At 44.9% G+C, this 72,089-nt stretch overlaps 1 protein-coding gene across 1 annotated transcript; it reads left to right on the forward strand.

Annotated features, from left to right (window-relative positions):
* The first annotated feature begins 16,892 nt into the window (after positions 1 to 16,892).
* Positions 16,893 to 37,471, forward strand: LOC121291858 (CD276 antigen-like). Its single transcript, XM_041213463.1, has 6 exons — positions 16,893 to 16,964; positions 20,730 to 20,811; positions 23,031 to 23,384; positions 28,596 to 28,706; positions 29,570 to 29,634; positions 36,240 to 37,471. The coding sequence occupies exons 1-6, from the start codon at positions 16,893 to 16,895 to the stop codon at positions 36,336 to 36,338; spliced, it is 783 nt and encodes a 260-aa protein (XP_041069397.1). The 3' UTR covers positions 36,339 to 37,471.
* The last annotated feature ends 34,618 nt before the right edge of the window (positions 37,472 to 72,089 follow it).

Raw genomic sequence — 72,089 nt, forward strand, 5'->3', positions numbered from 1 at the left:
AGACACTTGTTCACAGGACCTCAAAGAGCCACCCCTGACACAAGAGGACCGCCGGTCGTCAGCTGCACCTGTGTTACACCTGCTCTCTGAGCCAGGCACCAGTGCAGATACCAGCACCTCGGTGGGCGTTAGATCTTTGGCTACAATGTCAGTGCACAGTGGTAAGGGAACTTCACATTTGCTTGAGGAGCAGGCGGAGGCATAGAGTGCCCAGGACGCTGGCAGTCAGAGGACTGCTGGAGATCAGGGTGATACTGAGTTGAAGGCAAATAGTGAGCCTCTGGGGTCGCTCATTAGGCGGTAGATGCTGGATGTCCAGTGGGATGTGCGGGAGGAGCTGGTGGAGATCCATGAGGGCATGCGTGGCATGGTCTCCGTTGTGGAGGAGTCTATGTGGAGCATGAGAACTGTATTGATCCTTATGGCTGAGCATATTGCCTCCTCCATTGAGAGAGTGGAGACTCTCATGGAAAGGCAGCTCCAGGGACAGAATCAGGGGTTCCTGGGGTTGCATTTGGATCTGCAAGCCCTCACACAGGCAATGATCTCAGGTGGTCAGTGCATCATGAGGACAAAAGGGACTGGTCAGGGGTGATCTTCTGTTCTGTAATGTTTTGTTATGTTTGCTGGTGTGGAAATGAACACCAGAGATGGTAATGTTAATTTGTTTTGATCGTGGAAATTGCATAAATGTATCCCAGTTAGGTGCCCATCCATCAATGGCACGCAGGGAGGTCCAGAGCAATCTCACATTGGTGCACGAGCTGCTGTTCATCTCTGTGGGCTCCTCTCGGTGCTCTGGATGATGGCAGCAGCTCCTCCACCCCTCCACTAGTGACTATGGCATCTGATGAGGCTGCAATGACTGGGGAGATGCCAGCCGTGGAACTGACTGCTCCCTCCCAGGCAGCAGCACAAGCTCCACTGGCTAGAGGACAACTGCCAAGGTCATCAAGGCGCCAGAGTCAGCAGGCTGAGCCCAATGCCGGTGTCGGCAAGGGGAGTGGCGGTGGGGGCAGCAAGATGTAGCACTCGCAAGCGTAAGTTAAAAGCATCATGAGGACAAAAGGGACTGGTCAGGGGTGATCTTCTGTTCTGTACTGTTTTGTTTATGTTTGCTGGTGTAGAAATGAACACCAGAGTTGGCAATGTTAATTTGTTTTGATCGTGGAAATTGCATAAATTTTGTTTTTGTCGTAATGGCCTGAGTATGCTTCATCTTTATTTTGGTGCAGGGTACGCCAGTATGTAATGCTGGACGTGAGTGGCTCTAAACTTCATTGCACAAGCGCTGAGTGGACTTTGCATTCTAATGAAAGACATCTGGGATGGAGGTGGTAGCCCTGGAGAGGCAGATCTTTGGCAGCCTAGCTGAAGGAGCAATGGGATCAAGGGTACCTGCCTCCCTGAAGGATCCAGAGATCTGTCTCCACATCCTCATCATTCTCCTCACCGTGCTCCTCTTCTGACTCACTACTGGATTCATCCTTTGTGACCTGTAGAGCTGTGTCATGATTCTCTTCCTCCAGTGGGTTCCCCCTTGCCAATGCCATATTGTGGAGAGCGGAGCATGCAACCACCATCAGTGACACCTGCTCTGGGGGTATTGTAGTGCTCCCCCTGAATGGTCCAGGCATCGGAAGCGCATCTTGAGAAGACCTATGGTACTCTCTATCACCGCCCTCGTGGAGTCATGATACCTGTTATACACTGCTCTGCCTCTGTTCTTGGGTGGCGGAGAGGTATCATAAACTACCTTTTCAACAGAGAGCCCTTGTCACCCTGCATCCATCCATCCAGTTGGGCTGGAGCACTGAAGAGTCTTGGCACCTGTGAGTGTCTCAGGATATAAATATCATGGGAGCTGCCTGGGTACCTTGCACATACTTGCAGAATCTGCATCCTGTGGTCACAAACTATCTAGATGTTCATAGGATGGAATCCCTTCCTGTTGATGAAGGCAATCGGCTGACCCGCTGGTGCCTTGATGGCCGCATGTGTACAGTCGATTGTATTCTAGGTGCGGGGGAGCCCAGCAATCACTGCAAACCCTCTGACTCGCTCAGCCTGGCTGGCCTCATCTGTACAGAAATGAATAAATATTATTACCTGCTTGAACAGAGCTTCTGTCACCAGCTTGACGCTGGTGGCCATTGACAGGTTGGTGGGCCCGCAGCTGATTTTGCTAAGCCCACGTCTTCCTGACAAATAAAATGGGGTGGGGTGACATCGGGGGTTCCGCCTGATGTCATCCTGCGTCGGTGAGCGGGCCCCGCCCCCAGCTCGCCGACGGCAAAATTCTGCCCTATGACTCTATGACCCTGGAAGGAGCCGGAGGCATAGAAGTTGAGGGCAACTGTGACCTTCAGAGCCACTGGCATGGGGTTTCCATTCACACAGTCAGAGGTGATCTCAGGCACAATCATCTGATAAATGGAGGCCGCGATCTCCCTGGAGAGGCGGGGCCTCCTTCAGCTTTGCACCTCAAACATATTGAGGTAGCTGCATCACTGCTTGTAAACCCTGGCAATAGGATAGTGGCATCTTCTGCAGTCCCTTACACTTTGGTCTACTTGCTGGCCCTGCATCCCATATGCCTGTGCCTTCCCTCCCACAGGTCATTCCCCTGGAAGCTGCATTGGGACACCTGGCCTCCTTTCCCTTCTGTCCCCCCCTTCCTCCTCAGAGGAGGTGCCTTCAGCAGAGAGCACAATCCCCATTACCAGGCTAGCAGAAGGCTGTCTGATACCTGGAAAGGTCCACATGCTCAAAATTCTCCGGGGCTCTTGGAGACACTAATGAATCCTGAAATGAAGCCTGGAAATGCTAAGAAAGAAGCTGTCAAGTTCAAACAAGCAACCAGCAGCAAACGATCTCCTAAACGCCTCACTACTCACAATGGCAATGCTGCTGATCCTTTTTATCCCGCCCTTGGACGAGGTCATGCAAAATGTGGGCTGCCCGCCTGCCTGTTTTGCCCATGCGATGGGCATGAAATCACACAGGCAATGTAAAATTGGATCAGTTGGGTTTTTAATGGCCTTAAGTGGCCTTTTAATTGATGGTGGGCGTGGCTCTGACATCCAAGCGCGCCCACTGACCCAAAGGTTGCTCGTGTGCGGGATGACGTGCTATTTTATGCCCAATCAGGCTGGGCGTGCGCCAGTCTGTGAGGCGTAAAATTCTGCCCATGGAGAAATAGTGCCAACAGCTGTTTTTAGTCACACACACTGTTTCATTGGGGATTTAATCAACTTTTTGCTGACAACTTTAGTGGAAATTTCAGACATTTTTGTGAGCAGCTGACTCAGTATAAAAAACATACACGTACGTGGGGCTGTTAGTGTGAACATACTGTTATTTCATAAGTCCTCTGATCTGAATGAATTCCAGTTCACTCATATGGGCACCTGACATTTTCCTAAAGACAAGCCTTCTAACTGCACTGACCAATTGTTCTGTGTGGAGCAGTGGAGTTGGGCAGATTGGTGGTAAAACTGGAAGCCAGGAGCCAGCACAATTGATCTAGGATTGCCCCAGATGCCTTCTAAAGAATGTACTGTACTTTTATTTTCCTGAATTACAGTAGAGAATGCTGAATTAAAAAGCGTAATGTCACTGCTGTGACCCCTGTGGGCACTTTTTTTCTTGCAAGTTATGCCCTTTTGTACACGTGCTTCCTGGGCTACTGACACACTGTGGCTAAGGAGATGTGTGACCTTTGCTAATGTCATTCACATTTGGCAGCTAAATGGCATGTGAAAGAAATGCAATTACATAGGAACAATTGAGACGTTCGTCAAGGGCAATTTTAGGAATTAGGGAGGCGGGCATGCCACATAGCACAAAAGGGCACATCCCCCTAATTTTCCTGCTTGGTTGTCTCTATGCCCTGTGACAATTTCTCCTATGATTTTCCTTCACTACTTTATTGGAAGTGTCTCGTTTCTGCTTGAGGTGTCTTCATCTGTTGCAACTGAGATAGGAAACCGAACCTTCTGGACACAAACCCGTATCCTTATTTTTATTTTTAGCTTATTTTTCATAAACATGCACCTTGGAGTGATTACTGTAAGATCATTCATTCCTGGCTCACCTTTAATTGATAGTGATTCTGATGATCAATGTTTAATTTTTCTCATGAAATCACAACCCATGATGTTTGTTTTTAAGTTGCCTACATTCTCCTTGCACTCTCTGTAATTCTTCTAACAAACAGCATATTTATTTTTCATTCACATTTTTAATCCAGGAATCATCAAGTTAAAAATCTAATCTGGGAATTTGCCTTGACAACTAAAGCAAAACAGTTCCAGTGAAGTTGGAAACACACCAAGATGATGAGAATTGGAACGCAATAGCAAAAGAGATTGCAGGGCTTAAAGAGATATTGCAGCATCCGGATGATGCATTGAATAAACTTACTGGGCGTAATACTAAAATGGAAAACTTACTTTCAGGGATTACTTTTCAAGTACAGTTGATGAATAGTTCATTAAACTATTTAGACAACAATCCGGCAGTTACAAAAAGAGAGTGAAGAGGAAACTTACAACATGGTTTTGATGTTTTGAGAGAGAGAGAGAGAGAGATGAGTTATGCTCTGCAGAATTCCAGTCTTATCTATATTCAGCTGCTTCATCAATGACCTACCCTCCTTGATAAGGTCAAAAGTGGGGATGTTCATTGATGATTGCACATTGTGCAATCATCAATGTGCAATCATCAATGTTCAGCACCATTCACGACTCCTCAGATACTGAAGCAGTTCATGTCCAAATGCAGCAAGACCTGGACAATATCCAGGCTTGGGCCGATAAGTGGCAAGGAACATTTGGCGTCACCCAAGTGCCAGGAAATGACCATCTCCAACAAGAAAGAATCCAACCATAACCCCTTGACATTCAGTGGCATTAGCATCACTGAATCCCCCACTATCAATATTCTTGGGGTTACCATTGAGCAGAAACTGAACTGGTCTAACCACATAAATACTGTGGCTACAATTCAGAAGTGTCCACGGAGTCGGGCGAGTGCTGAGGTGGGCTGCTTAGAAGGCCTGCCTCTGTTCTCCGGGACTTTGCTGCAGTTGTATTAAAGGCAGCTAGACCCTCTAGCCTTCAACTCCCACACACCCACATTCCCCACCTCCCCCCATGCTCCTCCATGCCTCCCATTCCCCCTCATATCCCAAATGCCTCCTCCATGCCCCATCCTTGATCTCTCATATACCCCATGCCCCTTGCATGCCCCCTTATATCCCCATGTCCTTCCATATGCCTTCCATGACCCCCACATCCTCCATGCCCATTTACCCAATATGCACCATGTTCAGCACCAATGAGCCATATAACAATGGCAAGTATTGGAAACCTCATGAAAAAAACACTCAAAGAACACCCAAAAAACACTTTAAAGAAAATGCTGTTCTTACAACCTTATAAAAGTGTGTCACAACTCGCTGGGGATGGTGCGCTGTAATATCAAGCCCCACTGTTCCCTGAGCCCCGACAAATGTGAAAAAGTTTGATCAAACCACCAGATTGCCCCAATTCTACCTAATTGTTTAATTTAGGTTAACAGAATACAAGCACCAGGTTTGTAAACTTAATGAGGAAATAACTATTTATTGAACAAACCGTCATTACCCAGTGGCAAAAGAAAGAAATATGAACTGCTGACTTCTAACACTATAACTTAAACTCTTCCCCCCTTCTTAAATCCCTACACACACACACACAAACACACACGATACATAAGACACAAAGCATGGATTTCAAGGGTGGGATAGAATAATTCAATAGCACTAATTCGGAGTACAGGGTTTGATGGGTTGATTTTGACCGATGTCTTCCAAATTCCTTTCAGTTCTTGTTGATGACACGAGGTGGTCATGCAGCACTTTATGGAGTATTCACTGGTTGAGAACTTGCTTTTCAATTTCTTTAACAGTGGTTTTCCCCTTTTGTTTTATACAGGGGTTTCCTCAGAGAGAGGGCAGGTAATAGAAATATGAGGAAAAGAGATTTTTTATGTTTTCTCTTTGCAAGCCAGGAACTTTCTGCCTGCTGCATTGCTCTCACACAAACCCCTGATCATCTAGGCAGGAGCCAATTAAAATGCTGTTGTCAGGCAGCTCCCTTGGTCCAGGACTCTTTTCCAGCACAACCTTGTCTTTCATGGTATACTCTGTTCCAGGACAGCAACATTGTATATATATCTCATCCTGTCCCAGTGGACATGATTCTCAAACTGTAGCCATTGCAATTTTAATTCACTGTCCAACAGAAAATAAAAAGATATGTTCTTTACAACAGTCCAACAGAAATAAAAATATATGTTCCTTACAAGTGTGAATCAGATACAGCTCTTCATAGTGCCAATACCAGAAGCTTCACCTCACTTTACTCCTCTTAATCTTGTCCAAATAATTGTACCAACAGTGAAACATCACATCAGATAAAGAACAACTTTTTATAACCTCATAAAAATGCCAATGAATTAAAGCTAGAAACTCTATTGAGCTTTCTAAACAGACCCTGCTGAGCTGATTCCATTAGTGAGTCTTGGAGCTCAGTCAAGCATTCATGATGATGCCATCTGGCAACTGTACCAACAGAAATAGAAGGCCAGACATTTTTTTTTCTGTTGGCCTCAATCCTTAGGTCCCACCAACCATTTTAAAGTCCTCCAGAGTCATCCTGACTTAGTGAAACCTGCCATCCTTATCTGGTCTGATCTATATTTGACTTGAGCTCCATGTCATTGTTGTCTTGTCCTTTTCAAGTAGCAAAGCCCTCAGTTACATTCTCAGGGCAACTACGAACTTGCAATAAATGCTGACCTTGCCACTGAGGCCCACCCCTAAGAATCAATAAGAAGAAAAAACTGCAATAGATGATCAAATGATCAGCATATTTGCAATGAAATAGAGGTTTATGGTCATGTCATCCAGCCGAATCCACCTGTGATCAATATTAATTTTGGGGCATGCCACCACAACATCATCATCTGTCTTTGTATTCTAAAAGCTGACCAACTTGTATTTCCAACATTTTCCTTTTTGTTAATTTAGTTTAATTCACGTTATGTTTTTGAAGGCCCCAAAGGAGAAAAGGATGATCCAGGAGAACAACATGAAGTTAGATTGCCAGGGTTAAGAGGTATTTTGTGCCAAATATAAGAAATAATTTCACAGTAGTATTCTATTTTTTGATTTTCTGATACTTAAAAAGGATGATTGTAATTGAAGTGCTGTAACCATTATTATAAAATAAGTGATAAAACCTGGGTTTTAAGCTGAGATAAAACAATCATTGTTAGTGCTTGTGGCAGGGGAGAAGAAAATGATGATTGAAACCTAATTCCTGTGTGGGCATCTTGGAGAGCTGTTAATTCTGGTACAATGAAGAAACATTTACAACACTGTCATGAGTATCTGTTTAATCAGTGTAGGAACACACCCTGGGAGGCTTCTTAGTCACACAGAACAAACTTCATTTACACAAGAGCTTCCGTGGCTGCTAGTATCTGGCCAGCCCTTCGTGCAGCCATTTTCTTTTGAGGAAACCCCTGCCTAGAATTTATTCCCCCATGCTAGCCACACATTGGCTTAACAAATCACGTGACCCCATACGAGGTTGAACTGATCTTAAGGCGACAGTCATCACAGTCAGGTTGAACCATGCCATGTAAAGAATCAATCTTTTAGTCAAGGGTTCAGTGGCATAAATGCACACTCAGACTATTAAAATATAAATATTTCATGGGTCATTTACTAGTCTAGAAATTGTATTCAGTTGTTCTGGAGGCAGTCATGCCACTAAAATATAAGGTGTATCGAGACCAATAGTATTGCAGCAAATTTCCAACATTAATACCTCTCACAGACATTCTGATGCCACCGAGGTTCAGAGTCAGAGTGCCATTTGGTCAATTCTGTTTTTAATGGGTTTGTTTTAGGCACAAGATAATGACCCAAAATTATCTTACGATATGAACTTTTACTAAACAAATGGAAGCTGAAGAGTTGTGAAGAATTGTTTTCATTAAATTCACTTACTGTTGGACTTTGTGGTCAGCAGCGAAGTGATGTTTAAACACCATTGCTGTTCAAATGGTTGGACTAAGCTGCTGACCTATCTTCAAAGGAAAACATATCATTGCTTGCTGAGCTTGCTAAAAGTTACATTTCTATTTTACCTGTGACAGTTGGGCAGATTCAGAACTCTGAGACTGAAATACAGCGTTTTAGGGATTAATTGCCACATGTGGCTAAAAGCTCCATTTTAAAATGCAAGAGTACGACCAGCAGCTGAGTAATCAGACTGTTGCTGGACTGCTAACTACTTGCAGCGTTTCACTTGTTTTTGAAAACTATTATACCCAAACACTGGTAGATGAAGGTATCATATTTCCTTGTAGCTGTGTTACTAATACCCATCAGTGATTTTCCCTTATATGTAAATGGAAGATATGTAACAAAAGTGGACAGGGAGAAAAAGAGCATTGTTGAGGGCTTGTTAATGTTTGAATATTATTGTTGAAGGCTTTTGCGGTCAACAACAAGCCCAATGGTGCCATCAGTTCACATAGATATTTCATAGATATTTTAAAGATTAGGCAAAATGTTGTGGCCATAGGCTGAGGGCAGGGAGGAGACAATATGAAACAATTCAGAATTAAAGGGCTGGATTTTACGTGCTTCCACTGGGTGTGTTTTTGACAGGGTGGGTACATAAAATATGATGGGTGCCTACCCCAGCACCTTCCCCACCCCCTAGTTCACCCCCATAACACGGTAGGTGGGCGGGTGCTGAAATTGGCAGCCCACCAGCCATATTTAAATAAATCATCAAGGATCAATTGGGCTTCTTCACAAGCCAGCTGACCCTGACAATATGCTGCCCACACCATAATAGGGTTGGTGAGGGCAGTCGAGTGGAAGTGGGCAGGCCGTTTTTAAAAAAGTTTTTAAAAGGGCAGGCAGGAAGGGGGTGTACTATCTTGGGGCAGGGGTGTCCTTTGTGCATCGAGTGGCAGCCCCCTTAAGAAAGTACCACCCTTTTTTCCTACTTGCCTGCTTGCCAAAATCCACAACTCCACCCCACCACCCCACCCCTAAACTGGCTGAACGTTCCCGCTCAATACCCCAGACTTATCTCACTCCAGGATCCATTGGGCCTTCTTCTTCCATTGCTGAGCTCTTGGTGCTGCTGGGATTGCTGGAGCGGTTCAATGGGTGACAGAAGTCCCACTGTCAGACATCTTAGCCCACCTGCAGTGCATTATGGCTATGGAGTGTGCTGGCAGAGAGTAAGTTGCTTCCCGCCATCTTTGCTTCCGGGGGCACGAGCTGTTAGCTCCCCTGTAATGCGCAGCCCACAAAGTCTGTTGACCAGATTGTGGTGAGATGCAATTCCTTTGCAGACTGTGTGGGGCAGCAGTAAAGATTATTCCTCATATTGGAACCTGACTATGTATTTTTAATAATTAGGTTTTCCGGGACTGCCAAGACTAATTGGACTTCCAGGTTATCCTGGAATGAAAGGTGACAGTGGACTTCCTGGACTACCTGGAAGTAAAGGATCAATGGGACAGCCTGGTACATAATTATTTCCTAATATATTGATCAGCCTGCAAAGCCTGGCCAACCTGAACATTGTTGAAACTGAAATTCTCCAAAGGATACAGGCTTGCATGAACACACAATAGCTGAAATCAGATCAAATACTACTTTGTGCAGAATATCAGGAAAAAAATTAGTGTAGCCATTACTTAAATATAATTTCTGTAATCATGTGATTCTGCGATTGGGCAACAGTTACTAAATAATCCTCAGTGTGCTAAGAATTACGCTGACAATCAATTTGAGATTGTTAGTCAGGCGTGCAGTGTGGTGCATTTGCATGTATTGGAAGCTTCATATATTAATACAGGGACCTGTTCTTTGCAGGCAGAGGGGGGAATTTTAAGGCCTTGTCATGTCGGGGGCGAGGCTGTGAGTTGTGGCGAGCCATTCAAAAGTCCATTGAAATGGCGGGACACTGGTGTAACATTCCACCTAGGAAGAGTATGTGGACACGTTATGCCTGTTTCAGCTAAACAAAATAAATGATAGCCATTTGCTGGTTCACTCCTCAGGGCAATGCCTTGACCAATCAGGGTCACGCTGCATAATTTAAATTTCAAACAATGCTTGGTAGTTAACTGCCAGTAATCATTAACAGGTCCATTCTCCATGGCAATGCCTCTACCAATCAGAATCTACTTGCCAACCAATCAGCACTCTCTTCTCATACAGTATAAAGTTGTTGCTTTCCCTGACATTGGTATTCTTGTGATTGTTCTGATGAGTGCAAGACGAAAAAGTTTGACAAAATGTCTTTTTTCAGCAATGCTCAAGTTCTGTACTAATAATCATCCTGTCCTGATCTCCTGCACCCGTTCTCAGTAAATTCCTAATCATCCAACTTTCCTTCCTGGTTTCCCTGCTAGTTGATATTGTAAATGGTTCCGTCTCCTAAATTACTGGTCTCCTACCTTTCAAAACCATTGCCTTCAATTCCTTCCTCTAAAAGCTCAATGCTCTGAAGATCATCATTGATCCCCTTTGTCTTTGCACATTACTGCCTCTTCTAATTTCTCTCTCCTCTCCAAAGTCCTTGAACATGTTGTCACCTCCAAAATCAATAACCTTCACCCTGCCGATCATTGTAACTTCCTCCACTCCTACTTCATTCCCCCGGGCCCAACCTCCCAGAACTCCAGAAATTCACCAACTCTGGGCTTTTACATATTCCGTCTTCCCTTGCCCTGCTATTGGCTGCTGTTCCAATGCTCTGGAATTTTTGTGATAAAATCCTCTCCTCCTTTAAGCCTGCATTTGGGTACCCTGCTTGATATCTTCTCCTTTGGCCAGGGTATTTCTGATGCTTCCTCTGTGAAATGCCTTTGGGCATTTTCCTACATTAAAAGCGCTGGACAATGATTCCCCATTTACATTGATGATGTCCAGCTCTACCTCACCACCATCTTTCTTGATCCCTCCACTATCCCTGTGGCAGTCCAATATCCGTGGATGAGCCAAAATTTCCTCTGATTAAACAGAGGGAGGACCAAAGCCATTGACCAGGGTATTAGCAGGAGGCTGGTGGGATGGGCTGAGTTTGGAAGGCCAGGGCATGGAATTTTGGACAAGGAACCTGGAAGTTCAGCTTCCCTTGCATGCTGTGAGGTTTTAACTCCAAAGCATGCGTCTTTTCTCCTTGACAGACTCCCTGCCCATAAGTCAACCTGATTAACAGACTCGGGTGGAGATGACTTTGGAGCAGGTGGCAGGAACAGATATATTCAATCCCTATTCCAGGCAATCATGATGGGGTGGCCTGGCCCTTGGCCCTTCTGGGGAGGGGACGGGTCCAGACACAGGGCGGGGTGGTGTTTGGTCACAACCCAGAGAGGAGGGATCTGAAGGGGGGAGCTTGCGGGTCTGTGAGGGGAGCATGACCTCTCCTTTTGGCCCACAAGCAGTGCTATGAGGCCACTTACCTTCTCTCCAAAGCTGTTCTTGACTCCTTTCAACTTCTAGGTTTGCTTGGAAAACATGACCAGCTTCTGATAAATCTGTAAACAGATTAAATCAGAGGCTGCCATCCTCATTAAAATATTTAAATTGCTGATCCGCCTCCCAGTAGTAGGCTTACTGGCTGACCTTTGTCCTCTCTCTGTAGAACCCAGAAGCAGGTGGGTTGAGATCGAGTTTGAGATTTAAAAAATTTTGACAACTGACCTGACCCAAATTCATCCATTTTGGGTGTTAAAAGTCGGCCCATTGTCTTTAGTTCCCATCACAAATACTGTTTCCTAGCCATAAATTTCATCCCCCACCCTAGCTACTTCTTTATGCTGAACCAGGCTATGCACAAATTCTGCATCCTATTTGGCCCTGTGCTGAGCTTCCAGCTTTATAGCCTCTCCATCACTAAGACCACCTAAATCCACCTCCACTCCTGTCGCTGTCCCTGCCTCAGCTCATCTTCGGCTGAAATCTTCAACTAAGCCTTTGTCATCTTCAGACTCAGCCTATCCGTTACCCTCCTTAAACTAGCTTGCGTCAAGGCTTTCTCACCCATCACCACCGTGCTCTCTGATCTACATTGGCTCTTGATCCAGCAAAGCCTCAAATTTGAAATTGCATAACGACTTTGAACACAATTTATATTGGGATCGCCTATTGCGCCCAAGGTGGAAAATCTTTGCCTACATATTTGAAATGCTTCTCATAACATGACTAAAATAATATATCAGGCCCTTTAAAAGTTAAGCAGGTGCATTTTACATATCAAAACAAGACTCTGAAAACAGTTTTCTACTTACAATTTATAAATAAACTCTGATCAGTAGGGAGCTTTATGTCATTTTTATGTTTTATTTTATTCATATTTTGCTAATCAATGAAACTGACTCTACTGCTTCTTTGGCAGGCTCAGGGCCAATATGGCTAGAGAAACATTGTACACTGGCAAAGAGGACAGACAATAATTAGAGATGTCCAGCAACACTTGGCTCTGGGACTGTACACATTCTGAGGATGCTGGGATGACCTGTAGTTAAGTGAAACGATTTATGCTTCAGATTAACTGTTTCTTTTAATATCGGGTAGTAGAGAAAAAAATGTGAACTGTTTTCTTCTATACAAGTGAATAAGGGTTCGGTTGAATGATCATGTTTTCTGTCTTTCCAAGGGATAGCTGTCTTTTGTATTCAGTATACTAGCTTATTGATTTTAGTTTTAAATTAACATGCGGTGTAAGTAGCAGATCACTTCAGCATTCTGTTTTTTTCAACTGTACTTTGCAAATATTAGAAGGATGGGACTATTCAAGTTAGTTTCAGTCACTTAATTTAAAAGCAGTTATGTTCAGTCCTAAAAACTACAAAGTGTATGTCAACAACAGATTGAATTAGTCTAGTGCTTTGAAGTTAGAAAAAAATTCCAAGGCGCTTTACAGAAATTTAGTCAAAAAAGGATGCTGAGCCAAACAAGGAGATATTAGGAGGGGTGACCAAAAACTTTACCAAAGAAGTGGATTTTAAGGATGGTTTTTAAGGAGATGGAAAAGTGGAGGCATTTAGAGATGGAATTCCAGAGCATTTGGTTTAGGCAGCTGAAGACGTGGGGCTGGATTTTAAAGCATGACTGGAATGTTTGAAAGCGGGTGGCACCCAAAATCCAGCAGGTAGCTTTCCCGCCACCTACCCACCCACCTCCCACCTGTTTGAAATTTTACGGAGGGCAGTAGATGCATCAGGTGACCCACCCATCCTTGGCTGATTGAGGTTCCTAAGTGGCCAATTAATGGCCACCTCAAGGCCTCATCCTGGTGCCACTGGTATTTTACTTGCAGAGAGGGGAGGGCCATGCCATGCAGGAAGCCTGGCAGCTTTAACTGCCCAGGCTGGTGTTGAGCAAGGGGGGACCTCCTTTGCTCATCGGAGGCACCGTCTATATAGACATCCCGCCTTTAAACCTCCCTCCTGCCTCTTGAACCCAGCTCACAAACCCTCACTCACCCCCTTGTCCTCACTTACCCCCTCACCATGACCTCCAACCCAGGACTTACCTGTCAGTCCAAGCTCCTCAGCCTTGGGGACTGCTTGTAGTCCCAGCAATGGTTCCCAGTGACACTGCAGGCACTACAAAGCTGGTATCATGAATTTTGGTAGAACAGTCTACTTGTGCCTAGTAAGAGGCAGTGCTTTGTCCCGAGACAGGGACAAAGTCTCACCTTAAAGCCAGTAACACAATTCACAGTGTTCAATTGCTAAGAGGCAGCTGTCAGGATTGTGGGTAGGCTCCTCCAGAAGTTTTTATCCAGGGAGTGGGGACCACAGCACCCTGTAAAATCCAGCCCTGGTATGGCAAAGGGAGTGGGTGATGAAAAGCGACCAAGGTTAGAGGAATTGGGTGGGAGTTGATGAGGATGATAGAGCTGGAGGAGCATAAGGAAGGGATTTAAATACAAGGATGAGAATTTAAAATTTGAGGCAATCATTCAGGAGGACAGGGGCAATGGACGAGCGAGGCTTGGAATTGAATAAGATATGGGTAGCAGTGTTTTGAATGTGAAGTTTCTGGATGGTAGTCCATTGTGTTTCTGTTTGGTACCTTTAAAATTCAGCTTTCCTTCATTAGATAAATTAAATGGATAAGGCAGAATCTATTGGCATATTTTAAGCTCTTGCTGAATTCTAGAGGCTATTTATTCTAAATAATATACTTCAAGGTCTGTTCATTTAACATATTTCATGTGCAACTTCTTTCTAAGGGATATGGCTTGAGACAAGAGCTCTGAAGTTCCAAATGGATTCTCCTGTAGTAATTCCAGTTAGAAACTAGCAGAATTCCTAACAAAACTAACATTAACAGGGTGAAACCCATTTTTCCAGATTTTTGTCTTTTTGGGGAGGGGTCTATTGGTCTCTCATCAATGTTACAGTGGGAGAAGCCCCTTGAAGTTCCCAGGCCAACATCCTGTTAATCAAAAAGCAAGAAAGTTGTGGAAGTCCGAAACAAAAAATACTGGAAATAATTGGTCAACATCTGTGGAGGGAATAGATAACATAACATGTGGATCCTTCATGATAGTTGGACGGAATTTTAGATGAAATGCATTTAAAAAAGAACAGAACAAAGGAAAAGGCAGTGAAACCCCAGTCCTGTGGTCCCCAATTCTCAGATGGAGGTTATAAGCTGAAGAAATGAATGCCGGGATTTTTGTGCTCACTGGCATCGAGCATGTTCGGTGGCATGAGTGGGTAATATGGCGAGAAGGCCAAAAATCGGCTTCATGACTTTGTGAAACCAGGTTGCGATTGTCTGCTCTGCCTGCCGATGGTGGGTTGTGTTCCCCTCCACCATCAGACGTCGGGAACCTCATTGTAATACATCAGCATATCTTTATAAGGCCAGCCTGCCGGGCTCATCCTGCTGGATTGTCCACCCACGTCGGAGGGAAAACATGCCAATGTGTTTTGCAATGGCATACTTAAGGCGTGCACTTGGCAGGCTGCACTTCACTTGTGGCTTCAAGGTTTGTTTGGCTACCTTGTTTCAGTCAGCACTCAAAGTCATCAATGCCAGGCTTCACAGACAGCAACACATCACTTTTAGGGGGGCTCATGGGTAGGTCACTACCTACCAGATCAGCCACATGTGGGTGGCTTTTCAAATGCTGCAGGGCAAGGTCTTGCTTGGGGAAGGGGGAGAAGTGGCCTCAGGCAAGGGAAGAGGCTGCAGGGTGAGAGCTGTACTGGGGAAGGAGAGCATCCCAGGGTGTTTGGGGGGGCACATGTTGATCTGCGCAAGTGGCTTCAAGATGGTGAGGGCTGAGGAGGCAATCTCCAGAGGAGATGAGGCCAGATGGGCATGTGAGGGTGGTGATGCCTCTTGAGCTGACAGTGAGTGAGCTGCCAGTGAATGTGTGATGGGCTTGAGTGTATGAGTTGAGAGTGCTGAGATGATTGCCATACCCTGACTGCAGGGATGAGATTATTCACCCTCTATCAGCATTCGATGGCCAACCTCTTCTGTGCAGCATTGGCATTGATCACCACTGCCTACCAAGCTGGCGTGGTAATGTAGCTGCACGTCCTGTGGCCAGAGCAGGGCTGGAGGACATCACAGCAGTCCTCCATGGCATCCAAAATGTGCTCAAGGGCTGCAGCCTTCTTGCCTTGCAGGGACATGTCTTCTTTGCTGCAGTCATGGGTTGGAAGCACTGAGCGTGGCTGCACTTTAAATCTGATGCCTGGCGTGGTGAGGCAGCAAGGTGATGGTGTGCCAGGCGAATGAGAGCCTGCCCGCCATGGAAACGGCGTGTTTCCCAGGAATGCATAAGTATTGTGGCGAGTTTGGAATGATACTTTGTGAAAACGTAGCAAAGTATAGGTTATTTTCATATTACCCATGTGATCTCTGAGCAGCTTTACTAATGAAACAAAAGTGTAAATGTATAGCCCCCCTGAGATTATGCTCAGAAATATGGTCAATAGCACACCCATTTTGCTGACAGCAAAAGATTGCCAAGTACTCTTTTATTCTCTTTACAATATGCCAGAGGGTAAGAAGGATGGAAATCAGCAGGACTTAAGGAAATGCTGAAACCACATTGGTATATTTCTTCTTTGAGTTTTAAAGTACAATTTTCAACTCATTTAACTGGCATTCCTGCACATCAGACATTTTGGGAAAGATTTTCCCCCCATTGGGAGGGGGGAAGTGCAGGAGCAGGCGGGCTCCTGATTGGTGCCCCCGGTTGAGGGTGCGCCGCCATTTTACTTAGGCGGGCCAATTAAGGCCCGCCCAGCTTGATGTCCGCCAGGAAGTGCTATGTGCTCCCTTTGCGGGCGCTGGGTCGGGGGGGGGTTTCCCTCAGCCAGGAGTGCGCTCTTTCGGGTATGCGCACGAAAGAGCACACAGACCTCCCTGAGGCTAAGCGTTGCCTCAGGGAGATCGGCCCCGTTTTGAAACTTTTAATAAAGGAGTTTAAAATTTTTCCCTGCCATGTCCCCTCATGCAACACTGTTACATGAATTGGGATATGTCCATAACACTTATTGCAACCTTTCATTAAAATTTTAAAAAAACTCATGAAAGCGGGGTGAACATGTGGGAGGTGGTTAGTGGCCAGTTTCATGAGCAGTGATTTGTTTGGTGAACAGACATGGGTGCATTGCAATTGCATGTGTAACTTGCTCTCAATTAACTTTACATTGCTCTCATTGGTTTTAACTAGAAACCTGGCATTCCTGTATGCAAGTGCCAAACCAGCTTGTTTGTTTTCATATGTCAATAGCACCATAGCAACACATATCATAGGGAGTTTAAAATGAGCTTTGAATTCAGAAGTCTGAAGTACGCTGCAGAGAAAAGGTGGAATCACAAGTCTGCTGGCAAAATGGTAAGTGTTCCTTTTTGATCATAATTTTACATTTCAAACTATTTCACATTTTAAAAAATGCTTTTAAGAAGGTATGATAATCCTGGAAATGTTTTTCCCTGGCAATGGGTGGGTGCAAGAAAGATGATCATTTCATTCTGTTATGCTTTTGTGTGCCTGTGTATGTGTGATATGTATGGTATATGTGCAGTATGTGTGAGATCTGTATAGTTTGTGTTTTTGTGGTGTGTGTGGTGTGTTTGCTGCATGTGTGTTGGTACCTGTGTGGTGTTTGTATGGTGTGTGTTGTAGTGATATCTGTTGATATGTTTGTACTGTGTGTTGTATGGCACATGTGCCTGGTAGATGAATAATGTGGCTTTTGAAAGATATGTTAGTGAGTGTAAGGCGTGTTTACAGTGTTTGCTGTATGGTGTATGTATGTTGGCTTTTGCGTAATTTGGTATTTATATAGTGTGTGTGGTGTGTTTGTAGTGTGTGTTTTATGGTGTGTATGTATGGTATGTGTAGTGTGTGTATAGTGTGCATGTGTGTGGTGTGTGTTTCCAGAATGTGTTTGTGATGCGTGTTGTGAGAAATGTCATGTTGGTGTGTGTTTAATGTGGTGTGTGTATATAGTATGTTTGTAGGTAAACCTTCCATGTAAATTCTGAATGGGAAAATAAATGGGCAATTACTTTTTTTCCTTTCTCTTTTCAATGAGAGCGGCACATGAGAGAACCCATTTCTATCACTGCATTACATCCAGCAGACCATGTTCTGGGCTGTTTCTGTAATGAAAAAGGTTATTACATGGATAGATGTTCGACTGCCAAATCCCTACCAGGAGAGTCAGCTAGATATGAAAGGGTGTGGGGTGCGGGTTGGGGAGGGGGGGGGGGGTTGCGGGGTGCGGGTGGGAGTGGGGTGGGGGGGGGGGGGGGGTGGGGGGGGCGGGGTGGAAACCATACCATTCCCATCAGACAATGGCATCCTGCTGGAGGTTAACCCAGTACTAGCAGATCAGAGCACTCATCTCTGCTTTCCAAGATGCATATCAGCTCGGGATAAAATTGTCTGTGTTCTCCTAGTGAGAAGAGAGAACAACATGTACTGTAAATTCTGTCAAGCCTTTGACCTGAATAAAGTATTCAGTTCTGGGATGGGGGCAGGGAATGAAGTGGGAGATACAACCCCATGTGACTCAATGTAGGAAAACCATGTTTATCAGTTTTCTTCTCTCTAAACTTCTTACAGAAAGCTACATTAATTAATATAATGAACTTTTAATTCTTTTTCCACCAAATTTAATTTAGTAGCATGTTATGTTAAAAGACATTCAAGTTACAGTTTGGAAATGGGGTTCAAATGAAACAAACAATTCAAAATTCTCTGATTCTCCAATCTTGTATCCAAGACAATATTTACTAACAAAGCAGTTACTACAGGCGTTGCTATGTGGGCAGAGACTAGAACATGCATGTTCTGCATTACAACTACTTAATAAACAACCCTTAGGCTTCAAGTCAGGAGTTTCGTTTGATGAACTGACATGAATATGAGATCCAAAGAAAGTTTTCACTGCACTCTAGATCAAGATTCATAAAAAGTGATTGTAATTCCAAATTCAGATCCCTGACACTATGGCCTGGATTTTAACCTGGAAATGAGGGGCGGGTACTATTGTCAGGTTGCGAGACCTGGGAGAACCAGTTTCTGGAATGTCCTGCAGATGTTAAATCAAGGCCTTTAACTGAGGTTCCCATGCACAGGCAACCTGATTGACAGGCTGGAGACCTCACGGGCAGGAAACCTCCTAGCCATCAAGCTAACTGAACCAACTGGCTGCCTGTGCATGAATTATTCCATAAAATTTTGACCAAGGTCTTGTGTGTTTGTAAACAAATAAATCACTTTTACTGGAGGCTGCAAGTGCAAAATTGTTCTTCCGAGATCTCACTTGGAAAGGAAAACCAGGTGTGGCGTAAAACAAGCTGTCAATTCCCTATAGCTCATTTTGTGCTACCATCAAAGATCAATTCCACCCCAGTGCCCCTACAAACACACAAGAAACCAGCAATACAAATATACCTTAGTACTCCATCCCTAATGTTTATTCAGAAAGCAACTAAGTCATACGGACTGAGACAGTTTCAAGTTCAATGCCTGGTCTGTGCTGAGTTATCTCATCTCCATCAGGTGGCTAGTAGAGGAGCTACAATGTTGCCTTAGATTGGGGAAGATAAAATTTGGTTGCTACCTAGATATTCCACTTGAAGTCCATATGTTGGATAAGGACAGAATTGGCCCTGGCTATGATCCACTCTGCAACAAAATAGCCTGATGACACCCACTTTCATGGCTCCAAGGCCACTTGAGCCAATGACCAGCAGATGTAGCTTGAGGAGCAATGGGGAGAAGAGTTGAGTGGGGGAATTGGGGAGGGAGGAATTTGGCAAAACAATGGAAAAAAATAACAAAGGCGCAATGGGGAAAGGTCGCTGTCTAAGACCTTTCTGCCTCAGTGCACCGAAGGGTTGGGAACTGTTGAGAGCCCCTCGGGCTGTACAGCTCAAAATGAATGTAAGCATTGAATACTAGTTGTGTTATATTTGTATTGAAGCACCTCAGAGTGCAACATGATGTATGCTGATAACTCCAATACCATTGTCTGATTATTTGCATTGACCATATTGAAATGATTGTAATATTCATTGATTGTATTGATGCACCTTGTGATCCATGTGTAAAAGTTGAATCTGATTGTACTTTTGTGATGGTGATTTTGAAATGTTCTTCCAGATATTTTATGAAAAAAGTATATTTTTCAAAAAAAAACATTTCCAGGAAAATCCCTTATTAGCCAAAAAGCTAGCTGAAGACTTGTTTTCGATGAAACCCCCTGGATTTCTTGAAAATTTAGGCTGAATTTTAACTCCCAAAGACAAGTGGGATGGGGTCGTGTCAGAGGTCAAAATGGAACCCAACCCAACTTGAATCAACCCACTTCTGGTTTTAACGAGAGCGAGTGGCCAACACACTCACGAGAAGTGGTTTGGAGAGCAAAAAAGAATTAAACATTTGTTATACTAATTAATACAGCTTTGTGTGAGAAAGTCAGAGAGAATAAACTTATAAACATGGCTTTCCTACCTGGAGTCACATGGGGTTGTATCCCCCACCTCACCACCCTGCCCCAGAGAGTGAAGGGCAATGGCAAACCACCAACTGGCAAAAGCTGCAAAGAAACTGGCTCAAGATGCAAGCAACAGCAGATATTGAGCCAAGGAACTGTCTTCGGGGACTGCACACACGATGATGATGATGAAGAATTTATGCACAATGTCAAGTGACAAAACTAATTCTTCTCACTTACACCAAAGATGAGGCCAATACTTTTAAGAAACTGGGTATCACAGGAGGTTGTTCCCAACTTATCACCATAGGGCTGGATGCCTTGCTCCTCAGTGACATATATCTGAATTTCTTGTTTTTGCTGCTGATGTGAATTGCACCTGGTCACATAGGCGAAGTGGGAAAGTAATCCCATGCATCGCAGTGTGATAATTTAACAGAATAATTCTGGACTTTCGCATGGGCTCACTCATGAGGTTCATCCCTTAACATAGTCAGTCTCATCACAAAATAATTGTAGACCTCAGATTAAGTAACTAACTGGATAGTGAGCGGAAAGCCATTCGCAGTGATGGCACTAGACTGCAAAGCTACTATTTTGAATATCTGTATTTTGTTTATTGTTAATGAATATATTTATTCACTTTCCAGAATACTGACCTGCAGGGAGGCCACAAAAGAATGATATATTTGCTTCATGTTCTAATTGTGTGGGGACAGGCCCTTCTTTCTGGTAAGTCTTATCTAATAAATAGCAACATTTTTCACCAGTAACCCTAGTAAAAGTCTGCTTGTATTTTTTGTACATTGATTTATTGTTGAGAAGGAAAATAAACCATATAAATCTGTGAAAGGAGAATTGTCACCAAGAATCTTGAATGCAAAGCCAGAAATCATAACATTTGAACAGCAGTCAGTTTAAAGATAGTGAACCTTGGAGAACAATGGAATGTTCAGAAGTGTTCAAAGCTGTAGTTATTGTGAAAATGTTGATGAACTTGCATTGATATCTCTGACTTTGATATCCTTCAATTGATCACTATTTACATGCTGTTGGCTTTCCAGGTAAAATTCTAATAGGTGTGCAATCTTCCTATTCCTGAACATTGTAGTAAGTGTTGCTTTGTCAATGATCTAGTTTCAGTTGGAGGTCTTGCAGTGCATTGGGTAGCGTCCCTCTGCGCCAGAAGGTCCAGTTTCAAGTCTCACTCCAGGACTTAATGGCCAAGGAAGGTGTGTTCATAATGCAGCCAAACAGGTTGTGTGTAAACTTGTAAATCCTTCCAACACACGCAAATGGCAGGTGGTAAGAGTGGGAGAAATTCCTGGTCAGCCATGTGATGGAAAGAAATTGGGCCTTTACCCTCATTATCCATAGCTCCAGACTACAACATGCATGTAAAAGTGCATGTTGCCACAGCAACTTGGTCTCCTTGGAGTGCCAGTTGGCTTAGTAGGCTGAGCAGCTGGTGTTGATCAAATTGGTGCCAACAGCACGGGGTATGATTCTCCCATCCAGAACCTGCCTCCTTGCTCTACCTTGTCCCACCTGTGGTGGGGGTCGTGGTGCTGTGGGTCAGACCTTCGGACAGAGAACTGAAGAAGTTACAGATCAATTTGCTTAACAGCCAGCTGTGATTTCTGTGGTTCAGTGTTTCATGTGCTTTCTTCCCTGACTGCATATTGGATTCAATCCTGATATCCCAAATCTCAATAGTGTTTATAAACCATCTTTAATCTCGGCTTTCAATCAATTAACATCACAAAAACAGATTGTCTGGTCATTAGCACATTGCTGTTTGTGGGACTTTGTTGTAGGCGATTGACTGCTGCCTCTCCTCCATGATGACAGTCACTTCACTTCAGAAGTATTTAACTGGCTGTAAAATGCTTTGGTAAATCTCGTGGTAGTGAAAGGCACTATATAAATCCGTCTTTTTTAATCACAGTGAGAAAACTCTAGATTTATTCTCTCAACTCTGCCCTCCCCACCACCCCGCCCCCCAAACTGCCACAACACTTTTTCCAATATCACTCGTTAAAGATCTCAAGTTTCCTGAATATTTATATCACAGTAACTTTGTGAAAGGCGCAGCATCATAATGCTTGATTAGCATTCATAAATCCTTTCCAACATGTTAATTGTCCCACTTCTTTTTAAAGTGATTATTTTACTTCACTTTTATTTGAACAAACCAGACTAACAGTTGGTAAGGTTAATTTCTTCAAGGATTCATCGCCCTTTGGGACTATCACTTGTTCATTGGTCTCCTGATTATGTAACTCAGACAGAGCTCTGAAACATTGATACATGTCTGGAGTAAAACATAGCAAATAAGTGTGATGAATATCTATCCTGGGAAATAATGACTATTAACTCCAGTCTAATTATTACAACTTAGATTGTTTGATGTCAAAGCTCATGTTCACCCCTGAGGTGAATAATAACTCTAGATGTTGTATGATCTGTGTCCGTCTAATGATCATTTTATATTTCAAGTGTCTGTTTCTGCTTTTACTGCTTTAGAGTGGCATAAGACACCAGCACTGAGTTATATATTGCTGGCTCTTCAGTATCCTGTACTCAGGCAAGTGAAGATATACACACTGATGATTAAACCCACGCTCAAAGCAGCCATACTTTATATTATAAAGTTTAAAAAGATGGCTTCATGCCAACTGCCATTAAGAAGTCTGAGGAGAACAAGATTACTTGTCCAAGGAGGTTTTATGCCACTTGCTTGAATTGGATGTACCGACTAATTGACAACTCCACCCCTCAGTTATACTGCAGCTTCTGCTTTGATGTGGCCAGTTACTTGTCCATGAGGGAGCTTTCTACTCTCTTTAGAGGGCTGATTTATGATCTGACCAGATACTTTAACCAGCATAACAGCTGTATAAAACAATAGGGTACGAAAATGTTAAAATGTTTTTTTACTGGTTTTCCAGATGGATTTGATGTCACTGTGCCGGAGACAACTTTAATAGGCGTTCACAATCAAAATATTGTCCTTGGATGCAGGTTTACTGTTAATGGTAGTTTGTCATTGGAACATATTATAATCACCTGGCAACGTGCTGAGAACAGTGAGGTGGTGCACAGTTATTACTATGGTAAAGACCAACTCAGTCAGCAGAGTGAACAGTATGCAGACAGAACAAGTCTATTTCCAGAGGAATTCAAACATGGCAATGCTTCACTGAAGCTGGAAGGAGTGAGAGCTGAGGATGCTGGACAGTACATATGTTTTGTCAGCAATATATTGGGAAGCGCCAAAGAGACAATTTTATTGAAATTTGCAGGTAAGTAGACTTTTTGGTTTTATTTGTTCCTAATTATGGATAAGTGCTAAGTAGGTTCAAGGAAAAATGATTTTATTGTGACTAAATAGAATGTGATAATTAATATTTAATACATTTAAAAATGTATAGAAAACATTTGGTTTGCAATGAACTCAATAAATTGAAATGAGTGTAACTAAGATTGCTATCAACCAAACATAATGCTGTTAATGTAGGGAATTAAAAAAGCCAGATATAAGTGGAAAATAGTTGGAATATTCTAATCAAAGGCTGAACAAGATTATAGGCATCTTTCATGATCTTTAATGGAGAGGAAGGGTATTGGACTGCATAGGTTTGGAGCTTCATTTCTTTCCAGAATGTCTCTTCACTCACGAACAATGCCCTTTCCCTCCATAACTTCATCATAAACAATTGCATTGACATTATGGGCAGAATTTTCTGGCTGACGTGTGAGTGGCGGAGCCTGCATGTCAGCGCTTAAAATGTCGCACGCTGATGTCACGCGAGCGTCCTGACGTCAGCGCGTGGCATCACGATATTTAGGTGGGCGGGCGCGTTATGCAGTGGGGCCATTAATTAAAGGCCTTGTTAAGGCCCTTAACTTGCCAATCAACGAGGATTTTGAGGGGCCCGTGCGAACTTCGGCTTGACGCACAGGCCCAACGGGCAGGCGGGTAAGTGATTTTTTTATCAACGCTCATGCAATGGCGGGATATGTGGGCTCAGAGGGGTTATTCATGTTCTTCATGAAGTATTTAATGCAGAAAGTGTTTTAAACTTGCCTGTGTGATTGTTACCAGTTCAGATCAATTTCCAAGAGCTTTCTGTATACTTTGAAGCTTCAGCTTACCAGTCTGCAAATAGTAATCTTTATCGGGCCTGCAGCTTTGCGGAGGCCTCTATTTAGCCTGGGTATGGCTTCTGACTTCTCCATTGGAGGCAGCTCCCCTGAGGAGGAAAGGAGGGATAGATTAAGGAGGAGGCCAGGAGTGGATAATCAGCTTACAGAGGTGCACCTTTGGGAGGTCAGGCACAGGCACAAGGGGCGCAGGGCCAAGGCTGACATGGTACACACCCTTCCAGAGTGCAACAAATCATTGAAACGCTTGTGGCACTGCGTTCCGTTGCGCCGCACATCGTTATGGGTGCTTACAGCCACCGCCACATCCTGCCATGCCTGTCTGGTGACGTGGGGAGCCCTCCTCCTCCCATCCTCTGGATACAAAATATCCCAATGGTTGGACACCTCTTGGAGGAGGACAGCAAGGCAGGCATCTGAGAAGCAAGGGGCACAGTGGCCCTCCGCTGGCCTACCCTGCAGCCTACCCCCCTTCTCCTCCTCCTCCTGTGCCCTCAAACCAGCATGTTCTTCTCAATGAGTGGCCATGGTGCACTGCCTCAAAGAGGCTGCCTGGCCACTCTTTATACAGACTGCCGATTCCCCATTGGAGCCAGCGATCTGAACACGCCCGCCTCCACGATGATTTTCCCGTTCTACACGGGAGTCGCTAAACCGCTGGGTGGGCGTTAATTGGCCCACCTGCACAGAATGGTGGTGCGGCCCGTTTCAGCAGCAGAATTCTGCCCTATGTCTTTGTTAAAAACTTGGCTCACCGTGTTGAATCTTTGCCTATACTGAAGGCGCCCCAACAGGCTATACCTTCCACCATCTGCCCTGCTCAAATGACAACAGTGGACAGTGTGGGCTTTATTAGCAAGTCACCAAGTGGCCTTGCTTTCTCCCTTTATACATCTGACACTTTCGCCTTCTCCAAGCACCTGCCCTTGTTCTACATCACCACACCCCAAACTTCACGTTAAGTTTCTCACCGAGGTATCCTCACACCTTTCCTTCCTCAGCTTTCTCAATGAGCAACTCCTCATATGTAGTAATTTTAATTTCCATTTCCATGCAGCTTGCCCTCTCTCATCTGATTTCACTGCCATCTGTTCTATCATAACCTCTAATTCCATATAAACTCCCCTACCCATATACACAGCCACCCTAAGTTCCAAAGTTCCTGTGTTCCGAAGAAGAATCATATTTGACTCGAAAAATTACCTTGGTTTGTTCTCTCCACAGATGCTGCTAGACTTGCTGAGTATTTCCAGCATTTCTGTTTTTATTACACGGCCACCTTCTTGACCTTGTTATCTCACATAGCCTCTGCACTCAGGTAGTCTCAATCACAGACAAGGTTACCTCCAACCAATTTATTGTATTCCTCACCACACACACCTCGTTACACCCTTCCAATCCCACCTCCTATAAGACCCATAAGACGTAGGAGCTGAAGTAGGCCATTCGGCCCATCAAGTCTGCTCTGCCATTCAATGAGATCATGGCTGATCTGATAATCCTCAACTCTACTTTCCTGCCTTTTCCTCATAACCCTGGATTCCCTTACTGAATAAAAATGTCTATCTTAGGCTTGAATGTATTTAATGACCCAGCATCTACAGCCCTCTGTGGTAAAGAATTCCATAGATTCACTACCTTCTGAGAGAAGAAATTCCTCCTCATCTCTGTCTTAAATGGGCAACCCCTTACTCTGAGATTATGCTCTCCCAGGCTCTCCCACAAGGGGAAACAACCTCTCAGCATCTACTCTATTAGGCCTGCTAAGAATCTTGTATGTTTCAATAAGGTCGCCTCTCATTCTTCTAAACTCCAATGAATACAGGCCCAACCGACTCAACCTCTGCTCATAAGAAAATCCCTCCATCCCCGTGATCAACCTAATGAACCTTCTTTGGACTGTCTACAATGCCAGTATATCTTTCCTTAGATAAGGGGACCAAAACTGTTCACAGTATTCTAAGTGTGGTCTAACTAGTACCTTGTATAGTTCCCTATTTTTATATTCCATTCCCTTTGAAATAAAGGCCAACATTCCATTTGCCTTACCTATTACCTGTTGAACTTTATTTAGCTTTTTGGGATTCATGCACGAGGACGCCCAAATCCCTCTGTGCCACAACTTTCTTTAGTCTTTCTCCATTTAAGTAATATTCAGCTTCTCTATTCTTCCTGCCAAAGTGCATAACCTCACACTTTCCCACATTATATTTCATCTGCCAGATTTTTGCCCATTCGCTTAACCTGTCTATATCCCTCTGTAGACATAAAAACAAAAAACTGCGGATGCTGGAAATCCAAAACAAAAACAGAATTACCTGGAAAAACTCAGCAGGTCTGGCAGCATTGGCGGAGAAGAAAAGGGTTGATGTTTTGAGTCCTCATGACCCTTCAGCAGAACTGAAGACTCTGTCGACTCTTTGTGTTATCCATATCACTTGCCTTCCCACCTATTTTTGTGTCATCCACAAACATGGCGATGGTACTTTCATTTCCTTCATCCAACCATTAATATATATTGTAAATAATTGTGGCCCCAACACTGATCCCTGTAGTACTCCACAACTTACAGATTGCCACTTTGAAAATGCCCTCCCGTATTCCAACTCTCTGTCTTCTATTAGTTAGCCAGTCCTTTACCCATGCTAATATACTACCCCCAACACCATGGGCTCTTATCTTATTAAGCAGCTCTATGTGCAGTACCTAATCGAGCGTCTTTTGGAAATCCAAATATATTACATCTACTGGTTCCCCTTTATCTATCCTGCTTGTTACTTCCCTAAAGTATTCTAATAAATTTGTCAGGCATGATTTCCCCTTCATGAAACCATGCTAACTCTGCTTGGTTAAATTGTGCATTTCTAAATGTTCTGCTATTATATCCTTTATAGTAAACTCCAACATTTTCCCAATGACAGATGTTAAACTAACTAGCCTATAGTTACTTGTCTTTTTGTCTTTGCCCTTTTTGAATAAGGGTGTTACATGGGCTGTTTTCCAATCCTCTGGGATTTTGTTCAGAATCTAAGGATTCTTGGAAGATTACTACCAGTAATATCCTAGGATGCAACCCATCAGGTCCAGGTGACTTATTGGCCTTTAGCCCCATTAGTTCCCCAGTACTTTTTCTCTAGTGACAGTTGTTGTATTTATTTCCTTCCCCTCTTTTGTCCCATAATTATTTAGTATTTTTGGTATGCTATTAGTGTCTTCTACCATGAAGACTAATGCAAAGTATTTATTTGACTCCTCTGCCATTTCCTGGTTTCCCATTATTATTTCCCCAGCCTCATTCTCTAAGGGGTCTACATTGACTTTGGCCTCTCTCTTCCTTTTATATATTTAAAGAAGCTCTTACTGTCCATTTTTATATTACTTGCTAATATAAAATCAAAGTTTATTTTCTCCCTCTTTATTATTTTTTTGGTCGCTGGTTTTCAAAACTTCTCCAATCCTCTGGCTTACCACTAAATTTTGCCACATTGTATGTTTTTTCTTTCCCTTTGACACTATCCTTAACTTCCTCGGTTAACCATGGTTGGTTTCTCCCCTTCCTATAATCCTTCTTCCTCACTGGGATGTATCTTTATTGTGAATCATGAACTATTTCCTTAAACACCTGCCATTGTTCAGCAACCATCTTTTTTGGTAAACCCATTCCCCAGTCCACTCCAGCCAACTCTACCCTCATTCCTTTGTAATTACCCTTATTTAAGTTTAGCACAGATGTTTCCAATTTAAATTTCTCATTCTCAAACTGAATGCTAAATTTCTGTGGCATCAGCTATCCTTCACTGACCTCAGTTAACATCAGTTGTGGGGAAGCTATTACTCAAAGCTATTTTTAGGAATAGAAGAGCACTGGAACAAATATGAACAGATAAGAAAGAGTCAACGTAGTCATATCTGATTAATCCAGTTGAAGTTTTTTGAAAATGCCACTAATTAGATAGATAAAATATTGTTGGAGTGTCTATACATTCAACAAGGTTCAATAAAGGAGATTGTTAATAAAAAATAAGAATGTACAGAATTTAGGTAGCCTTTTGATTTGGCTTGAAAATTGATTGAGAAGTAGGAGACAAAGAATGGGGATAAAGGGAGTACACTCTAATTAGCAGGATGTGACTGCAAAAGACACATGGAGACCTGTAATGATGCATTATTACTTGTAACCTGTAGTTCTGCATGAACAAACAGGACTTTGTTTTGTTGCATGGCTGATTTTTCATCTTGTGTCTGTATCTAATTATGTATTGATACCATTTTCAAATTATTTACTGTCAATGAAAGCAAATTTCTGTTGTTACTGAGTAATCCAAGCTATTCTACTCTATAATTCACAGCTCACTACAAGGACCCACAACTGCTGATCAGACTCCAGCCATCTAGTTCGATTTTCATTTTAGAATCTCAAGATTATCCTAAGGCATCTGTCCTCTGGTACTGTGCAGAAGGTAAAAATTTGCTCCTGAAGCCTAAAATTTCATACCTTCAAAGTTAAGATGGTCTCTATACACTCCTTAGTGTTCTGGAAGCTGATAATGAAAATACAAATTGTAACCACGTAGTTGAAATTCAGAACAGCCTTGTTAACCAGCCTGTTATCAGGAAATTCAAACTCCTTTTACCTCGTAAGTCATTATTTTGCTTAACAATTAGTGGATTTCCTTAAGGTGAATTTACTGGGGATTGTGCCTTACCCCAATTCAGTTTCAAAGATTTTATTTTTCTGTAGAAATGCAAGTAGGGGTCAATTTTCCCAACATATACTACCGGAACAGTGACTTAGAAATAAGGAGCACATATCAAAGAAATCACCACTCTTTCTGCACAATTTCCTATCCACAACTTTTAATTGATGTAAATTCATATAGACTGTGACCTACAATATTTTAATATTTGCTCCTGATGGAAAATGTGACAAGAATGCCTGAGGTTTCCAGATCTGCACTCCCCATGGGCAAGACACTGTGCTGGGAGCATTTGTTCGCAGAATTATAACATTAATTGCAAAAAAGAGCATTGTAACATTTACCTTTGAATACAACATGAATCATTTTTGGAAAATATTCACAGAAGCTGTATGATACAATGCCTTATGTTCATGATACAATTTCTGCAGGGGTTTTTCCTGATCTCCCACTGTAACTTCAGCAGAAACCTTAAAGAAATGGTATAAATGAGGATTACAGTGTGAAAATAGGAGAACCCACCCTCCATCCCCCAACCCCTGGAAGAATTCCAGATGCATATGTTTTGTAAAAATGCCTTAATATGACTGATGAATATTTTATATTTATATCTTTTTCACTTTCAGCACAAGGCATTCAGGAACATAACCCTTACAAGGAATGGTGGATTGTTTTTGGCTTCAATATACTGGTATTTGCAGCAATTATTGTTCTGGCATTTGTAATATTTAAACAGCGACATGATCAACAAAGGATATTGGGAAAAATAATGAAATATGAAATTGCATGAATGATTCCATGAATAACATATCTGACTTTTGTTCATTCTCAGTGAATGACAAAGCCAACATTTTATTGTCCTGGGTAGCCCTTGAGAAAATGGTGAGAAGCTTTTTTCTTGAACTGCTGCCCATGTGGTGAAAGGGCTTCCATGGTGTTGTTTGATGTATGTCATAATGAAGGTTGGAAGGGAACTTGGAAACAATATTTCTCCCAGGCATCTGCTGCCCTTGTTCTTCTAAATGGTGGAGGTTCTGGGAGATGCAGCCAAAGAAGCAGTGCACTCTATGGAGACCACACACTGCAACTGTGGTTCGTCATCAGTACATCATAATGCCGAGAGTAACTTATCACTAAAGAATAGATCATGTTCCTAAATCCAGAAAATCTGTGATCATTTTATGGATGGTACAGTACTTGAAAGCATTATGTTTATGCCTCTGGTGTTATGTAGAAATTGTTCTCTGCTTTCTCATCCAACTTATAAAATTCATGTCACATGGATAAAAATGAAATAATTATTGAAGCTCAGGAGCAGGTAGCAGTGAGAAAATTATGGATACATTTCCAGTTCATAAAAATAAAGTCAAGGTTCACATGCAGGGGTGTGAAGTGATCAGATAGGATTTGATCATTTCAGATTATTAGTTGATCTCCAACAGGGGCAGAGTTTTACATAGGGGGCATGAGGGGCCATAGCAGGTGTGTGGAAGGACAGAATTTGGTTGGGGGGGTCGCGGGGGAGCATTCAGAGGACCTTTTGAACTTACCTTTGAAAAAGTTCCTTCATGCATGTGTTTATGAGTCCTTTGAGGGGCCGTGAACCACCTGGTGGTTGAAAAACCTGGCCCGATACCAGGAAAATTGGAGAAGAGTGGGAAATGCCCATCTCCGCAGTGGAGCCAGCCAGGTCAGGAGCGGTGGATGCGGACTTCTGACGGCAATCAGCTTGCATCCTTTAAAGGCACTTCCAAAAATCAGACAGCCTGGGAATGGGAATCCTGGAATCGGGACCCACCCACCATTTTTAAAGGGCTCCTGAGTCATCCTTGAGTCAGTGAAAATCCAGGCCTAGATGTTTGGCTCACATTGTTGCCAGTAGGAAAAGAGTACACTGTTTTCTGATCTGCAGTTGAGGGAAAATAGATCAACACCAGTAAATAACTTATTGCTTTAACAAAGGCTTAATTAATGTGCATGGGCCATAAGGTTAAAAATTGTGGTCCCCAAAATTGAGAAGCTGTGATCCTAGCAGTTATGCAGGGATCATGGGCACTAGTGCTTTCTGCAGTGGTTGTGGGATCATCAAGAGGGCATCTCATTTGTGCATGGCTAGTGGCTGGTGACTGCTGTGTACTACTATGGGTGCAACTCCAGTGCTCACTTCACCATGCGGATACAATACCTGGCCCATGCTTGCCGTTGGATGTGGGTGACCCAAGCCTACTCTACCTGCCTCTCAGACCCCAGTCAGAATCCTTTCAGCTGTTCTATTCCATGAATCTAGGCAGTGAAGGGGATAATTGGAGCTTTTATTTACAGGGATACACATTACAAACATGTCCCTACTCACCCAACCACCTCAGCTATTTATAGACGCACAAGTGAATCCCTAGTTAATGCCCTTGACCTGAATACAATTAAACATGCAATTAATACACAGTTAGCCCAACATCACTGCGCGCCATCACGATATTTCGCTGGGCGGGTGTGCGATGAAGTTCAATGCGCGCCCGCCATTAATTAACGGCCTAGTTAAGCCCCTTAAATCGTCAATTGATGCCGATTTTCAGCTGCCCGTGCAATCTTCAGGTCAGTGCACGGCCACAACGGGCAGACAGGTAAGCGACTTTTTAATAAAACTCATCCACGGTCAGGATATGAGGGTTTAGTGGGGTTGTCAATCTGGTCTGTGAAGTATTTATTGCAGAAAGTATTTTAAACTTGCCTTTGTGAGCTGTAGCAGTTCTGAATGAATTCCAGCAGCTTCCTGTGTACTTTGAACCTTCAGCTCAGCGTTCTTCAATCAGGAATCTTTATCGGGCCTGCAGCTTTCCGGAGGCCTCCCTTTAGCCTGGGTATGGGTTCTGACATCTCCACTGGAGGCAGCTCCTTTGAGGAGGAAGGGAGGGCTAGAATAAGGAAGAGGCCATGGTGTGCTTAAGGTGGCTTATGCTTACGTTTACTGGTGCTATGTCTTGGTGTCACTCCATCGCTGGGAGTGGCATCTGAGACAGCCTGCTGACTCTGCTGTCCTGTTGGCCTTGATGACCTTGGTGGCCATCTTCTGGCCATGGGTGCTGGGCCCACCTGGGAGGGATCTGCCAGGCCCACAGCTGGCATCTCGCCAGTCATCATAGCCTCACCCGATGAAGTGGTTACTGGGAGAGGGGCAGAGCAGCTGGTGCCCTCATCCGGAGCACCCTGAAAGAAGCCCGCAGCTATGAGAGACAGCTGCTCCGCCGATTTGATGTCGCCCCGGACCTCCCTGTTCATCATCGATAGGTGGGCAACGAGTGGGAAGCTTGAAGCCCACACCATCTCCCACACTGGCAATGTCCAGCTGTGGCCACTGGCGCTGTGAGGGCTTGCAGGTCCGAGCGTAACCCCAGGAGAAGCTACTTTTTCTCCAGGAAGCCCCTCTCCATGATAGTTGCCACTCTCTCCATGGAGGAAGAATGACGCTCTGCCATGAGGCTCATTGCATCACTGATGCTCTGCGTGGATTTCTCCACCACAGACACCAAGTGAAGCATAGCCTCATGTATCACTCCCCGATGCTCCCGCACACCCGGCCACATTTCCTGCAGCCGCTGTGTCGTGGACGACTCCAGAGGCACATCATCACGCATCGACTGAGCATGTGCCTGGTCCCCTGCAGTCCTCCAACTGCTGGCGCCATCGGCACTCACTGTCTCTGCCAGCTCTTCCAGCGACTATGAAGTGCCCTCTCCACTGTGCTCTGGGACACTAGTCGATGTTGCAATGCCCACCGAGGTGCTAGTATCTGCGCTGGTGCCTGCTTCGCAGAAATGGTGTGACACAGGTGACTATTGAGGGCCCTCAGTTGTGAGAAGGGGCATCTGGAATTGCTCCTGGTGGACAGGCTCTGATGCTGCTGAAATTAACAACAAGGAGAGTGGGTCAGTTAACTCACAGACTGACACACTTCATCCCTTTCCCCTTGGCTCATTATGCGCTCAGCCTTCCAGAACATATGGACACGAATTTTAGTGGGGTAGCAAATAGTCAGGAGGGTACACTTACATTACAGGCAGTTACAGACAGACTGGTCAGATGGCCTAAGGAATGCCAAATGGAATGTTATGTGGATAAGTGTGAGGTGATGCACTTGGGCAGGAGAAACAAGCCACGGGAATACACGAGGAATCGTTGGACCGTGGAAAGTAAGGAGGATCAGCAGAACCTTGCTGTGCATGTCGACAGGCCCCTTAAGGTAGCGGGACAGGTACATAAGGTGTTGAAGAAGATAAATGCCATACTTGCCTTTATTAGCCGAGGAATAGAATATAAGAACAGGGAGGTCATGTTCCAAGTGCAGAAAATGCTGCTTAGGCCACAGCTATACTTCTGCATGCAGTTGTAAAATGCGCTTCACGGGAGGGATGAGATTGGAGTGGAGAGAATGCAGAAGTCGTTGACCAGGATGCTGGCTGGGCTGGAGAGTTTGACTTATGAGGAGACATAGCATAGACTGAGGTTATTTCCCCTGGAACAGAGGAGAGTGAGGGGTGATATTATTGAGCTTTATAACATTATGAGGGGCATAGATAGGGTCGACAGAAAGAAACTTTTCCCCTTGGTGGAGGGATGAGTAACCAGGTGGCATTGATTTAAGATAAGGGGCATGAGGTTGACAGATGATGTGATGACCAACTTTTGCACACAGAGTGTGTTGGGAATGTGGGATGCACTGCCTGAAAGGGTGGTGGATGCAGAAACCCCCCTAAAATGTAATAAGTATTTGGATGTGCAGTTACGATGCCATGGCATACAAAGTCATGGGGACAGTGGTGGGAAATGGGATAAGGCAACTTTGGAAGGTGTTTGACATGCGCATCTTCGAAGGGCCAATGACCCACACCTCTGACTCTATCAGTATGTGACTTAGCAATGTTGCAACAGTAGCAAATCAAACAATCATTAGTGCTATGGATGTTGGGAAGACAGAGTGGATGTCACTGTTGACCTCAAATACCTGGCCGTTCCACCCCAGCTTCACCAACACCAGCTGACCTGGGCACGTGGCGCCTCTCAAGCTCCAGGGTCTCCTGCTCGAAACGTCTTAATATCATGAGCTGAGCCTGGCTGCCTCCGAGTTCTTGAATGCTCACATGAGCATTCTTCTCTTGATAAACAAAAGACCAATCATTGCTGCAATTTGCACATGGACTCTGCACATGCAGGCTGCCCCCCAACTACAGTGGCACATATCAGGCCTCCAGTGCCTCCTCTCCCTGCTACTGCTGATCAGTCACACAAGGATAGTACACCTGCTCCCAATCCCCTCCCCCAACGGCCACCTTGGACACAGTCTGCGTCCATCACTTTAGGAAACACACGGTCTTAGCCCCCATAGTAAGGGGGCACAACTACATGTAGCATCGAGGGCAGCAGATGGCTCTTGGCCACGAGACCTTGAGACTCCCCTTCTACAATCTCATCACAGTGAATAGGACATATGTTGGAGTTCTGAGTATGCGCCTAGCTGCATCTCCTGCAGGTTGCCCCCAGACTAGTCATGTGCGACTAAGAGCAACACATGGTGCAGGGGTGAACTCATCTCCGCATGAACCACTCAGGCTGATGTAAGCATGATCACTATCTGCTTGCCCACCCAGCATACGAGAAATGCCCAACATGATTCAATGCAGTCGTGACAGCAAGACTTGCAGGGGGGCCCTTAAAGGCTAAGGCTACCTGCTGGTTTAAATGCCCAATGCCAACATGGTATTCACTCTTCCAAAGTGCAACAAACTGTTGAAGCGCTTGCGCACTGGATCCAGGTGCCCCGCACCATATCGCGGGAGCTCATCACCTCCGCCACCTCCTCCCTGGGACATTTGGTCATGTGGGGGGGGGGGGAGTCTCCTCCTCCTATCCTGAGGGACCAACACCTCCCCCCTGTGCTGCCACCTCTTCGAGGAGGGCAGCAAGGCAGTCATCAGAAAAGCGAGAGGCGCATTGGCCCCCCCACTGACCTGCCCTGCTCCTGCGGCAGACCCTGCAGCCTGCCCTGCTCCTCTGCCCTTTCCCCCAGCCTGGCCTGCTCAGCCGGCCCCCTGCAGTGTGACCTTGATGTGGCCATTGTGAGAAGCCAAAGGAGGCTGCCAGACCTTCCTTTAAACAGACTGTGCACACCCGCCGCAGCCCGCACACTTCCGCTATTCACGGGAGTCAGAAATGCGCTGGGCAGGCCTTAATTGGCCCGCCCATGCAAAATTGTGGTTCTGCCCCGATTGCAGGCGCCGATCGAGTCCGCGCCCTCCCGTGGCCGCTCCTGCTCCGCTCGGCTGACAGGTAGAAAACTCTGCTCTAAGTTGTGGGATCCATTTATGCCCTTCTGGAAGGAGGTATTGGTCACCTCACATGGCATCTCAATCCAATGCTGGAATCCAACAAAGGTAGTGAACTTGGAAACCTTGGTGTTGGGAGTCCCTGACCCTAGTGTAACCCTTTTAACATTTGCCTTGTAAGGGGAATATGGGAGAATATATCAGTTACTTAAATTGGATCCCTGCTATTTATTCTTTTGTTCTGTCAAATTCCTGCCAGAGTTATGGTTGATATTGGGCAGAACCCCTGTGGACTTCCAGGGCCCAAGTGTTTATTTAATATGCAGGCATGGTGGGCAATTGGTTCATGTTTGGGTTAATCGCCTGACTTACATCCAGGCCAAGTTTACATTTTGTTGACTTCAGTGAAGCTAAAAATTGGGTGGGATGTATATCCCTGAATGAGCCCCATTTCTGGCTGTGTCATAAACATCTGGACACTGCCGTAGTCTGATTTATTTCTTTCAGGTTCAGTGCAGTCTGTAAATGTGATCCGCTAAGCATGGGCTTAACTCTTACCTAACAAAAGTATCTAAGCACTGGCTGAAAAAGATGCGAGATATTCATATTATTTCACACCCATGTTTATTTTGGATGTTTTGTTTTCATTGGTTCAATTTGAGAGTAGTTTATACTTTTAGTCAGGCATATGGAAACTTGTAAGTTTTGTAAGTTTGTGATTGGTATTCATGAAAACCCAGTATTTTATTGCTTACACAATTTTCTGAATGAATTATTAATGTCTTCTATTAATCATGTGAGAAAACAGTGCAGAATTTCTTTGTCAGAGACAAGTTTACTTGTGCAATAAAGCATAACTCAACATAACATGTACTGCTGTATATTAAATTTTGATTATCCATCAGATTTAAATATATTCAAACACCAGTGATCATTAAAAAATTTGTTTTAATTAGTTTTAACTTTTTCATTTCTTGAGGTCATGAAGGTGAGGAAACAGCAGTCATATGAATGGAACAATTTTTCACTTTATTGCACCCACAGGATGAGGACTCAGATCAGATATAATACAACCTGATGCAGGCAATTATTGAAGTTATAGCCCATTAACAATGCGAACCCTCCTTTTTTTCCTCATGTTCATCATTGCAGCTTTACCTGCGTACACTGGAAATGTTGCTTCTTCTGAGAGTCGTGTTTCGCGAGAAGTTCATGAGACACGTGTGCTGTGTCATGTATTATGTATGAGACTGTTCTGCTGAAACCTTTCTTTTTACAATCTTGTCTGCAAAGTGCTGAATTACACTGGGCACTGTATGTTAATAATTACTTATAACCATTTGTCACGTGTGAGCATACAAAGTGAATGGTAGCTGGCAATTTACCTGAAGGAGAGGGCCTCACAGCTGAGCACATCCCTGATCTTATCCCAAATCCATCCATAAGCACTTTACAGGAGAGGTGACAGAACTGAATCAGAACTGGCAACTCTCTCTTTTACCTTTCAAGTCAATTATAACTCCCTACAGACAGCCTGGGTAAAATTGTCTTGATCAGAGATCTCTCCGGTGCCCTATTACTCTGTTTTGCTGAATATCAGATGAGGCAGGATATGAAATTACAGAGACAACATGGGATTCTGTTTTGGAATGTATCCCAGGTTTTGAGGCTGTTCACCCCATTGACCTGATTTGGGGCATGTTTACTTGCCAACTAACACATTGGGTGGAACCATTTGTGCCCGCTGGCAACAGGCATGTTTGGCACCGTGAGAAGACAATATGGCGAGAAGGCCAAAAATTGGTTTCGCAAAGTTGTGAAACCAGTTTGCGATCCTCCACTGAGCCTGTCGACGGCGGGCCGTGTTCCCCACCATCAGACATCGGGAACCTCATCACAATAAATCTGCATATCATCATAAGGCCAGCCCACCGGAATAATCCCCTATCTGCTGGATTGTCCGTCGCGCCGGTGTGATTGTCGGTGCAGAACACGTCTTGACAAATGTGACGTACAAAAGTCGAGGCTTACTGCCAGGGCTTTGCTCACATCATGGACATCCGAGGAGCAGAAGGTGCTGGAGCCCCACAATGATGACACATTGGAGGGACGTCCATGACATGCTGGGTGGATTCTCATGGACATGGCTCTGCTGCGAAGCAGCCCACAGAAGTTGGGAAGTCATCTTTGAGGGTCTGCTCACAACGGATGATGGTTGAAGGGGTGGAGAGGAAGATCCAGCTGTGTTTGGAATAGGGTGATGTCTCAGGGTGGGGTGGGGGGGGGTGCGGTGGAAGAGGAAGGTCCAGGATCAACTGGGAGAGGAAGAGGTGGCAGGATGGGGTGAAGTTGACAGGGGATTGGAGGTGGTGGTGGGGAGCTTGAGAGGGGGGGAGGGAGTATGGGGGAGGGAGTATGGGGGAGGAGTGGGTAACAGGAGAAGATGGCAAGTGGGGAGGTAGATGTAATGGGGTGGAAGGTGTAAGGGAAAGAGTTCGGGGGAGGAAGGAGGGTAGAGAGGGGAGGGAGTAAGGCTGGAGGGAGAAGTAAGGCTGGAGGAAAGAGTTGGGAAGGGGGCAGGACTAGGGGTAGCGGGAGTAGTAAGGATGTCTGAAGGAGTCAGGAAGGTGGAAGTGGGGTGGAGTCTGGGGAGGGGGGGTGATGGAGAGAGGGGTTCCAAGGAGGAAAGGGGTTCCAAGGTGGGGTAGTCCAAGTGAACGTGCAAGGGAGGGCTCTGATGAGTCCATGACTGCTTCCTGGGGAGTGAACTAAGGGTGGGTGTGGAATGAGGGAATGGTGAGAATGACTAAGGGCAGAGTGAGGAGGGTGGGTGTGTGGGTGAGGGTTCGACAGTAGCGATGGAAGGGACGGTGAGGGTGGTTGGTGGGGAGTTGGAGGCAGACAGAGACCTGGGGAGTGGGAAGGAGGAGGTCGGGGAGGTGAATGTAGATGGGGGTGGGATTCTCACGAAGGAAGGGAACATGCACATTCACCTGGACATCTTCAAAGGAAAAGGGTTGTGGCTGGCAGGTCACGGAGGGGAGGTGGAAGGTGATGCCGGGGGATGGACTGTGATGGGGGAAAGGAAATGGGTGACTGGAGGAGGGGAAAAGACAGGGGAGCACATGAAAAAGCGAATCCAGACCATGCTGTCTAAATCGAAAGTGAAACGACAGTCGTGGTGGGCGAGATCAAGTGCTGCATGGGAGTGTGATCATTGGGTGGATGGAGATGCAGGTCAGCTCAGATGGACAACTGAAAGTGAACCCCAGCAGGCAGCATTGAAAATGCTCAGGACAGTGAGGTGAGTGTGATATGTGCAGGATCTATGTACATGGGAGAGAGCTTGCACGAAGCTCTAAAAGGCCCTGCCACACACGCACACTTCTCCCTCCAGAATCACTCATTGGCCAGCTGCTCCCTCTGCAGTGACAAAGGATAAGGTTGAGGGGTTCACAGGGAAAGGGGCCTGGGAGGGAGAGGACAGCCTCTGAGATTACTGACTGGATGACCCAGGGGTGTCCAGCTGCCGGACCTCCTCCCCTCTGGGGCCCTGGCCTAACTCCTTGAGGGGAAGGATCACCTGGAGGGACGATGAGGTGCCCTCTTTCCCTCTCACGTTGCTACTGCGGGAACTCACCCGTGGCTCCTGTGATGGAGAGCAGGTCTGTGCGCATCTCCACATTCTGCTGGACCAGAGTCTCCATGCCATCCACCACCCTCCCCATGGAGACCTCCATACACGCACATGTGGGCACCACTTCATCAGAGAGCAGGCAGACGCACTCATCTGACTTGCGTGCCACTCTGTTGAGGGCTTCCCACAGATCTGCGTGATGTTCGAATGCCTTCTGACTCTCCAGGCTGAGTTGGAAGGCCAAATCCAGAGGCTCATCATCTGACTTGGACCTCACAGAGGCCTGTTCCCCAGCAGTCCTCTGAGTGCTGGGGAGCTCGGCCGAACCTGCCTCCTCCTACTGCGGATAGGTGTCCATGTGGTGACCACCAGATTGTGAACCCGAGCCTGCTCTAGAACTAGGTCCCACTGAGGTGTGTATCTCTGCTTTGGGGCAGGGTATGGGTTAGCGCTGTGACAGGTCTTCCAGGCTGCTTATTTCCAGCTCTTCAATGGAGGAGGTGTCCTCTTGGCTGGAGGTGAAGACATGGATGGAGCTGGAGGACTGACTGGCTGAGGGTATCGGTCGCTTGGCAGAGATTCCTGTGAACCAAAGTATAGATAATTAGTACATGCAGCAGTGTCTAAAGCAGGAGAGAGAGCACTCATATTTCTGTTGAGAGAGGGATGATGTGGTGCAGGATTCTCACAAGGGTGTTTGCTGCTGACCTCACTGTCACCGCAGACACTGTCCATGTTCTCACCAGTCAACACAATGGCACACTCCACAAAGTGAGTGAGGGGCCTGATGTGGGCCACTCCACCCCCCGGTCTGGGACTTCTCCCTGCTGTTGTGAGTAGGCTTCTCCTGCATGGAAACCGATGGAGAGACTGTGAGCCAGACAGATGGCACTGCATGGAATGTTTGTGTGGTGAGTGGAACCATGGACAGGATGAGGTCGTGATCTCGAGGGAATATGAGCCTGAGGGAGATGTGAGGGTGTGTGTGAGAGTTAGTGGTGTTGTCCCTTGAGGTCTGAGATCCCTGTGGATGTGTGATGGGTTTGAGAGTGTGTGAATTGAGAGTGATGAGAAAAGTGAGTTACCCTGGTGGAATGGATGAGGCCATTCAACCTGTCGTGGCACTGGGTGGCTGTCCTCTTTTACAGGGCACTGGCACTGAACACTGCCACCACCGCCTCCCATGGTGGATTGGTGATGCAGCTGCCCGGGTAGAGGACATCATGGCGGACCTCCACGGCTTTCAAAAGGTGCTTGAGGGAAGTGACGTTGAAGTGGGCAGCAGCAGTCTTTTTGCCTTTGGGGCCATCCTGTCTTCCATGCAGCAGTCCTGGGCTGGAAGCACTGAGAGGTGTGCGCATGGCTGCAATTTAAATGTGACACCCGGCGTGATGAAGCATGACGGTGTAGCAGATGAATGAGACTCCGTCTGCCATGGGAACAGTGGGCAGAATTTTGCCCTTGGTGGGTGAGCGGGCCCCACCGGCTCGGCGGCAGGCGGGCAGCCGACCCCCGCTGCCGAAACGAGGCCTGCCGCCATTTTGAGTGGGTGGGTCAATTAAGGTCCACCCAGCGGCCTGCCCGACAGGAAGCGCTATGCACTTCCTGTGCAGGGGGGGAGTGAATTCCCAACTGTCAAAGTGCGTGTATGCACGCAAAAGAGTGCAATGCTCCCTGAGGCAAAGTCCTGTCAGGGAGTCTAGTGACAGGTAAGAAAAGTAAAAAAAAAGCGAAATATTAAAATTATTAACATGTCCCCCTCATGTGACAATGTCACACGAGATGGGACATGTTAACAAGAAACAAATAAAGTTTATTACCTTTTTAAAAAACGGACACGAAACTTCATCTCGTCAGTGGATGACGTTTCATGAATAATCTGAAGCCCGCTGGAGCTCCTGGCCTGCCCGCCAGCCTGAAGCTTGGACGGGCAGGGTCTTTAACAAGGTTAGTTAGCCTGTCAATGGCCTCAATTAGCTGATTTTGCTGTCCGCCTGCCTTCCTGAAAATTTAAATGGACCGGGATGATGTCGGGGGTTCCTCCCGATGTCATCCCGCGTCATTTTCCCCTGGGCGAGCGGGCCCCGCCCCCAAATCGCCGAGGGGAAAATTGTTTTCAGTGTGTTTCCCAGGAACGCATAATTATTACGGCGGGTTTGGGGCGACAGGTGTGAAAAGCTGCCATTGCGGCTGGCGGGTAAAATATCATTTTACCCACCCGCTACCGCACTTAGTGCAAATCTGGGATGATTCCGCCCATTATCTGCAGGACCAATGTGACTGTAATGACAGGATATTCCAGATTTTTTACTAGTGTATTTGAGGATGTATTCCATAATTTCATCCTTTTGTAATTAGGGGCTTGAATGATTAAAGGACAGCTTTTATGAAGGTTGGCAATGGTACATATCAGAAATATAGAGGTCAGCATGTCCGTTTTGTAGCCCACATTATTTGCTGCCATTCACTTTCATTGTCTAATTCCCATTTTATTAAATGGATTAGCAGGATAATGACAATCGCATCCTAGAATTTTATTAATTTCTCAGTTGAAACTGCAAACCTGCTATTTCGATCATTCTTTGACTCAAGAAGTTGGACTTGCATCATTAGATAACAGGCATTCCTGCTGACGATGGGATATTGTGCAAGCTCAAGTTACATTGGAATAAACATGACTCAACCTGCAAATCACCCCAGGAAATAAACATTTCTCAGAAAAGTCTTCCTCTGTGCATTACATATAACAAAATCATAAACTTGTTTATTAAGAACAGATGTAGGATTTTATTACTTAATACAAAGAGCCATGGAGTCATAATAGTACTGAAGGAGGCCATTCAGCCCCTCATGTCCACACCATCTCTCTGTAGAGTCAGTCCCATTCTCCCATTCTATCCCCGTAGTCCTGCAAGTTTATTTCCCTTAAGTGACCATCCAATTTCCCTTTGAAAACATTGACCATTTCTGTTTCATGTATAAGGGCAGCAGTCTTTATCCGTGTCTGTCTCAGTGAGAGTCTTTATTGAACACTTGAGAAATGGCAGTCCACAGTGCTTGTCTCATGGCAGAGTCACATGACAATGGCAAACCAGGTAGTTCACTGGTAGCACAGAGTGCATTTCCAAAACCCAAACACTTTACACTTCCAACACCTTCAAAACAGCGAGTTCCAATCCATTAGCACTCGATGTGAAGTTCTTCCTCACCTTCCTCTCTGTACATCTTACCCAAAATCTTAAATGTGTGTCCCCTAGTCCTTGTACCATCAGCTAATGGGAACAGTTTTTTTTTATTTTAACTAAGCCTGTCATCACCTTGTACGCCTCTATCAAACCTCCCCTCCATCACCTTTGTTCCAAGAAGAACAACCTTGACTCCTCCAACCTAACCTTATTGCCAAAAATCCCTCATCCCAAAGGAAATCATTCCCTCTCCCAGGAACAGGTAATTCTATTGTGGAATATTGCAGAACATTTGAAATTAATTCTAACATGGTGGCACAAAGTTCCTGTTGCACTGCTTCAACAATGTACCTCAACAGCAGCTTTGTACTAATATTAAATATTTATTTTCTTTCACATGCAGCTTTTCTCTGAAACCAGCAACTTTGTGACAAATTAGGGCTAGTTTATACCCGTTTGGAAAAACAATTATTCTGCTGCAGCTTCTTTTACCTCAAGTTCTTACAGTTGTCCAGGAGAGACAATCTGGACTCTATTATAAACAGGAGCATTTTATAGCCTTCACAAATATCATTGTGGGTTGGCTGATTACTATTAATGTACTGTTAATGATAGAATTGATCAGCAGACACTTCTTAGGTGGAAACATTAAGTTTATTTACAATACACTCAACAGCAACGACACGTATACTTTCAAATCCGATTCCATCTTTGCACTGACCGATGAGGTAGTCTGCGCTATACTCCTATTGGTTACTACAGATCATATAATCATCCTTAACAAGTATTGTTCTTAAAGGCACATTAAACTACATAAAACCATAATTACTACACTTCCAAACTTGTCCTGTAAGTACACAGGACTAACAGACTGCAACTGAAAATAATTAACTGCTCCCCTGGCTCCCATACCTACAAGATGATGCATTGGATGAGGTTATGGATTGTTGAGGGGGCGTGGAGAGTTCAGTGGCGGATGGTCGTTTAAATTTACCCCTAGGTCAGCATGCCAGTTTCCCAACACTTCCTGAGACTAGCATGCTAGGATTTCAGAATGCACCAACAGGAGCCTGAAGAGGCTTCCAACCCTGACATTGTCATCAAACCTGCTGACAAGGGTGGTGCTGTTGTTGTCTGGCGCACTGACCTCTACCTCGCGGAGGCTGAGCATCAACTCACAGACACTTCCTCCTACCTTTTCATGGACCATGACCCCACCACTGCACATCAAGCCATTGTTTCCAGGACTGTCACTGACCTCATCTCCTCTGGGGATCTTCCTCCCACAGCTTCCAACCTGATAGTCGCCCAACCTCAGACGGCCCCCTACCACCTCCTACCCAAAATCCACAAACAGAACTGTCCCGGTAGACCGATCGTGTCAGCTTGCTCCTGCCCCACAGAACTCATTTCTTGTTATCTTGACTCCCTTCTCTCTCCCCTTGTCCAGTCCCTTCCCACCTACATCCGTGATTCCTCTGACACCTTATGTCACATCAACAATTTCCAGTTCCCTGGCCCCAACTGCTTCCTCTTCACCATGGATGTCCAATCCCTCTTCACCTCCATCCCCCACCTGGATAGTCTGAGGGCCCTTAGCTTCTTCCTCAAACAGAGGCCCGAACAATCCCCATCCACCACTACTCTCCTCCATCTGGCTGAACTTGTTCTCACACTGAACAATTTCTCCTTCAACTCCTCTCACTTCCTCCAAATAAAAGGTGTGGCTATGGGTACCCGCATGGGCCCCAGCTATGCCTGTCTCTTTATGGGGTATGTGGAACATTCCTTGTTGCAGTCCTACTCCGGCCCCCTTCCACAACTCTTTCTCCGGTACATCGATGATTACTTCGGTGCCGCTTCATGCTCGCGTCGGGATTTGGAAAAATTTATTAATTTTGCTTCCAATCTCCACCCCTCCATCATTTTCACGTGGTCCATCTCTGACACTTCCCTTCCCTTCCTTGACCTCTCTAGCTCAATCTCTGGTGATAGACTGTCCACCAATATCCATTACAAGCCTACTGACTCCCACAGCTACCTTGACTACAGCTCCTCACACCCCACTTCCTCTAAGGACTCCAGCCCATTCTCTCAGTTCCTTCGCCTCCGTCGCATCTGTTCTGATGATGCTAACTTCAAAAACAGTTCCTCTGACATGTCCTCCTTCTTCCTTAACCGAAGTTTTCCACCCACAGTCGTTGACAGGGCCCTCAACCGTGTCCGGCCCATCTCCCGCGCATCCGCCCTCACGCCTTCTCCTCCCTCCCGGAAACATGATAGGGTCCCCCTTGTCCTCACTTATCACCTCACCAGCCTCCGCATTCAAAGGATCATCCTCCGCCATTTCCGCCAACTCCAGCATGATGCCACCACCAAACACATCTTCCCTTCACCCCCCTGTCGGCATTCCGTAGGGATCGTTCCCTCTGGGACACCCCTACTCCTCAACCCCCACCTATGGCACCACCCCATGCCCACGCAAAAGATGTAACACCTGCCCCTTCACTTCCTCTCTCCTCACCGTCCAAGGGCCCAAACACTTTCAAGTGAAGCAGCATTTCACTTGCATTTCCCCCAACTTAGTCTACTGCATTCGTTGCTCCCAGTGTGGTCTCCTCTACATTGGAGAGACCAAACGTAAACTGGGTGACCGCTTTGTAGAACAACTGCAGTCTGTCCGCAAGAATGATCCAAACCTCCCTGTCGCTTGCCATTTTAACACACCACCCTGCTCTCTTGCCCGCATGTCTGTCCTTGGCTTGCTGCATTGTTCCAGTGAAGCCCAACGCAAACTGGAGGAACAACACCTCATCTTCCGACTAGGCACTTTACAGCCTTCTGGACTGAATATTGAATTCAACAACTTTAGATCTTGAACTCCCTCCTCCATCCCCACCCCCTTTATGTTTCTTCCCCCTTCCTTTTGTTTTTTCCAATAAATTATATAGATTTTTCTTTTCCCACCTATTTCCATTATTTTAAAATATTTTTAAATCTTTTATGCTCCCCCCACCCCCACTAGAGCTATACCTTGAGTTCCCTACCATCCATTCTTAATTAGCACATTCGTTTAGATAATATCACCAACTTCGATACCTATGTGTTCTTTTGTTTTGCTGTCTGTGACATCTTTTGATGATCTGCTCCTATCACTGCTTGTTTGTCCCTACAACCATACCACCCCCCTCCACTTCTCTCCCCCCACCCGCTCCCCCTCCACACACCTTAAACCAGCTTATATTTCACCCCTTCCTTGGATTCACCTAGTTCTGTTGAAGGGTCATGAGGACTCGAAACATCAACTCTTTTCTTCTCCGCCGATGCTGCCAGACCTGCTGAGTTTTTCCAGGTAATTCTGTTTTTGCGTGAAGAGGGAACCTGCCCAAACTCCTTCATTGGCCACTTAAAGATATTGAGGGACATTTTCTGAGACCACTGGCGGAAGGTGTGATAGGTGGTGTGTGCAGAAAATATGACGCGAGCTGCTTCACGACGGCATGAAGGCAGGTCGCGATCGTCCGCTCCGCTCACCAACAGCGGGCCGTGTTCCCCGTCATCGGTCAGCAGGGAACTAATGGTAATTCATTGGCATATAATTAAAAGGCCATCCCTCCAGGCTTTTGACACCCTGCTGTATCATCCGTCTACGTCGGTGGGAAAGTACGCCGATATGTTTCACAACATCACACAGGTGACCTGCACTTGGTGGCCTTCACTTTGGGGGAACTGAGGTGAGTGAGCAGCAGCGTTCTCCATAGCTCGACTGTTGTATACAGGCCTCTGGGATGATGGGGGGTGGGGGCAACTGAAGCCTGGCCTTGGAGGTGATTGCTGTGGGGGTTGTGGGCAAATGGTGTCCAGACGCAAGTGCTGGCTAGCCTCGAGGACAGCTGCTGAGGGGGTAGGGGAGTGTCTGGGGGCATGTGCTGGCCAGCATTGGGGGTGACTGCTGAGGTGGGGGTTGGGGTCAAGTGTTGCCCTGGCACTGCATCCCACACACACGCAATCGAGGTGGGGGGCAGGGTAAGCGATGGGTGTGGCCACGCATTAGGGCCACCTGTATAAACTGACCAGGCTCCTGCAACTAATACAAATCAGGCGCAGCCACAGTGATATGATTGTGTTCGGGCTCATAGCCTGCCCGCCCATGCAAGCAACGTGGAGGCACCAGTGGGGTACCAAGCACTCCATACCTAACCCTCTCCCACCACCCACCCCCAGTATAGACTTCAAGTTCCCCCCACTTTATTGGACCAGGGAGCAGTTGGACTGCACACTTTGTACAATCTCCTCACCAACACTGGGCATGCAGCAGTCACTGCTGGAGGTGCCCATAGCCCCTTGAAATCTCAGCATCCTGGTTTGGGCCTGTGTCCCAAATGTCACAGGTTGACAGGGCAGTCATACAGCGCACTCATCTCTGGTGAGGGGTGACTAGCACTCTCTGGGAAGCATTAATGGACGGTCACACAGGGCCAGGAAAGGCACTAAGTACAGCCACGATAACCATGGTCTCTCTTTCATGCTGCAGGAGGACCACGTCAGGATCATGGATCCTGGTGACCTAGCTATATGCCTAATGGCCTACAGAGACCGTAGAAAACAGAGGAGAGAGTGACTGAGACTCCCGGCTGTGCAAAGGCAGGAGCAGCAACCTCATGAAGAAGGGGCAGTAGAGGCTTCTGCACATGCTGCACAGGTGCAACAGTGAGCCGTGGCTGGTTGGCACATATCGCCACCCAGTGTCTATAGCCACTGCCTGCCATTCCTGCAGGTGACTGAGAACCAGTGTCGCCGACAGCTGCGCATGTTTAGGGACCTGGTGGCTCACATCTATCATTTATTGTAGGACTTGGTGCCAAGAGGACATGGAGGGCATCCGCTGCCAGTAGCTGTGAAAGTGACCGCGGTGCTCAATTTCTATGTCAATGACTCCTTTCAGGGCTCCAAAGGTGACCCCTGTGGGATTTCACAATCTGCCACCCACAAATGCATCCATGGGGTCATGGGTGCCATCTTCTCCATGGCACACAACTTTGTGCATTTTTGCCCAGGACCGGGACAGTTAGGATGCAAGGATTTGCCCTGATTTCGGGATTCTCACAGGTACAGGGTGTGATCGACTACATTCATGTGGCACTCAGATCTCTGTCGCTACACTCGGTGGGCTTCATCAACTGCAAGGGCTTCCACTCACTGAACGTGCAGCTGGTATGAGACCACCAGAAATGCACCCTGCAGGTGTGCGCATGGTTTCCAGGGAGTGTGCACAGCACCTACATCCTGAGTCGCTCGCAGGTCCCTGCAGTCTTCCAGGATCCATAGAGGCTGCAGGGATGGCTCCTCAGGGACAAGGGCTACCTGCAGAGGCCGTGGCTGATGATACCTGTGCAGCGGCCTCAGACTGCAGCAGAGCAACGCTATAATGAGGCTCATGCTGCAGCTCGCAACTTGGTGGAGTAAACAATCGGGATGCTGAAGATGAGGTTCTGGTGCCTGAACCAGTCTGGTGGAGCCCTGCAATACAGTCCACAGAGGGTGTCACACATCGTTGTCATCTGCAGCACCCTTCACAACTTGGCGCTGCAACGGGGAAAGGAGGAGATGGAGGAGCTGCACGTCTCCCCCGATGAGGAGGATGCTGACAGGGATGAGGGTGAGGGAGTCCTCAGTGGCAACGACGATGGGGATGAGATTCTCACACTGGCTAGATGAGGCAGGCATGCTCGGGAGGCCCCATAGCTGCCAGATTTGTGGATGATGATGACGACATGCAGTGAGATGTCCCCGTAGATCCTCACATTGCAGTTGTGAACGTTTGACTCCGGTCTGGCTTATCTCAGCATCAATACCCTCTGTGAGAATACTCCTGTCGTGGAGATGCAGTGGAAGCCCTAATAGTTGCTCGATCGCAGGATGATGATGACAATCTGCAGTGAGGACACTCCATAGATCTTCACATGGCCTCTGAGAATGTCTGACTCCTGTCTGGCCAAGGGCAGCTCGCTTACGCTCTGTGATCAGGGCCATCTGAAACTTAAGATGCATCTGATCATGTGACCCCTTCAGTGCTTCAGCCCTACAGGAGCTGGTGCACAGCATCACTGGTCGCAGATGCTGGTGTGATGGGGGCCAGCCCCACCTTAAATGTGCTGAGAGCACACAGAGAGAATGAGAGAACTCTGTGGCGCCTGCCCACTACATTCTGGCAACAATGGCCAGCACTGCCAAGGTGCAGGCATCAGTAATGTTTCCAGGGAATGTGAGGCTGGACCATCACTGAGGCCTGAAGGCTGCACAGAGCTCAGGGAAGAGGCCCTAGACTGAGACACCCGCCTTTTATCTTGTGGAGAAAGGTTGCACATCTGAGTGACAAGAACACTGCTCATCAGAACAAGGAGCCACAAGCAAGGACACATTCTTGGGAGTTTATTGACAATAGTTAAAAGTATGTACAAGTGATCAACACCCGTGGCTAGGCTGTGCAAATATTTTTACTTAACTTTCCTAACCCTGTCGCTACGTCTTGTTGCTCCCCGGACGTAGAGGAGAGGTGGAGGCAGCCTGCTGACTGTGACGCCCTGTCTGTGATGACTTTGGCGGGCATCCTCTGGAGAGCCAAGACTTACCGGGCCCAGGCCTGCTTTCAGGGTCCTGCGGTGTGGCAGTGGTGCCCTCCTCGGCCTGTGAAGCTGGAGCTACGGAGGTCACAGGGAGAGGGGATTCGGATGGGCCGGTCACTCCCAGAGTCACCTGGGTGGATGGCCTCGGAGTGTGCACCTGCTGATTCTCCTCCCTATGGGTGCCCAAGGGCCCCTGGCTGTCTCCATGAGTGGAAGAGGTAGCTGGAGTGACATCGAGCTGGCCAGCACCCCTCTCACGTACACACTGCTGGAGGCCAACTATGGCATCAGCCAATGGAGTTAAGCCCACGCAGCAGTGCAGAAGTAACGTCCAGGACCGAGGTCACCATGGCGGCCACCATCCTGCCAGTGTTGACCTTGGTACATTGCAATGCCAGCACTATCACCTTAGCCTGAAGATGGGCGGACTCCTCCATCATACCTTGCAATCCAAGGAGTACAGCGTGCATCCCTTCCTGATATTCCCGAGCTTGCCTTTGCAGTTCCAACAACTGTGACATGACCGAGTCCAGAATCTTGTCATCTGACTCGGACCCAGCAATATTCTGGCCTCTAACAATCCTCCGAGTGCCGGGGACCTGGGAAGTCTCTGCCTCCTCTTTCTGTGGACCAGAAAGTGTGATGTGCTCACCAGATTGTGATCCCAAGGCTACTCTAAAGCTAGGTCCCACCAAGGTGTGTGTCTCTGCACTTGTGGAAGGTATAGGCGAGCACTGTGATGGGACTTCAGGGAGGATGCCTTCAGATTCCTCGTCAGAGGTTTCTTCAGAGCTTGATTGGAGGCCCTGGGTTGTGGAACTTGTCGGTTGTTTGGCAGATGTGCCTGAGAAAGCAAGGGGAGATAATTAGTGCATGGCAGGGCCCTATGAAAGAGAACACCTCACGGCATGGTTGTCTGTTGCACCACTGGATCCTCACTTGGTACAGCAGCGCCGCCCTCACTGTCAGCGCAGGAATGGTCCAGGTTGTCAACGGCCAGCTGGATGGCTGTTTTCAAATTCTGTCAGAACTTTGAATTCCGGCATTACTCCACCTGTCTGCGACCTTTCCCTCCTGTTGTGTGCCAGTTTGTCCTGCATGGATAGAGATGGGGAGAGTTTATCAGGATGCCTGCTGGGCCAGATGATAAGTATGCCTGACCTATGTGAGTGGTGAGTGGTCCCATGGATTGGATGAGGGCAATGACGGTGTGTGTGAAAGATTGAATGATGATGCCCCTTACACTGGTAGTGAGTGAGGGCCCTGTGGATGTGTGATGGGTTTGTGAGTGTGTGAGTTATGAAAAGTGTGACTTACCCTGGCGGAACAGAGGAGACCATTCATCCTTTTGCGGCACTGGGTGGCTGTCCTCCTCTGCAAGGCGTTTGCGCTGACCACCGCTGCCACCGCTTCCCAAGCCGGGTTGGTGACTTTGCTATCTACTCTGCGGCCTAAGCAGGGATAGAGCACATGCCGTCAGGCCTCCATGGCATTCAGCAGTTGCTCGAGGGACCCGTAGTTGAAGCGGGGGGGCTACAGTCTTTTTGCCTTTACAGACCATGTCTCCTGGGCAGAGGTGGTGAGCTGGGGGCGATGAGTGCTTTGATGGCAGCTGCCTTTTAACGATGGTGGCCGGAATTATGCAACTGCGGGGTGATGGCGAGCGGGCGAATGAGAGCCCGCCCGCCATGGAAATGGCGTGTTTTGCAGGAGTGAATATATAATGAGGCGGGCTTGGGAAGATACGGCGTGAAAACCCGCCATTTATGTCGGCAAGTAGGACTCCATTTTACCTTCCCGCTACTGCACTTAGTGCAATTCTGGGAAAATTCTGCCCATTAACAGGTTTGTTATCAGCTCATTCAGAGAACTGATTTGGATTTTCTTTTCACAGGTAGAGTTCAGTGTGCCATAGTAGAACCATGACATGGAGGAGGAAGCGGTGATATTGCGGGGAATGATCTGCAAATGGGGGACAGAGGCAAAAGGCAGCATTGCGGAGAGAAGATTATGGGAAGGCCCTCAAAATGTCGGCAGCAGACAGGTTGCTGAGTTGTTAGCGACAGCAAATTGCTAAGATAGACTGGAGAGATAAGATTCGATACAGACTGAAATAAAGATAGAAAATTCAGGTAATGCGCTGACAAGCCTATTAGCATCTGCAAAAAGAAAGGACAAATTAATAATTAAAGCGTAGACCCTTTTTATGGCCATCCTTCCTTACCTCTCCATCTTTGCCTCTCCTTTGGCTTAGTGTTTATTTTTCCTCACGCCTTTGTTTGGGAAACTCTTCTACAGTAAAGGTATTATATAAATAGAAGTTTTTTTTACTGTTAAAACTGGCTAGATCTACACCTGTGATGCCAGCCTGTCTTTTCTCTTTGGGGAGGTTTCTTGACCTACAGTCTATGTATAGCATGGGGGCTCTCCCTGCCCTCTGCTCAGGTTGTGTTTCCCTTTTATGGATGAACAGCCTCAACAGTGGCTGCCACTTCTTAAATTGGGCCTGCTTATCTGTCTTGGTTCCACCTCCTTGCTGCATTCACCACTGCTAATGCTAGCCAATTAAGCACTCTGCATGTCAAAAGTGCAGCATGTGCACATTTCCACATTGGTGCAGGGCCTGGAGTTCCAACCCAGGAATTGAAATCCCACCCATTGCTACAGTTAGACTGGGTGAAACAGAAAAACATTGGACAAAGATAAGATATGACATTTGATAAATAGCAATCCTTCAAAAATGTAGTAACATTGTGCTTTAAGCCAGTATATGACCAAAATTTAAAAAAATAGTCATTCCCCTCCTCAAAATATGTATAGTTCAGTTTTCACTTTGGTTATCTGATTGAGTATTTGATCTGACTAAACTTTTAGTGAATTCTATACATGATAGAAAAAGGGTGATTATGTGATAACCTGTAAACATTTGTAATTTGGTAAGATATTTTGAAAGTCAATGAGAACAATTACCTTATACATACCTACAAACACAGTAGTTTAAATACCGAGCAATTCTTGTAATTAACAGAATAATTAATAACTTGGAACATTTACTGTTGTTGACTAAATGAAATTAGATTGCAAGGTAAATAGTCAATTAAGTGTGAGAAATTCCAGCTTGATACATAACAATCAACCTAAAGAAATATCTGGGCATTAAATAATATATAGAGGGGCATCTCTGGGAAGGAAGATCCTTGACTGAAGATATAAACTGCCTACAGAATATATAGGTGATCTTCATGGAATACAATGAACGATGTCATTCCCACTGATGGGGGAGCCCTGCATGTCAATGCAAAAGATGCAACCATCATCAGAAGTGCCAAATGGATGATCCATTTCGGCCTACCCCTGAGATCCCCAGCATCACTGATGCCAGCATTCAGCCAATTCGATTCATTCCATGTGATATCAAAAAACGGCTGAAGTCACTGGATACTGCAAAGGCTATAGACCCTGACGACATTCCAGCAATAGTACTGAAGGCTTGTATTCCAGAATTAGCCTTGCCCCTAGCCAAGCTGTTCCAGTACAGCTACAACACTAGCATCTACCCGGCAACATGAAAGATTGCCCAGGTATGTTTTGTCCAAAAAAAGCAGGATAAATCCAACCTGGCCAATTACTGCCCCATCAGTCTACTCTCAATCATCAATAAAGTAATGGAAGGTGTCACTGACAGGTCTTTCAAATGGCATTTATTCAACCATAACCAGCTCAGTGAGGCTCAGTTTGTGTTCCACCAGGGCCACTCAGTTCCTGACCTTGTTACAGCCTTGGTCCAAACATGGACTAAAGACCTGAACTCAAGAGGTGAGTGTTACTGCCCTTGATATCAAGGCAGCATATGATCGAGAGTGGCACCAAGGAGCCCTATCAAAACTGGAGTTAATGGGAATTGTAATGACTTGACATACTGGACAAGTTTCTGAAACAATTGTACCAGGAACCCAGCAAGGTTCACTTCCGAAATTCCACACGAAAGCTGTACCTCCTAAAGTGAATCTTCGAGCTTTGCTATGAATGTCATGATTCAATTTTTGCTTACTCTGATTCTTCTCTACCTTCCCCTCTAAGTTTGAAAACACCAGACTTAACCTTGTACGTAGGCGGCATTTCATCAATAATTCAGGCAGCTTTGAACCTGTATTTGAACGAGGCATAGTACGATAATGAGAAGCAAGTGGGAAAGCTGAGTTTCTGGAGTACCTTCAGGTAACCTCTTCATTCCAGATTTGAAAGTTTGCACAGCTCTCTCAGCTAAGCCATTTGATGAGGAATGATATGGAGCTGTTTTAATATGTCTGATTCCATTTAAACTCATGAATCTCTGAAACTGTGTACTGGTAAAGACTGCACCATTATTCAAAATGATGACTTCCAGTAGGCCATGTATGCCAAAACATTGAAGCAGCTTTTCGATAATTATGCTCGGTGTTGGTGATCTGTCTTCATACGCAAACATCCATTTAGAATGTGCATCTATGATCAATAAAAACATGGTACCTAAGACTGGTCCTACATAATCAATATGTAGTCTAACCCAGGATTGACCAGGCCACTCCCAGAGATGCAGTGGAGCTGAAACAGGCAGCTTCTGTTGTTGCTGACAATGGAGACAATGCTTGACCATGCTTTCAATGTCACTGGCGATGCCTGGCCACCAGGCATAACTTTGCGCAAGCATTTTCATCTTCAATAAGCCTTGATGTGCACTGTGAAGCTCTGTCAAGAGTGGTTCTCTTCCTTGCGAAGGGACGACAATTCTTGATCTCCACAACAAGATTCCATCTTGACAGCTTAACTCTATTTTTCGGGCATGGAATGGTCTCATCTCTTCAGACACAGGTAAATTTGACTGCCCTTGCAATACAAGGTCTTTGACTTTTGACAAAATTGGATCTCTGTTCATCTAATTTCTAATTTACTTCACATACAGGCGAAGAATACAAGAAACTCAGTACAAGCACAACTTCTTGCGACACTGGGGCAGGTACACTGCTATCTGGCAATGGGTGATGGCTGAGTGCATCCGCATTTGCAATATGCAAGCCAGGACATTGCATAAAGATATATTCATACACAGATAATATCAAAGCCCAACATTGAATCTTTGCTGATGCAAATGGTGGAATGGCTTTACCCTCACTGACTAAACCCATTAGTTGTTTATGGTCCGACACAATGGTGAAATGTTGTCCATGTAGGTACTGGTGGAATTTCTCCACTCCGAATATCACCAATAAACCTTCCTTTTCTAGCTGGGAATAACCCTTCTTAGCTGTGGAGAGGGTTCTCAAGATGTAGCCAAGTGTCCTTTCTGATCCATCTTCCATCCTATGTGATAACAGAACTCCCACACCATAAGGAGGTGCATCATGTGTTAATGCCAACTCTTTCAATGGGTCATAGTGTACCAATAAACATGACAAATGCAACAGTTTCTTTACCTTCACAAATACTTCTTTCTGTTGTGAATTCCATGACTAGTGATTTTTTTTTTTAACAACAAGTGTAATGTTGCTAACACTGTTGACAAGTTTGGCAAGAAGCAGCTTTAATAGCTGATCATGACCAGAAAAGACTTGAGTTTGGTTATATTAGACGATGAGGGTGGATCTTATATAGCCTTAACTTTCTCTTCTACCAGATGCAAACCCATGTCATCCACCCTGTGATCCAGGTAAGTAACTTCTAGTGCTTGGAATGTACATTTCTCTTTCTTCAACTGTACACTGGCTTCCAAAAATCTTCTTAACACCTCTTCCAGTTTGGCCAAGTGTTCGGTTTCAGTTGACTGTCATGGTAAGTGTCAAGCTGCCCAAACCCCAGAGGGAAACTTGAAGGAGCTGCTACAACAATTTGTAATTTGTACTTATTTTGAGATGCGGGATTTAAATTCAGTGAAAGAAGGCCACCAAGTCTTAAAAGCTTCTTACAAAACTAAATTAAACCTTTATTAATAGAAGAAATGATTTTAAGCACGTACATAGATCTACAAATTACTACTATGATAACTTCCAAATCCCCTAATTAATCTATCCCCAGTTACACCTTTGTTAATGCAACAGTAAAACAACATATATTTAAACCCACCCAGGCAACGCACACACCCTGGACTGTCAAATTAAAAATGAGTTTTTCTCAGCTTCGGTTCCTTGTAGATAGCAGCTTGAGGCTTAGATGCTGGAGGCTTTTCACGCTTGTGTTAGATCTTAGAATGCCTGATCTTACACACAGTCTTCTCTCCTTTAAACATATTTTCCCCTTTGAATGCAAATTTCCATTGTTTCACTATGTCTTTGGACTTTACCTTTCTAATAATAAAAGTCTATCATAGTACCAATTTTACCAGTAATCTATGGGAAAAATAAACACATTGTTTCTTAACTTCTCCTGGCTAATTGAAAAATTCACTTCCTCTTTTGAATTCAAGCTAGTCTGGTTTATTTTAAAATGCAAATGTTCCCTTTACACCTTACATTCTAAAACATCCCCCATGTTCACCTACTTAAAATTTCAAACCTAGCTTATCTTCTGATACATCAAAGCCTTCAGACCAGCTGCCTTTAATTCAATTAAGTCTCACACACATACAGATACACACACACACACACACACACACACACACACATGCACACTTATACTCATAGACCCCACTATTACTCTACTTTACAATAAATTCAAATAACATTATGAAAATCATTATATCTTCCTGACTTTGACCCTGTGGTCAAATCATCATCTGAGTATACTATCACTCAGGGAAGTCCTTGTAAAAGACTCTCCATTGTCCTTTGGAAGATTGCACATGTAGACGATATTGCATGTTGGCGAGTATATTGATACAGACCCTTGTGCGTGTTGATGGTTACATACCCTCTAGACATGCTATCCAGCACTAACTGTTGGTATGCGTGACTCATATCCAGTTTTGTATAGAATTTGCCTCCAGCTAGCTTTGCATATAGGTCATCTCTCCCCGGGATAGATACTTATCTAGTTTGGCTGCCTTGTTCACAGTCAATTTACAGTCCCTACAAATGTATATAGTTTGGTCAGGCTTCATCACTTGGACTACAGGCACTGCCCATTCTGAGAATTGGACAGTTTGGATGATGTCCAGCTTTTCTAACCAGCACAGTTCTGCATCCACCTTCTCTTTTAAGGCATAAGGCTGGCCTTAAAGAAACGTGGTGTCGCCCGAGAATCCACATATATTTTTGCTTGCAAGCCTTTTAACTTCCCTAATTTGTCACGAAATACACTGTCATATTTCCCTAGCAGTTCAGGAACTCCTCCTGTTCTCAGGTAAAATATTTTAGACCATTTGAGCTTGATTTTTTGTAACCAGTCTCGGCCCAGAAGACTAGGTCCTTCACCTGTCACTATGATCACTGGAAGCTGGGTTGTCTGTTGCCCATAGGATACAGGTGCAGTGGCGATGCCCTTTACCTGTATGGATTCTCCAGTGTATGTCTTCAATTGAGCTGTTGTTCGCTCCAGATTCAGTGACTGGGTACCTTCCTTTAGGTATTTAGAATGTGCTCTCCCACCACTGCAGTTGAGGCCCCTGTATCTAATTTCATTATTAGTGGCTTTGCATTAACTTGGATTGTGACAGTGATAGGTTCAGTTTTTACAGTGGTTATGTTATACAGGGAATAGATGTCGGTGTCGGCAGCTTCAGGTTCTGCCGTAGTTTTCAATTTAATCATGCTGGTTTGCTGCTTTAAGGACTGTTTCAACTTCACTCTGCATTTCCTTACTACGCGACCTTTCTTATTGCAGTAATTGCATTCTGCCTCCTCAAATCTGCAGGTGCCCGGTACATGGTCACCCTAACATCTATAACAGATTAACCTTGAAGTCACTGCTGAAATGTTTCTATTTGGCCTTTTCATGTTGCTAATAGTGGACACTGCCTCTCGCTTTGCTGCTGTGTCTCTGGTTTTCATGCTGTCCCGGCCCCACATGAAGAACAGTGCCATGTTGTATGTGTTGCAAAGCCAACGAGTCTCTCGCAGCTCTTTCTATGGCTGGTGCTATGGAAATGGCGTGCATCAAATCGATGTTGACTTCTGCAAGTAAACAGCGCTAAAAGGCATTGTCGTGAACTCCACAAACTAATCGGTCCTGCAGCGTATCATTGAGTGTGTCTCTGCTGCGATGGACTCTCCCAGGGCCCTTATTCTGGAGTTAAACTTAAATGCCTGCATTATTATGGATGACTTTGGCTGAAAATGCATTTTCACGAGGTCTACTAATTCATTAAAGGACTTAGAATTGGTTTGGGACCGTTAGGCTGCAGATGTGATTGTATGTCTTGCTACCACATATACTCAAAAGAATTGCTTTCTGTTTTTCATTAAATTTTTCAATAAATGCTTGATTGGTACTCCATCCACCACCTTAAACATTGATTCCCTCCACCACTGACGCCACAGTCGCAGCAGCGTGTACCATCTACAAGATGCATTGCAGCAACTCACCAAGTCTCCTTTAACAGCACCTTCCAAACCCGTGACCTCTATCACCTCGAAGGACAAGGGCATCAGATGAATGAGAACATCACCACCTACAAGTTCCCTTCTAAACCACACACTATCCTGACTTGGAACTATATTACTGTTCGTTCACTGTCCCTGGGTCAAACTCCTGGAAATCCCTTCTTAACAACACTGTGGGTGTACCTACGCAGCATGGACTGCAGCGGTTTAAGAAAGTGGCTCACCAAGGGCAATTAAGGATGGTCAATAAAAGCTGGCCTAGCCAATGATGCCCACATCCTGTGAAAAAATAAAAAAGGTTCACAACGGTAAATACTGATATGTTCCTTCTACCATAGTATTATCTATAATAACACCGAGTCATTTGGCCCCCACCAGGAAATAACTATTCAGCCAGTACTATTCCTGAACTCTATGCAATGGGCCAAAATGCTTTTGAATATCTATAATTACGGACTTTGCTCCTTTTTACTGAATTTCGAGCCTATGCTATTCAACCTAAATTGACGTGCTTTCATAATTGTTGTGCATTATAAACTCAAGATAGCAGCTAGAGAATGAGGAACAGCAAAATGCATTAGTGTTCCACTTTGAAAAGAAAATGCTAGTGCATGACCTTCCTCAGTAATTGAATACTGTCCCCTGCTGCCCGGAAACTGTCCTTCATCAGAAGTCTATGAAAGTGTCTTTGGAATGAGTGGCAAAGGCTTTTTTCCCAGCAAAGATCGTATGATTTTTTATAGTGATTAAACTATTCAGTGAAAGTACTGCAGCCACCAAACATTAACTTATACACTGAAAAGGCAATGCTGTCTGCACCTTCCATAGCTCAAAAAATTCTCCCAGCTGCTGAACAATTCTGTCACAACTCATTTTGTGCACACTGACAAGTTAGTCCCTTTGCTGTCTAATATAGCAACATGTTGGTCAGAATTTTGCAGCCCCTCATGCCTGTGAGATATTCCGGTCCTGCTGATATGAATGGAGATTTCAATGGCTCGATGCCCCACCGCGGGGGAACCTGCCGCGGGGACAGGTTGGGGCTGGAAGATTCTGGCCGATGGATCAATATTGCAATGAGAGATGAAACAGCAAGATGCCAAAACAATCCAGCTTGCTCTTAGAGACTTTGCTATCTGAAGAAGGAAAGAACATATAAGTGAGCTCCAGTGCAGTGTAACTGGGGGGTATCCAAAGATGCACTGGGGAACCCCCTCCAATCCCCTGAAGTTCCCAGGTAAGGTTTGCATGGTAATTGCGTGGGAATTGCAAACTTCCCTTGGCAATTGCTCTGCATTGGGAACCAGCCACTTCAGCACCTTTTCCAGCCCTTACCACCGCCACTAACACTCCCTTTGTCCTTTAGTTCATGACGTCTTTGTCAATCCCTCTTTTGTCCCCACCTATCGCTGGCCTTCTATCCAGCTCCACTACCCACCGCCGCCCCCCCCCACCCCCGGCGATCTGAGATCTTAAAATAATTGCAACATCTTCTACATCTGACCGCATCCATAAAACCAACTAGTCAAAATTGGCCACAATGTTTAAAATCTGTGTCTCAATGACAATCAAAGGGCACTTAACCGTATATTCTTATAACCTTTTTTATTGAACTCCCATTATCTCTGACACCTGTGTGTGTGTGTGACTGTGTGTGTGTGTGACTGCATGTGTGTGGTGTGTATGTGTGTGTGTTTGTGCGTGTGTGTGAGACTGTGTGTAGTGTGATTGTGTGCATGTGTGTGTGATTGTGTGTGTCTGTGTGTATATTGTGTGTGTCTGTGTCTGTATGTTTTGTGCACTTGTGTGTGTGTCTGTATGTTTTGCGTGTCTGTGTGCTTGTGCATGTGTGTGTGTTTGTGTGTGTGTGAGAGACTTTGTGCGTAGTGTGTTTGTGTGTGACTGTGTGCATGTGTGTGTGTCTGTGTGTATGTTCTGTGTGTGTGTGTGACTGTGTGTGTGTCTGTCTGTATATTTTGTGTGTGTGTGTTTTTGTGTGTGTGTGTCTGTATGTTTTGTGTGTGTGTGGTCCAAATGATGCATGAGGGCTGAATGTTTGACATTTAAAATTGGGGGTCGTATTCAGAATTTGTTCCCACAGACTGATGAAAGAATTGGAGTGGGGAAAGTAAATTGCTCCTTCAAAAACCAATTAAAAAACTGCAAAACTTTTTTTGGGCCTGTAATACTAAAGTGCTAAAATGTCCATATTCGATATCAATGCTTTCCTAGAACAAGTTGAGATAACTGGTGAGAAGTTAGCAGCACTGTTCTTGGGAGAATTAAAAGGTGTAGCTAAGCACATAGAGGTGAAAGCCTGAAAGATAAAAATAAATGGAAATTTTAAAACTGGGGAGCCAGTTCACACCTTCTCACCCATTCGTAACACTACCATTCATACTTTCATTCTCATTCACTAATTAAATGTGTTCAAAATAATGGATGCAAACAGCAGAAAAATTGGTAATTTATTTGTAAATTCCCCATTTCAGGTCTTCATTCTCACCTGGATTTGTTTGGCTGAAGCCAACAATAGTTCCCAACAGCTGAGCACTCAGATTACAGCACTACTAGACGTTCATTTATTCCCTGATGTTGATCAGGATGCATCGGAAAATTGAATATTTAGCATTGATTGGGTATGGCAATGCCTGGCTGGAACTGAAATGTTGAATTCATTTTGGGAAACAGGGTTTTACCTACATCAAAAGAAAAAATAAGTAAAGAGTGGATGGATGAGAAAAATAACAACAACCCATTGATTACTGAATATTTACTCTTTGAAACCTAAGATATACTAAATACAACAGAGACTAAAGCAGATCATACCATCTTTTCCCCCTCTTTCTTCCAACTGCCCTCATAACTGGTGTAGAATGATGATTATTTTGAGGACACTATTGTTTCGATCTAACAAATTATGCATTACTTGACAGACCAGCAGCAATTGAAGTACTATCATTAGTCCATCTCCCTGCTGACATTTTCACCCATCCATAAAATGGAACTCACTGAACCAAGACAGCTCACACTGACTCCTAAACATGAGCAGCATGGAACCATTGGCTTCCACACAGCATCAAAAGCAAATCAAAGTTGAAAGGCAGGCAGGGGAAGAAAAAAGGTTCTTTCTGCCTGTAACAATTATTATTCCTACTTGAGATTTTAACTGCACCAGTACAGCTTATAGTGTAATAATTTATACAGAATATGCTATTTCCCTATCATGTGCAGTGAAATAAAACTGAATCACCTGTAGTTAAATTCAACGGCAGAATATAACACTTCATTCAAGTCAAGCAATACATTCAGCTGAAGCGTCTCATTTATCTCTGCCCATCACAATGCTTGCTTTTGGACAACATTAATACAAGGAGAAGGGAATAATCCTGTTCAGCTATTACATTTTATCCCAGAACAAGCCCAGCAGCCATTATCAACAGATTGGTTCAATGAGCTTTGTATAACTGATAGAAAAATTGGGATGGATTTGTGGTAGCACTTTAGTTGCCAAAAATCTGATTAAGCAGAACGTTTGACTGACAAGAAATGGAAGTGTCATCAGAATAATCAATCCAGACCGTCTATACAGAGAGAGCTGCTCAAATCTAAATGGACAGCAGCAAATACATTCAAAAGGAAGGTTTAGAAATTAGTTACACAGGGTGACCAGAGCAAGTAATTCCCCTAAATGTGCACATAAATCTTTCAGTACAGACTGAAAAGCATTTTCAAAAGACCATTGTAAGACCTCTCATAGTATAAACATTTCTTGGCATACTGATACACAGCTGTGAATAAATTAATAAGGTAATCTGTATAAGATATCCATACTTATCCCTTCTTTATGTAAGCTCAATTTATTGAACATGATGTAGGGCACTTTAAAACTGAACTATACCACAATGCAAACTAGATCTGTTCTGACTAACCACAATTTAGTATCGTGTCAAGTATTTTATTCCAAACTGTGCAGAACTAATGGCATCATCAGTTGAAGGTGAAGGGGAAATGAACCATTTGTTGCAGCAGTTGGGGTGCAGGCATTGGGGTGTGTAAAGAGCTGTTAATAACAACGTTTAGATGATTATTTTTTAGCTACCTGTACAGAAAGGTGTTGAAAGCATCAATTTCACTGATGGAACATATTGGGTCTCCTAGGCAGCAGCAAGGCTGGAATAATTGTACAAAGCTGAGCAAACACAGCAGGCAGTTTGATAGCACAGTTAAATAAGTCTGAAAGAATGACATATTTTGCATATAGGGCAGAATTTTTCTGTCAGCATGTCGGGTGGGGTGGGGGGGGCGGGTCCAGCGGACCCGACATGCTGATGCGTAAATTGACGCACGGTGACGTAGGCAAGCATCCCGACATCATCGCGCAGTCCCGCAATATTTCATTCGGTGAGCGTGCCCAAACATATGCAAACGTCCTATTAAGGCCATTATGAAATTAATTGAAGTACTTGTGAATGTTGCCCGTCCAACCTTAAGGTTGGCGGGCAGACGAAAAGCCCAAGCAGCCCTCGCGTTTTTTAGGAAACCTCATCCACGAGCGGGATGAAGTTTCCTAAAGCTGTTATTAAATAAATAAATACATTTTCATAAATATAAAAACATGTCCCAACTAGGGGGCATGTTTAAATAAATTTTTACACCTTTTATTTAATAATTTTAATAGTGATTCAATCTCTCTGAGGCAGCTCTGACTCTCCGTCCTCCCCCCGCCCACACAGGTAGCGCTGAGCGCTTCCGGTGATGTCTTACGCTGGACAGGCCTTAATTGGCCTGCCTGTGTAAACTGGTGGCATGGAGCCGATTTCAGGCGGCGTTTGGCTCTGTACCCGCCCCCACCCACTCATGCTGAGCCCGCCATATGAAAATTTCTGCTCATAAAATCAAAGAAGCCCAAATGTGCAGAAAATCCACACTTTCCACTCATCCTTGCCCAAAAACAAGAGGAACATAGCCTCTCTGCACTTATTTTGATTATTTTTAAGTTGCAGTGAAAATTGAAACAATAAATTGATACAAATTGTTGAAAAAATACACAACCAGAGTAAAAAAATTGGACTTCTCACTTCTCTTTTGTCTTTGGAGAATTTGCTTTATTAAATTGGTAATCCGTTGCTGCGTTATTAATAAAATGGAATTTTGCATTTTTCTTGGCTTTTGGTTGAATACAAAAATGTGTGTACCTGTCATGTTATAATGATAAACCTTGGGTTTATTTACTGTACAAGACACACAAGGCACCAATTGCTCATAAGGAATTAGGTAAAGATGTAGTGGGTTCATTATTAAGACCAGTGCCATGAGAACAGCTTTACATAGGTGCAAAGTTTGAAGTCGTCACAGCTGTGTGTGCAGCGCTCAAAGCAAAAGTGAAACTAAGGCTGAATCACATGACACATTTCCATTCTAGTGATGTCATGCTGATATACCTTAAAGATATGTTACAACATTCCCACTTTCTTTTTAGAGATACTTTCCCCCCTTTCCAAAGATGTATGACTACTTACAATGCATGTTCATGTTTAGTTACCATTACACAAGTGTATAGAACTGATGAATCTATGAATATCTAAAACATAAAATAATCTACTAGCATGCACAGATCTTGTGATGGTAACCTTGTCTGGGGGTTTCTTTCATTGTTCACAGTGATATGTGGAACTCTCATTCTTGGATGTTGTTCCTGGTTGCGTTTGGGATCTTATCCTACATACAATAGGACTGTACAGTGGTTGAGAAACTGGAATGGACCTGATTTGTCCTTGGTTACGCCTCACCATTGCACTTTTGTGTGTCCTGACTTCATAGAATCTTTGTTCTGAAGAAATCCTTGTCACCTCAGCTGGTTGCCATGTACCTTCTGTGGGATCCTGGATGTGAACTTGTTGTCACAACTGTAAACTTGGTAATTCTGCACCTGTATTTTTATTGTGCACGTTAGTTATCTTCCCGTCATTTTAAAAGTTGATCACTAGTTTCTGAGAGAGCAGAATGGGTAAGAATACCTGAAGCTCTGTACTGGTAAAGACTGTACCATAGTCTGAAATGATGGCTTCCAGTAGGCCATGTAAACTAAACATTGACGCAGTTTTTTGATTATTGCACTCGATGTCAGTGAACTGACTTCATACACATCCATCCATTTAAAATGTGCATCTTTGATCAATAAAAACATGGTTCCTAAGAATGGTCCTGCACAATCGATGTGTAATCTAACCCAGGGTCGACAAGGCCACTCCCACGAGTACAGTGGAGCTGAAATTGGGCAACTTCTGTTGTTGCTGACAATGGAGATAGTGCTTGACCTGGCTTTCAATGTCACTGCCTATGCCTGGTCACCAGACATCGCTTCACGCAAGCAATTTCATTTTCAATATGCCTAGATGTGCACAGAGAAGATCTGTCACTGTGAATGTCAGGGTGTGATGAGCTGATGGAAGTGTGATCTCTACTGGGTTGTTGAATCAATCTCTTTCTTCCAAAGGGACGACGATTCTTGATCCCCACAACAAATTCCACCTTGACAACTTAACTCTGATTTTCGCGCATGGAATGGTCTTATCTCTTCAGATACTGGTGAATTTGACCACTCTTGCAAAACAAGGTCTCTGACTTTTGACAAAATTGGATTTCTGTTCATCCAATTTCTAATTTGCTTCGCACACACAGGCAAAGAATCCAAGAAATTCAATACAAGCACAACTTCTTGTGGCACTGGAGCATGTACAATGCCATATGGTAATGGAAGATGACTGAGTGCATCCTCATTTGCAATATACAACCAGGACAGTGCATAAAGGTATACTCATACGCAAGTAATATCAAAGCCCAACGTTGAATTCTTGCTGTTGCTATTGGCGGAATGGCTTTATCCTCAATGCATAAACCCATTAATGGTTTATGATCAGACTGAATGGTGAAACATCGTCCATGCAGATACTGGTGGAATTTCTTCACTCCAAATATCAATGATAAACACTACTTTTCTAATTAGTAATACCCCTTCTCGGCTGCAGAGATGGTTCTTGAGACATAGCAATTGGACATTTTGATATGATTTCTGTCTTTTCTTCTTCTGTTTTCCACAGAGTTTTGTCTCACCCTTCATTTTGATTTCACAATTGGCCACATTTCTCTCTAGTGAAACCTTAACTTGGTTCAGTTCGGTAGTTGAGTTATCCATGGCTTCATTATCCAGTCGCATCTTGGAAAGTTCCATGACTTATCCTTCTAATGCCACTTTTGTTTCATTCAGCTGATTCTTCAGCTCTTCAGTCTCTTTCTTGTACCTCTTGGTTTCGTCCTGGAAGATTGAACATTGTTGAGTCTTCTCTGACAACTGTTTCTTCAGTTTGTTCAGAGGGGCATTAAATTCATTTTGTTTTTCTCTATGATTTTCCAAGGGAAACAACTGTGGCCAGAAGGATCCTTGCAGCATGTGAAGGTCCTGCAATTCTCCTAACTCATTCCGAAATACAGAGTCATATTCTACTTGAAACACATAACTTTATTACAGAAAGCTTTTCAGAAGCTACATGCTTGAACCAGGTCCTCAACAAGGTAGCCATGCCCCCCCCACCCAGAATACCCACACTTAGGGCTAAGTGGTCGGTGTCTCCAAGAACAATCACATGACCTCTGATAGGCAGTAGGAAAGACTATAACTTCAATTACTACAAGAGAACAAGGAAATGGCAGAGCAATTAAACAACTACTTTAGTTCTGTCTTCAAGGAGGAAGACACAAATAACTTCCCAGAAATGCTAGGGAACCAAGGGTCTCATGGGAATTGAGGGAAATTAGTATTATTAAAACAATAATGCTGGAGATATTAACGGGACTGAAAACCGATAAATCCCCAGGATCTGATAATCTAGTTCCCTGGGTGCTAAAGGAGGTGACCATGGAATAAGTGGATGCATTGATTATCATCTTCCAAACTCCTGTAGGTTCTGGAACAGTCCCGGTAGATTTAAGCATGACAAATGTAACCCCGTTATTTAAACAGGAGGGAGGGAGAAAATGGCAAATTACAAACCTGTTAGCTTGACATCAGTAGTAGGGAAAATGCTAGAGTCCATTATAAAGGATGTGATAACAGGACACTTAGAAAATATTAATGGGATTAGACAAAGTCAACATGGAATTATGAAAGGGAAATCATGTTTGACAAATCTACTGGAGTTTTTTGATGTAATTTGCAGAATAGATAAGGGAGAACTAGTGGATGTGGTGAACTTGGATTTTCAGAAAGCTTTTGATAAAGTTCCACATAAAAGGTTAGTGTGTAAAATTAAAGAGCATGGGATTGGGAGTAATATATTGGCATGGATTGAGAATTGGTTAGCAGACAGGAAACAGAGTAGGAATAAATGGGTCTTTTTCAGAATGACAGACAGTGACTACTGGGGTACTGCAGGGATCAGTGCTTGGCCCCAGCTATTCACAATATATATCAATGATTTGGATGAGGGAACCAAATGTAATATTTTCAAATTTGCTGATGACAAAAAACTTGGTGGGAATGTGGGTGGTGAAGAGGATGTTAAGAGTCTTCAAAGAAATTTAGGCAGGTTGAGAGAGTGGGCAAGTACATGGCAGATACAGTATAATGTGCTAAGTGTAAAGTTATTACTTTGGTAGGAAAAACAGAATGGCAGAGTATTATTTAAATGGTGATAGATTGGGAAACATTGATGTACAAAGAGATCTGTGTGTCCTTGTACACCAATCATTGAAAGCCTGCATGCAGTTGCAACAAGCAATTAAGAATACAAATGTTGGCCTTCATTACGAGAGGACTTGAGTACAGGAGCAAGGATGCCTTACTGCAGCCTTGGTGAGACCACATCTGGAGTATTATGTGCTGTTTGGTCTCCTTACCTAAGAAAGGAGATACCTGCCATTGAGGCAGTGCAGTGAAGTTTCACCAGACTGATTCTAGGGATGGCAGGATTGTCATATGAGGAGAGATTGGACTGAATAGGCCTGTATTCACTGGAGATTAGAAGAATGAGAGGGGATCCCATTGAAATGTATAAAATTCTGACAGGGCTGGATGCAGGGATGATGTTACCTCTGGCTAGGGGGTCTAGAACAAGTGGTCACAATCTCAAGATACGGGGTTGGCCATTTAGGACTGAGGTGAGAAGAAACTTCTTCACTCTGGGGGTGGTGAACCTGTGGAATTCTCTACCACAGAGGGCTGTGGAGGCCAAGTCATATTTAAGAAGGAATTAGATAGATTTCTGGACGCTAAAAGTATCAAGCGGTATGGGGAGAGGGTGGGAATATGGTGTTGAGATAGAGGATCAGCCATGATCATATTGAATGGCAGAGCAGGCTTGAAGGGCCGAATGACTTACTCCTGCTCCTGTTTTCTATGTTTCAGCCACGCGCCCTCCAGGCCTTGATAAGAAGAGTGCAGGCACATTGGAATGTGCTCTATCCCAGGGATGGCTCTAGAAAGCATGCCAGCCTCACCTCTCTGGTCTGGGAGGCCATTGCAGAGGACGTCAGTGCGGCTGGCCACTGCACCCCGAAACGGCATCCAGTGTAGGAAGAGGATGAATGATCTTATTCGCTCCACCAGCGTGGGTCATCCTTCAACTCCTTCCAATATCAAGCTCTCATCGTGGCATCATATACTCAAAGGCTACTCTCTTCAGGGATCTCACACAACCGTTAGCAGGGGACACATATCACCACTGATTGTCTTACGGAAACATTCACATCATCACCATCCCATCTATCATGCTGCTCACACTCCATCCTCAGTCCCTTCTGGGGAGGGCTCATCACATACAGGGGACATGCATCTTTTCCAAACTCTGTTCCATTCCTTCTGATCACATGACTTTCTTTTGTCTTCATCCAGGGCAAGTTTGCCCACAACAGGCGGGAAGGAGGAATGGCTGACACCATACCCCTCTTGGAACTCGAGGAGGATGCAGCCCAGATCACTGGGAAGGTCAGGGATCACTCCTGTGGGGAAGGGGAGACTGGATTGTCTCAGCAACCCAGTACGGATCATACCTCCTTCAGTTCATCACATCCTGACATTCACAGTGACATGCAAACTTGTAATCTGCATGCTCATCAACTAAAACTCTCTCCTCTCTCTTATAGGCATCAGCAGATTGAGCCCCACAAAACTGGCTAATGAAAACCTGAGCTCCCAGACCACAACAGAAGAGGAAGCTGAGGAAGAACCACAACAGTGCTCACCCGCACCCTCCACCAGCGCAGGGACACATTAGGCTCGGGCTCAACTATTGGAGGACACCTCACTGGCACGTCCCCACAGGAGCCGGAGGCAGGGAAAGCCCAGGTCTCCAGCACTTGGAGAACTGCTGGAGACCAGCCACCTGCTGAGTCCGAGTCAGTTGATGAGCCTCTGAGAGCGGCCACCAACACAATGCTGGAGGTGCAACAATCGGCGGTGGTACATCAGGCAGAGATTCAGCAGCCACTCAGCAGACTAGAGTGAATGATGGAGGAGTTCACCTGAGTTCTGTCCAATGTCATGGCTCTGATGTGTGAGAGCCTCGAGGTCACCATGGGATGGTTAGCGACAACCATGGACACCTTGGTCCAGCAGATTTTGCAGCATACTTGCTCAGCCCTGGACTGCATGGCCACAGACTCTGGTGTGCACCATCACTGTGTAGGTGAGAGGGGAACGAGGCACCTTGGCCTCCCTCTAGGTGCACCTTCCCCTCAAGAAGTCAGGGCGGGGCCCTTGGGCACCCACAGGGAGGATGATTGTCAGCCACACAACCCAGGGACCTCTACTCAGGATACTCCAAGGATGTGTAGCCGCTCAGAGTCCCCTCTGCCTGTGACCCCATCCACTCTAGCTTCTCAGGCCGAGGAAGGTACATCTGCCCCTGAGCAGGAGACTCTTATCAGGCCAGGGCCCTCCAGGCCAAGGTGATCACAGTCATCAGGGCGTAGCAGTCAGCAGGCTGCCTCCACCTCTGCTGCGGAGTCATGGCTGTACCCATTCATTGTGGTAGGGTTAGGAAAATTAAGAATATTGAAATCACTTTTGGGTCACGGGTTTGCTACCACTGTGGAAATATTGCACTTTTGTAAATACATTAGATGTTTATATGAATGACTTGGTCAATTAAGACCATAAGACATATGAGCAGAAATTAGGCCATTCGGCCCATCGAGTCTGCTCCGCCATTCAATCATGGCTGATAAGTTTCTCAACCCCATTCTCTGGCCTTCTCCCCGTAACCTTTGATCCCCTTACCAATCAAGAATCTATCTATCTCAATCTTAGATACACTCAACGACCTTGTGATTATTTACATTTGGATCCTCTTACTTTGAGGTTTAGCCATCCTCTGGCAGTGATTGTGTCCCTCTGTGAGATTCACATTCACTGAAGATAGTTTCCACACCTTTGTGTGATGTCAGGGAGATGTGTTAAAATCTTTATTGGAAGAGTATGATTAAAGCATTTGTAGCCCTTCTTCCCAACAAAACACCATTATGTGAGGGCAGCTCAGCAGCCTTAAAGGATTAGTGGCAGTTGTGTCACCTCAGTGGGAGTGTCAAAGGACCAGACATGGACAGGAGGAGGAAATCCCCAACCATGTCCTCACTCTTGGGAAGCCTGCGATAGCTGAAAAGCCATTGAATCTTGCAGCCTGGCTATCTTCGTCAAAAGCAAGCCTCACATAGTGATCTGCCTTGCTGTAAAGGACATCTGTGATCTCCTTGATGCATCTATGTGTTGTGGACTGCGAGATGCCACACAGGTCCCCTATGGATCCCTGGAATGACCTGCAGGCAAAGAAATTGAGCGTGGCGGTCACCTTTAAAGCCACCGGCAGCGGATAGCCTCCCACTCCACGGGGCATTAGGCCTTCATGAAGAATGTGGCAGATGTGATCAACCAGAGCTCGGGATAAGCATAGATCCGTGTGGCATTGTCTCTCACTCATCTGTAAAAAGATGAGTTTTCTTCGATATACCCTAGGTCTGGCAAGTCACCTCCATTGTCTGAGTCTCTCCTCCTGACCCTTATGTTCCTGCTGTGGCTCCCCTTGACCCTGGGCCTCAAGCAGGGCTTCATCCTGGAGCTGCATTTGGCATTGCCTCTCTTTCCTTCTCCTTCTCAATTGAAGTAGAACTCGCAAAAAGCAGCATTGAGCCCTGGATCCATAATTGCTTTATCCTTGTCTCTGAAATGAAAGATTGAACAGATTAATGATTAATGGGTGAACATAGCGAAGGTCACAATGTGTAACCATTAGCAACTGTAATCGTCTATGGTGGTTACTGCTGTATTAGCCTTGTCGCTGATGCAGCTTTGTATCTGAGGTGCTAACACACACATTGAGGTGACCAAGATGCCATCCCTGAGCCGTAACATCTGAATCCCTCAGTGGTTGGAGTAGGTTTGAATGACATGCATGACCTGGCCTAGCTCAGTGCTTCAATCTCTAATCTGGCATAATAATTAAAAACACAAACATACAAATATATGAATGAGGAGCAGGAGTAGGCCATTCAGTCCCTCGAGCTTGCTCCACCATTTAACAAGATCACGGTTGATCTGATAGTAACCTCAAATCTGTATCCCACCTACCCCAGATAACCTATCACCCCCATTGCTTACCAAGAAACTATCTACCTCTGCCTTAAAAATATTCAAAGACTCTGCTTCCATCGCCTTTTGAGGAAGAGAGTTCCAAAAACTCAAGACCCTCTGAGAGAAAAAATTTCACTTCATCTCCATTTTAAATGGACGACCCCTTATTTTTAAACAGTGACTCCTGGTTCTAGACCCTCCCACACGAGGAAACATCCTTTCCACATCGACCCTGTCAAGACACCTCAAGATCTTATATGTTTCAATCAAGTCGTCTCTTACTCTTCTAAACTTCGGCGGATATAGCCTGGCTAACCTTCCCTCATAAGACAAGCCGCCCATTCCAGGTATTAGCCTAGAAAACCTTCTCTGAACTGTTTCCAAAACATTTACATCCTTTCTTAAATAAGTGACCAATACTGTACACAGTAATCTAGATGTGGTGTCACTAGTGCTCTGTATAACTGAAGCATAAGTCGAATCACGGCACAACTATTAGAACGCTGACTTGTTAGAAGCAAAACTATATTTATTCAAGCATGCTTGGGAGTAGGCTGCTCAGGACACTACACGTGGTTCCTAGTCAGTCTAACCCCCTGAACAGAGAATCCAGCGTCGTTTATACCGCTCATAACAAGAAATTCATACCATATAAGGTTCGTACGTCAAGAAATCACAGTTATGTCATGGCTAGCATGATCAAAGGGAGAACGCAGTAATACAATTACAGGCGCATGGTACATTTCACAATAAGACAGGAGACAGTTGAACTACAACTATGTTAGATAAAGATTACATAAATTACAATATCAGCAGATTTAATCAGGACACTATTGTTTCATTTAGCACATAACAAGATGGAGTTGTAACCACAAACTTTTCAAAGATACTCCGCATGATTAGTTTTACACCGCTTGATTAGTTTATATCATTCCTTACTGCAATATAATCACTGTTAGACCACTTAACCCATTAGATATTTTAGCTGACTAAAGATCTAATCCACATTCCCTCCTTTTGTCCTTTAAAGGACAATCCTTACAGTCTGTCATATTCAGACCGATAGGTATTAACCTCTAACAAGGCCAAGTCTTTCTTAAGTCAGTTTACTGTCCAAGCATTAATCTTTTTCTTTAAGACAATCACTAGGATGATCAAAATGACTATAACCAGTGCTTGGAGGATTACTAGTACATGGGAAAATATTCTCAAACAAGGGTGTACATTTACATTCATACCCCTATTCCATATTCTATCCCACCATGATCCTACTCTCAAGAGTTCTTCTGCCTTGTCCTGTTCTGACTTAATTTTTTTGTTCCAATTCACTCCATTGGTGGCTCATATTTTTCACTTCCCTTATCAATTGTTCCCAATCCGCTTTCAGAGGTGGGATGGTAGGCAGCAGATTTGGCACAAATTTGCATATTTCAGCATCATTATTCACCCTTACAATGTTGGCTTCTATTTCTATATCTGTATCCTTTGTTAGTGTGTCTATGCTATTGCTCCCAAAGGTCAATTGTTCCTTAGGGTTTTTAATAATCATGTTGTAGTTTAGTAGAACACATGTTTTATTTCGTAGTAGATAAGTCAAATTTGTAGTTAGTACATAATAATGAGTTGCATTATGTGTCTTAACAAAGTGCGACTCGTTATGTTTGGTGGGGTTAACTGGTATCTTACAATCATTCCAGTGATGCAGCCCACACATCTCCTTGTTCATAAGGGCATAATCTGGACACAGCTATATGTCCTCCATCTTCTGGCATCTGTCTCTCTGTAATCCCCTTGTAGTGTTCTCCATCACCACTGCCCATTTGGGTGCTTCTGGTATTGTTAGCCATACTTTTTCCTTTACCCAGCCTATATTCTCAATTCTACATAATCGTGATCTTAATGTAATATCCTTAGTTTTTGGTATATGCAAAATCATTCCTAAAATTATCTCTCTCTTTGCATTATTCTTAGCGCGGTGAGGAATGCGGGTTGCTAGGGAGACATCTTTAACATTCGTCAAGGGGGATCCTGTCCATTTCCGTAAAGCCCATTCTCCTATCCAACCCGGTACTTGATGGGTTTTAAGCTCTAGCAAGTTTTTGTCCACCTGAGCCAGCACCCAAGACCCATACAAGGTGCATACAGCATCCCGTGTTTCGTTCGTTTCCTCACCTTCCTCCCGCTCTATTAATGCATTTTATTTGTTACTGGCTTCAGGCGTTTTAAGCCTTCCTGGATAAGGA

This window comes from Carcharodon carcharias, chromosome 19 (assembly GCF_017639515.1).
Source record: "Carcharodon carcharias isolate sCarCar2 chromosome 19, sCarCar2.pri, whole genome shotgun sequence".
Taxonomy (NCBI): Eukaryota; Metazoa; Chordata; class Chondrichthyes; order Lamniformes; family Lamnidae; genus Carcharodon; species Carcharodon carcharias.

Bases quoted from the DNA above. Each gene is read 5' to 3' on its own strand.
- LOC121291858 (XM_041213463.1), top strand. From the start codon at position 16,893: ATGAGCTTTGAATTCAGAAGTCTGAAGTACGCTGCAGAGAAAAGGTGG. The intron at 16,965-20,729 runs GTAAGTGTTCCT...TTCACTTTCCAG, and splicing joins ACAAGTCTGCTGGCAAAATG to AATACTGACCTGCAGGGAGG. The intron at 20,812-23,030 runs GTAAGTCTTATC...CTGGTTTTCCAG, and splicing joins GGGACAGGCCCTTCTTTCTG to ATGGATTTGATGTCACTGTG.